The sequence below is a fragment of the Chlorocebus sabaeus genome, chromosome 11 (genome assembly GCF_047675955.1).
Source record: "Chlorocebus sabaeus isolate Y175 chromosome 11, mChlSab1.0.hap1, whole genome shotgun sequence".
Lineage (NCBI taxonomy): Eukaryota > Metazoa > Chordata > Mammalia > Primates > Cercopithecidae > Chlorocebus > Chlorocebus sabaeus.
The window spans coordinates 11145158-11216527 of NC_132914.1; the positions used below are offsets into that span (position 1 = coordinate 11145158).

Genomic DNA, 71370 nt, shown 5'->3' on the forward strand with positions numbered 1-71370 from the left:
TCAGGCCTTCAACTCTAAGTCTTCTCCTTTTCTTTCTTGACAGGTGAAACATCTTACTACTTCCCTAAGAAAATAAAAGTTTATGCGAACTCTCTCAACTTAATGACACCCTATTCATAGTCCTATCTGCATCTTCACCTATTCTTTTTCCTGTCCACTTGTGTGTGCCCTGGATTCTCTACTCCCCAATCTCCTCAGGGACCTGGCTTAATCAGTTACCTCCTTTCTTTCCTGTATCTTAAAACTCATTTTCCATTCACCCCTTTCCCTCAGCATATAAGTATATTCAAGTCCTTTCACACACACACAAAAAAACTTAACCATGTTTTTTCTTTATATAAATTTAAATTTCCCTTCTCTTGCTTCATCTCAACAAAAACTGAAAAAAATAGTCTTCCTCACTCTCACCCACAGTGTCCTCTCTAGCTTAACTGATCACATTGCCATAATTTTCCATACATGCCATTTTTATTCATGCTGAACATATTTGCACAGACCGAAATGCCCTTCCCATTCATTCCTTGGGAAGATGCCTTTAGATCTAATCCAAATATCAATTTATCTGAGAAGTTTTACTCAACTTCTCTGAATAGAACTGGTAACTGCCTCCTCTATGCTCCACATTTTTATACCTGTTTTAGTTCTTATCACATTGCATTCAACTGCTGGTTGGCGTATCTGTTTTCCAAGGGAAAGAAACAGGTTTGTGTTTTCCCAGCATCTAGCACAGTTTTCAGACTATAGTAAGAACTCTCTATGTTTATTTGCTAAATGAGTGATCATTTCAGCCAGCCTTCACAGGGATGATTTGTTCTTTCCCAATCAAAATAATTAAAAATGTCTTGGGGCCTACAGCCGGGTGCGGTGGCTCAAGCCTGTAATCCCAGCACTTTGGGAGGCCCAGACGGGCGGATCATGAGGTCAGGAGATCAAGACCATCCTGGCTAACACGGTGAAACCCCATCTCTACTAAAAAAAAAATACAAAAAACTAGCTGGGCGAGGTGGTGGGCGCCTGTAGTCCCAGCTACTTGGGAGGCTGAGGCAGGAGAATGGCGTAAACCTGGGAGGCGGAGCTTGCAGTGAGCTGAGATCCAGCCACTGCACTCCAGCCTGGGCGACAGAGCGAGACTCCATCTCAAAAAAAAAAAAAAATGTCTTGGGCCTGCACAGTAGCTCATGCCTGTAACCTCAGCACCTTGGGAGGCCGAGGCAGGCAGATCACTTGAGGTCAGGAGTTTAAGACCAGCCTGGCTAACCTGTTGAAACCCTGTCTCTACTAAAAATACAAAAACTAGCTGGCCATAGTGGTGCGTGCCTGTAATCCCAGTTACTCGGGAGGCTGAGGCAGGAGAATCACTTGAACCCAGGAGACGGAGGTTGCAGTGAGCCAAGAAAGCGCCGCTGCACTCCAGCCTGGGATACTGAATGAGACTCCCTATTAAAAAAAAAAAAAAAAAAAAAAATTAAAAATGTTTTGTCTTGAACTTATCTTTACCCACCACTGGGGAGTAGTAACTACACAGCTCACAGGTTCTGGGCTGAGAGCAGACTGTGCTGAAAGTCAAGCTAGTGTTCTTGTATGTGATTTTGTAAGTATATGTGATTTAACCAAGTTTAACAAAAGCACTTTTGTTGAAATTCATGGAGGCCTTACCCATCTCAAATCTTGATCACTTTTAGATGTAATTTAAACATGAAAATAACTTATGGTTTTCTTAACTTATCCCCGCCAGTAACATATTTCCCAGCTCTTCTTTACACACACACACAAAAGGTATTTGTCACAGATTAAATTCTGACTTATCTTTGCTCAGGGTACTGCTATCAATGGTATTTGTTAAAGTATAATTTTCCTAAATCCTGAAGTTGCTACACATGCAGCGGTAATAAAAATTGTAATGAGATTCGAATCATAGTTTACAGGAATTTTTTAGCTAGAGTAGACCTTAATAACCTTTTAGGTCAGATCTCATCTAAAGACATAGTTGGTGATGCAGTCAGGATTAGAACTTCATATCTTGTGATTTACAAACTAACACTCTTTCCAGTGCGAGATGGTTAAGGCCTCCATCAATTTCAACAATTCAAAAAACGAACAATTTTTTGAAGTTGAAAACACTGTATTGGTCTTACCGTGATTTCGTATTTTAATCAAGTAGCAATTAAAGTCAGCCATTGACCTAAATCTAGCCATACCTACTCCTTGCTCTGTCGTGTTGTGCTGCAGCTGCTGTGTCAGGTTAAACTGGCTTTGCTTGTAAATTTGACAATCTTCAAATCTGAGGGGTTATGAATTCTAACTTTGATTTATTTACTGCTGTATCGCCAACACCTAGAAGAGTGCCTGGCACATGGTAGGTGTTCAATCAATATTTGTGGTTTAAAGGACAATAATCTAGAAACCTAAAGAGAAAAAAAAATAAAAAAGATTGAGAGTCCTATAACTACAGAACTTAGGATCAAAGCCACTTTAGTATTAATACTATTCATGAAGAAAACACATCAGGTTCGGCCGGGCGCGGTGGCTCAAGCCTGTAATCCCAGCACTTTGGGAGGCCGAGACGGGCGGATCACGAGGTCAGAAGATCGAGACCATCCTGGCTAACACAGTGAAACCCCGTCTCTAATAAAACTACAAAAAAAATAGCCGGGCGAGGTGGCGGGCGCCTGTAGTCCCAGCTACTCGGGAGGCTGAGGCAGGAGAATGGCATGAACCCGGGAGGCGGAGCTTGCAGTGAGCTGAGATCCGGCCACTGCACTCCAGCCTGGGCGACAGAGCAAGACTCCGTCTCAAAAAAAAAAAAAAAAAAAAAAAGAAAGAAAACACATCAGGTTCTACAGCCTGAACAGCAAAGGATATGTCTCACTCGGGACACTTGAAGTTAGAATTCTGTTTCCTGATGATTTAAGGGAAATAGCCTTTCCTCCTACACGTCCAAGCTATATAATAGCTTCAGAACATGAATAAAACTTGGCCCCAGGGAGATTTACAGCAATGACTCACGCTTTGTGAATCTCTGCTCCTTAATGAGGATGTGAGGCATCTGGCAGGTGCTGGGTGTAATTAGGAGAAGGACCAGGCCCTAAATCTAAAGATATCTGCTTTTTCCCCCAACTCCATCATCCCCTACTACACCATCAAATGGAAATCCAACAGAAAGTATTTATACTACCTGCTATAGTTACTAGAGTGCAGACGACTTACTAAGGAAATAGTTGATTTCCAGAGCAATGAGCTTATGCATTGAAAAGTCTTAGAGGACATTTCTCAGACCCCAGATTGTCAAAAATTTAAATATCTGTCAATACCCAGTGCTGGTAAGGATGTGGGGCAATGGGAACTTTGGCAGTATCTGGTAAAATGGAATATGCTCATACTGCATTACACCTGAATTCCCTACTTAGGTAGAGCAACTCCTGGAAATATACAGTAGGAAAAATGTGCAAGAATTTCACTGCAGTGCTGTTTACTATTTATAATACCAAGACATTGGAAATAACTCAAATGTCCATCATTAGAACAAACAATGGGATAGTATAAATAGTGAACATACATGAACTACTTGCTGTGTGCTTCAACATAGATGACAAAAATACAATATTAAGCAAGGGAAAACAAATTTAAAAATAAAACTGTCCTATTTATACAATCTTTAAAAAAAGGCAAATCTAAGATGGTGTTAACATTTTTTGAAATGTGAGGAAATGATAAATACAGGCCAGGCACGGTGGCGAGCGCCTGTAATCCCAGCTACTCCAGAGGCTGAGGCAGGAGAATCGCGTAAACTCAGGAGGCAGTGGTTGCCGTAAGCCAAGATCGTGCCATTGCACTCCGGCCTGCACAACAAGAGTGAAACTCCGTCTCAAAAAAGAAGAAAATGATAAATACAAAATTTCCAGTTGTGATTACTCGGCAAGGAGGTGCAGGAGGTAGATCAAGGTAGTTTGCAGAGGGTGCTTGAGAGAAAATGGTAGCAATCTATTTCTAATGCTGAATGGTAAGCCATGGATGGTACTTTTATTATTCAGAATGTATCTATTAATTATATGCACTCTTCCAAACATATAACACACAATAAATTATGGTGAACAACTAAGTTCTCAGATACCGATTTTAACAATAAAACATTCTGTATAATAATAATGACGATCATATTACCTAATATTTATATAAGATCTTTAAGGTTACAAAATGCTTTCACACATACTATCTCATTTATTTCTCATAACAATCTCATATAGTAGGTAATGTTATTCCCATTTTGATACAAAGTATGCTGAGTTACAGAAAGGTCAGTGACTTGCTCATGTAATATTTAAGTGTCAGGAACAGAACCCTAAATTCCTGGTACCAAAGCAACCACTGACTATAACTTATACTTAAATGTTTGTATGTATTACCAGCACTGCTATGCCTATGGTTGAATTATAGTAATAACTAAAATTTATCAATTACTGAGTACTGTTCTACATGCTTATATGCATTTTATCACTAATCACATGACATAGGTGCTATTATGATCATGCCCATTCTACAGATGAAGAAACTGATACATTGTCATTAAATAATTTGTCCACAGTCATAAGTGGCAGACATATATCTAATTATCTCCAAGCCCAAGTCGTTAACCAATATGCAAGTCTGTGTCAATAATGTGTTCCTTCTCTCTTCAACCTCTTCATCTATAAAATGGACAGAATATACAATAGTTATAGCGATTACAGTAGATACTTGTTATTTATGGATCACATATTTGCAAATCAGGTACTTATTAGAATTTATCCAGCTGTCAAACAAGGTGACACTGCCTTCTTGTTTTAGCTTTCATACTATAAACAAGTTTCCTTTTCGCAGTCTATTTAGTGCCATGTTTTTTGAATTTTTGGCTTTTTGTTGTTTTTAAATGATTTTATCATTTAAAATGGCCACTGAGCATAGTGCTGAAATACCATCTAGTATTCCTAAACATAAGAAGGCTTTGATATACCTTACAGAGGAAACATGCGTGTTAGATACACTTCATTTGGGGATGAGTTATAGATCTATTGTTATAAAGGTCAATGCTAATAAATCAGCAAGGTATAGTAAATAAGCCATTGGCCCAGTGTAGTGGCTCATTCCTGTAATCCCAGCACTTTGAGAGGTGGAGGCGGGTGGATCACCTGAGATCAGGAGTTTGAGACCAGCCTGGCCAACAGAGTGAAGCCCAGTCTCTACTAAAAATACAAAAATTAGCTGGGTGTGGTGGCAGGCACCTATAATCCCAGCTACTTGGGAGGCCGAGGCTGGAGAATTGCTTGAACCCAGGAGGTGGAGTTTCCAGTAAGCCGAGATCGTGCCATTGCACTCCAGTCTGGGCGACAAGAAGGAGTCTCCGTGTCAAAAGTAATTAATAAATAAGCCATCTTTAAACAGAAACACACATAAAACAAGATTATGGATTGATTGGTCGGACATGGTGGCAGACGCCTGTAATCTCAGCTACGCAGGAGGCTGAGGCAGCAGAATCGCTTGAACCCAGGAGGTGGAGATTGCAGTGAGCCGAGATTGCGCCACTGCACTCCAGCCTGGCAAACAGAGCAAGACTCAGTCTCAAAAAAATAAAAATAAAAGTATTGATCGTTTGATGTGTTCCCCATGACTTTATAAAACATGACTGCCTGGAATAATGAGAATATTCACATTTAGGGGAACATTCCAGCTAACAGCAGAAGCTCTGGAGGCCAACTCTTTGGTTCTAGCTCTGCCATTTACATAGTGGTGTGAACTTGGGTAAATAGCCACTTTGCAAGTCGGTGTCCTGTTTGACACTGAGTTACCTATCTCATCACTGGGTTGTTGTGTGAGTTAAATAGCATACAACCAATGAAGTGCTTATCACAGAGCCTAGTTAATAAACCATCCTGTGTACATTATTACTATTATTAATACTAACTAGCATTTGAAATAAGTGTTATCATGTTTGTTTAGGGAAATATAAACAATGATACAATTGATATTTTGGTACTTCAGAAGATATACAACAGAACATAACAACTAAAATATAATTGCCATTTTAAAACCTTTTCTCGCTGGGCGCGGTGGCTCACGCCTGTAATCCTGGCACTTTGGGAGGCTGAGGTGGGCGGATCACAGGGTCAGGAAATTGACACCATCCTGGCCAACACAGAGAAACCCCGTCTCTACTAAAATACTAAAAATTAGCCAGGCGTGGTGGCCGGCGCCTGTAGTCCCAGCTATTCGGGAGGCTGAGGCAGGGGAATCGCTTGAACCCGGGAGGCAGAGACTGCAGTGAGCGGAGATCGCACCACTGCACTCCAGCCTGGGCACAGAGTGAGACTCCGTCTCAAAAAAAAAAAAAAAAAAAAAAAAAAAAGAAACACCTTTTCTCCTAATGGCTAACAAATCTGCTCAGTATAGTGTGATTTGAAGAGATTTAGAAGGAGCATTTTATCTGAAATGTTTATGTATCATCACCTTCTTTTGCCTGTATTTTAGTGGGAATGAAATGGAGAAGAAAGAGCAAAGGAGAAAAGAAATGGAGAACACATTTTCTTTCTTTCTTTTTTTTTTTTTTTTTTTGAGATGGAGTCTCCTCTGTCATCCAGGCTGGTGTGCAGTGGCCTGATCTCAGCTTAGTGCAACCTCTGCCTCCCAAGTTCAAACAATCCTCCTGCCTCAGCCTCCCTAGTAGCTGGAACTACAGGCTTGCACCACTATGCCCGGCTAATTTTTGTATCAAAAATATATCTTGACCTACATTTACGAGAGCCATCTACCCCTCAGTAGTCCTCTAGTCTGTCTCCCCTCCAAAAAAAACAAAAGCTTCTATGACTTCTCATGAGATCAGTTGGACACACACAGAAGACTTGTCTCTGTAGCAGGACAAGCCGCAGACAAAACCCCTCAGACGCTGAGTTAAAGAAGGCAGGGCTTTATTCGGCCAGGAGCTTTGGCAAGACTCATGTCTCCAACAGCCGAGCTATCCGAGTGAGCAATTCCTGTCCTTTTTAAGGGCTCACAACTCTAAAGGGGTCCGCATGAGAGGATTGTGATCAATTGAGCAAGCAGGGGGTATGTGACTGGGGGCTGCACACACCAGTAATTAGAATGGAACAGAACAGGACAGGGATTTTCACAGTGCTTTTTTATGCAATGTCTGTAATCTATAGATAACATAACCAATTAGGTCAGGGGTCGATCTTTAACTACCAGGCCCAGGGTGTGGCACCGGGCTGTCTGCTTGTGAATTTCATTTTTGCCTTTTAGTTTTTACTTCTTTTTTCTTTGGAGGCAGAAATTGGGCATAAGACAATATGAGGGGGTGGTCTCCTCCCTTATTCCCCCCCTTTCAGAATCTCACTCAATAGTGAGAGTTCTCACTTTAATTCTCACTACCCATGTCTTCTTGCAAGACAGATTGATAGTGATTCATACAGTACACTTGTGCTGAAGCGTTTTGGTGAACTAAGGTAGCAATGAAGCTTTTTATCATTTGAAGAAGTACAGGTAGCAAACAAGGGAGCAGTAAGCAGGTTTCTCTTACTGTTATAACTCCCATTATAAGAGTTTTAAATCTTTTTAGTGCTAGGAACCATTTTCCAAACATGGCCCCAGGATCAAATCCATGCCACACTTGCCCGGGCACATGTGCCAGTTTTGTCATATCTTTAACTATGTCTTCAACTACTTGCCCTTGATCATCTATGTGTAGACAGCAATTAGTAAGGTTAAATTTCCTACAGACCCCTCCTTCAGCGGCTAGCAAGTAGTCGAGAGCCAATCTATTTTGATAGATAGCATTTCTCCTCTGAGTTTCTTGCCAGGCCAGAATAGTCAAGGCTCTGCTGGTCTTATTAGTGATTATTTCTAAGACAGCTTGTAATCGTATGATTCAGTTGAGCATGTAAATTTGGGTCAGGTATCCTCACAAGCCATCTTGTGCCTAAGTACCAGCCCTATAATATTGTATGATTCTCTCAGGGGACCATTCATCATCTTTTTAATTTTCTATAGCTATGCTTCTCTTTTTGTGGGAAGCACATACAGGGAAGCCCAGGAGTTTGCCTGTCTTTATGGGCAATAGGAAGAAAGATGGTTTAATAGTGCCAATAACTCAACTACCTGCCAACTGGTCAGGTAATTTGGTGTAAGCTCTATGCCCATGTATCCAGTATAATCCAGTGGGGGCCGTCCAGTCCCGGTGGGACTCCGGGTGGGTCAACACGTTTGCGACTTTGGGAATTTACTAAATGGATTTTTCTTAGTTTGTGGTTTGAACTCCACTAGGTGGCTGTTTTTGTAGTATTATTATACAGTTTTTGCCCAAGGCAGCTGAGTCTTCCCACAGGAAGGATGAAGTCCTGTCTCCCTCTTGCTATACAGTATTGTCTAATGATTGAGGCTTTTAGGACCCAGAAGTTATCAGGGTGATTCTTTCCAGCTGGGAATTTATCAGGAACTGGGTCTGTAGATACTAATTCTCAGGCTTCCCATGGCCATTGATCTCCCATTACAGTTCCTCTACATACATAACGTGAAGTGACATGAGAGACTGGGCTACATGCTCAGCTAATTGCAAAAACAAATTTCTTATTTTTCCTGGAATTTCTGGTACTGGCACATTCAGTTTATCATAGAAGGTTTGAAATACTGGCTCAGGAGAGCCTTTATAAACTCCTCAAGCCATCATATTTACTTAAGGATCCAGTCCAGCCCCATCGATTCCTAGGGTTACATGCTCCCCTTTTTTCCAGCGAGGACCAAGGGGGTTGGTTATTACTAGTTCTAAGGGGTTACACTGACCACTGTTCCAGGAAGGGCCTCTTCTCCCTTTTTGAAGGTCGACAGGATCTTTTTTGTTTTTTTATCCAAGTAGCCTAAATGACACAAGAGCAGTATCCACATTCATTTCCACACAGTCCTAATTCATGACAAATTTGCTTATTTTCTGACATACAGCCTCTTTTCTAATTAACAGAACCACATCCTATTCCTAACTTATTACTACTAATGACAGTACAGGCATCAAACTTCAAGGTGACTTGTTTGGGCACCCCTTTTTCTTTTGTTTTGGCTAACACTTTACTCGTATCATTTATGAGCCCCCACCAGTCCTCAGTCCTTAATCTTATTTAGAAAACTGTGGTCATGGGAGGCTCAGAAGGGTCATAACACACATCAGGTTGGTCATTTCCTGGGCTACATACCTTGCATAGAATAGCATTATACAAACAAGTTTTTTTTAGAGTCTTCATACACTTATAATAATCATAAAATAATAGGACTGTAGCAACTTTTTGTCCTACCTCAGTGACTTGATGTATACACTGGGAACAGTCCTCAGTCTGAGGAAGGTCAGTTAAAGTCCTTACTGTACAAGTCCAAATTTTAAGGACAATGAGTCCTGCAATGACTTTTCTCATGCTTCGGCCATGTGTGGACCAGTCAGCTTCCGGGGTGACTGGAGCAGGGTTTGTCGCCTTCTTCAGAGTCACTTTGCAGGGGTTGGCGAAGCTGCTCCCGTCCACGTACCGCTCACAGTCTACCGATGTTCAAGGATGGTCTCAGAGGTTGGGCCTGCTAGAATAAATAAGTCCAACACCTCTACATGGTTATGTTCAACTGGGCTCTCTGATCCCAGGAGCAAGGTGGCGGGCTTTAGGATGTTGCAAACTTCAATGGTTATGCGGGGATTTTCACATAGCAAGCTTTGGTACTTGGTTAATCTAGCATTTGTTAACCAATGATGTCCTTCGGTAGTCATTAAAGTTACCACAGCATGGGGGGGCCTTTATATTCAGGTTTTGCCCAAGAGTTAGTTTATCTGCTTCTTGCACTAACAGGGCCATTGCTGCCAGGGCCATTAGACATGGGGGCCAGCCTTTGGAAACCCCGTCTAGTTGTTTTGAGAGATGGGCCACCAGCTTCGGCCAGGGCCCCACAGTCTGGCTTAAAACTCCAACTGCTATTTTTTCTCTTTCTGACACACAGTGTTAAAGGGTTTTTTCAGGCCAGGTAGCCCCAGGGCTGGGGCCAGCGTGACTTTTTCTTTTAACTCATGAAAAGCTCGTTGCTGTTGGTTGTAATAGATGTAGTTTATCCAATTTACATTTTTATTAACTGTCACCCACCAAAATATTGACTCAAATCCTGCAGCTATTTGATTTCAAGCTTTAAATTGATGATACCCCTTTAACTTTAGCTAATATGTTTACACACAGAAGTTTTTATATATATATAATTTACATTTTAAAACTTGCTCAAATCTTCAAAACAAACTTCTTTTTAACCTTTTAATGTAGGTTAAAATTTACATTCTTATGCCTCCTTAGAATCCTTTTACCAAAGGTATATACCTTTGCACATACACTTTTTTTTTTTTCCCCAAAAGTTTTACATTCAGGGGCCTAGTTACTTTTAAATTATACAATATTTCTTGTATAAATTCTTTTTTCTTAACATTTTTCTCTTGCATGACTTTCGCAGACAATTCTTCGACTTGCCTCAACTTTTTGACTTATTACAAACATTTCTTTCTTTAAACAACCTGTTGTTTCAGGACAAGAATTTACCATATAAGAACTTTTTACATAAATTCTGCCTCCCTTTTTTTCCGCCTTTTTTTTTTCCGAAGATGAAAACTATTCTTTTCCAAAGCAAACTTATTTTATGTCTGTGGACTAGACTGTCTAAGGCCACAAGATTAAATGTTACTGTAATACATGTTACACTGTTAACTTTGAGTAAACTTTACTTTTGTTGAAAACCTTGTAAAAGTTTGGGATTTTAATTATCCTTTGCTATTAATAAGACCTTGTTTTGTCCAAATTAACTAAGAATTGATGTAGATGGCTTTTTTTTTTTTTTTTCTTACTTCAGTTACCTGGAAGGAACCATCTTGAAGGGAGTTCCTCCTAGGTCTGGTCGGACCTTTGTATGGTAATTAAGATTTAGATCCCCTGTTAGGAAACCTGCTGGGTTAAGGGAATTTTCAGTGGTTAGTGTTAAATCATCCTTTTTTTTTTTTTCCTTAGGATACTTCTGAACTGGTGAGGTGCGCTCACAATGAGGTTTCCTCTAAAAGGTTTTTTTTTTTTTTTTACTTTTTTCTGTTAGCAAAATGGTTGCCACTACAGATTAAATGCATTTGGGCCATCTGCAGGTTACTGGGTTAAGAATTTTTGATAGGAAGGCCTCAGTGCTTTTGGGACACGCTTGTTTACACTGACAACAAAGTGGTATTGGAGTGTTATAGGGTTATGAAGAATACCTTCAATTATCAATTATATGTTTTAAATTTACCTTGGCTTTTAAAGCAATAGACTACACTGTTTTTTTTCTTAACTACTTGTATATCTCTGTCTTTCTTTTTTTCTTTCTTTTCCTCTTTTATTTTCTGTCTCTTTTTCTCTTTGACTTTCCTTTTGCCTCTGTCTCTTTTTCTCTCTCTGCCTCTTTCTTTCTGTCTCTCTTTCCTTAACTCCCTCTTTGTCTCTCTGTCTCTTCCTCTTTCTCTCTCTGCTGGTCTTTCCTTGCCTCTGCCAGCTGCTTATGCTGCTGTTCTCTCAACAACTGTGGGGGGCGGAGGGGGAGGTGTCTAAAACCTGCTGTAACCAAGTGTCTATGTACGGGAACTGGTCTGGGTGCCCTGGCTTACAGGTTACCTTGTGCCATACCTTTGAAACAAGGGACCTATCCACCCTTCCTTCTGATGGCCAACTCACCTCTAATGCTGGCCAGTCTATCTTACACAGTTTTAAATTTTCCTGGTGTCATAGTAATCCATAATCTCCCTTAAATCCTTTCTTGAAATTTTTCAACATGGTTCCTAGTGGAGTGGGCTTACTTTGTGCCTGACCCATGCTTCTTTGAGACGAAACACGACGCTCACACCACATGCACACCACAAAACAAAGAACAGGTGAAAAGGGCACACACACACTTTTACAGTTTACACAAAACCAGAATCAAAACCAAAATCAGAGTATCAAGAAATCCAAGCCAGGTCAAAACCAAAACCAAAGTATCAAATAATCCAAGTCAAAAACAAAAACCAAAGTGCCAGTACAGGCATGCCGTGGGTGATCAGGCCATGCTTCTACTCAAATGGAGTAGGCAAGTTCCCAAGACCAGTCCACCAAAGTGCCCATAAAGGCACGCCATGGGTGATCAGGCCACACTTCCACCCAAATGGAGTGGGCAAGTTCCAAAGACTAGTCTTACCAAGTTTCAGATGTCCAGACTCCAAGTGCCAGTTCCTTCCAGGTGTTCAGCCACTATGTTGATCCTCCATGGGGGCCTGCCACGTGCTGCTCTGGCGAGGCGTTCCACTGGGGTGGGGCAATTGCCTACCTGGGCTCACTCTCAGGATCCGCATCACTCAAGCTGGCAGGAGTCCCCCGCACGGATGCTCCACAGGGCAGGCCTAAGCTGCCTAAGGGGCTGCCTTAACTGTCCATTAATCACCTCACTTCCCGGTCAGGGAACCAAGAAATGTAGCAGGACAAGCTGCAGACAAGACCCCTCAGACACCAAGTTAAAGAAGGAAGGGCTTTATTCAGCCAGGAGCTTCGGCAAGACTCATGTCTCCAACAACCAAGCTACCCGAGTGAGCAATTCCTGTCCTTTTTAAGGGCTCACAACTCTAAGGGGGTCTGTGCAAGAGGGTTGTGATCGATTAAGCGAGCAAGGGGTACGTGACTGGGGGCTGCACGCACCAGTAATTAGAATGGAACAGAACAGGACAGGGATTTTCACAGTGCTTTTCTATGCAATGTCTGTAATCTATAGATAACATAACCGATTAGTCAGGGGTCAGTCTTTATCTACCAGGCCCAGGGTGTGGTGCTGGGCTGTCTGCTTGTGAATTTCATTTCTGCCTTGTAGTTTTTACTTCTTCTTTCTTTGGAGGCAGAAATTGGGTGTAAGACAATATGAAGGGTGGTTTCCTCCCTTACCTCCTTGTTTACTTTTGGCTTTATGGAACTAAAGTCACAAAGGGTGTTAATGAAACATGTACTTACATTCAGTTTGCTTCCCCTTCAGCCTCTCCTACCTGGCTATTCTAGATACACTCTATAATATAAAGTCAAAAACCAATAAATCCATAGAATAAGCAAAGTTTGTTAGATTTTCTTTAAATTACTCAGATTTGTCTGGCTTATCACGCCAAATTTGGCTGATTTCTTTCAAAATCCAGACACAGGTATTTGTTATTATGGTAGAGTTAACAGTTTTTTATTTTGTTTTAATTACTTTTTAACTGAATTATTTTAATTTCTGGGCAACTTTTTTCTTCAATTTGTGTTCCTACTTGGCTTTACCATAACTTTGTGGATAATTAGGCAGTTATACTCTAGGGGGAAAAGAGTACATCTAATCTACCTCTTTGAAGGCCATAGGTTAGAATTCGACTTGACAAAAAGGGTATGATTTCACACTGGGAAGGGAACATTATGTAAATCATTTGCCACTTGTCTAAGATGGAAAATAATTTTGATCTAATAGGCAACTGGAATTCACATTAGTTTTTTGACATAATAATGGCTAATATTTGTTAAGCTCCTTATATGCTGGCACTGTTTTAAGAGCTTTGCGTGTCTATTAATATACTCCTGACAATCCTATAGAGTAGGTAGAGAATATTGCCTGAATTAGTCATTTTCCACCAGGAAATCTAAAACCATTGTAGGTACTTCGAAAGGGATATATGAGACAAGGACTTGGGCTAGGCATGGTGGTTCATGCCTGTAATCATAGCATTTTGGGAGTTGGGGCCAGGAGTTCAAGACCAGTCTGGGCAACATAGTAAGACCCCATCTCTGCAAAACAACTTTTAAAAATAGCTGGATGTGGTGGGGCATGCCTGTAGTCCCAGTCACTCAGGAGGCTGAGGCAGGAGGATTGCTTGAACTCAGGAGTTCAAGGCTGCAGTGAACTACAATCAAGCCACTGGACTCCAGCCTGGGCAACAGAGCAAGACCCTCTCTCAAAAAAAAAAAAAAAAAAAAGAAAAGAAAAGAAAGAAAAAGAAGACTTGGCTACAGAAGTGTCAAAAGACATAGAGGAATAAAAAGTGAGAAGATATTAGCGGTGTATCAATTACTGCAGAAGGATGCTTTCCTACATTTGGAAGAGAAAAAATGGAAAAGGATGTTACCTAGAATAGGCAAGCATGCACTTGCTTTTAAGGATGGGAGTTCTTGCTGCCACTGAACAAGAATCTAAACTCACAGGCCTGCTGCTGCTGCTGCTGCTGCTGCCAGAACCAGTAATCCTGCTGGAGTCTCCAGTTGCCAGAAGCCACTACTGCCACACCTGCCCCCTCCATTGCAGAAATCAGGAGCTAAATGATATCCCTTTCTCCCATGTTACTTTTGTTTTAACAATTTTAATGTTTATTCTATTTTATAGTGTTTGTTCTTTTACTTGTGTATTTATTTTTATTTTTATTTGGTTTTTGAGACAGGTTCTCCGTTGCCTGAGTTGGAGTGCAGTGGCACTATTGTAGCTCCCTGCAGCCTCAACCTCCCAGGCTCAAGCCATCCTCCCGCCTCAGCCTCTCAAGTAGCTGGGAGTACAGGTGTGCACCACCATGCCCAGCTGATTTTTGTATTTTTAGTAGAGGGGGTTTTTGCCATATTACCCAGGCTTGTCTTGAACTCCTGGGCTCAGGCAATCTGCCTGCCTTGGTCTCCCAAAGTGCTGGGGTTACAGGCATGAATGACCACTTTCTTTTACTTTTAAAATAGATTCGCAATCTCTGTGCACAACCAAGTTATGAAATTAAAGGCAATAGTTCCCCTTTCTCCTTACTTTCCATTGACACATCAACATGTCCTTCTGAAAGATCCTATTCAGAACCCAGCTGGAGAGAAGGTCGAGGAGACATAGTCCATAGGTTTCAAATAGAGAGATGATAAGGAAAAAGGGTAGGGACGGCTTGAGTATTGATAGATGACATCTGACACAGCCCCTGTTTTGCAGATAAGAAAACGGGAATATAGAGTTTGAGAAACTTCTTTTCAGCAACACAATTAGTAAGTGGCAGAGTTGAGACTTAAACCCAGGCTTTCTACCTGCCCTCCCTTAGTCCTCAGAATACTCTTTTTACTCCCACCAAAGCCATGTACCTGTGCTATTTATTTGTGTTGGGCTCACCTCCCCCTTAATATGTGCTCATGCTTTTCCCTCAAAATGCCCTCTCAGCTTCAATCTCCCTGCTCAAATGAGAGAATTATAGATTGTTAGATGTAAAAGAAACCTGAAAGATCATTTAATCCAACCTTTAATTTTCCACCTAAGAAAACAACAACGACAAATTTCTAGGGCAGGTATCTAGCCCAAGGTCGAGTAGTTATCACAAAAGTGAAAGTCAAATGCCCGTCTCCACATTCCTGGTCTAGTGCTCTATCCACCTCATGAAACTTTTCTTCCATAAAAATTTTCCAGCTAATTCCAGCCACCATCAATCCATCTTTCCCTTTGCTGACCAGCCATTGCATTTGTCTGGTCATCCACAGTTTTTGGCACTTAGTTACATGTAATCTAGAGCATAGGTTACTACAAATTATCTAATAATGGATTTAATCATTTTTATTGAAGTCTTTAAGGACAGTAACTTTATCGTGTATTTAACTTTCTCAGAGAAAACAGGCTAGAGATTCTGTGATTCTAAACTTTTTATTTTGGCCAAACAAGCTTTAATACAGATCTCCATCAATGACAGTGTAGAATTAGTCAGTGACTGGTAAAAGGTTTTAATATGGCTGCCTTTGCAATATATATTCAAATTTTCTTTTCTCCAAAGCATCTGATCTCTGCTTTTAGAAATTTATATTTAGATATTCAGAACAGAACAAAACAGAAGTGAATCACATAAATTCCTCAGAGCTTTCCACAATACACCACAAAACAACCAGTACTTTATAAGAAGAGAGAGAAGTCATTCAGAAACAGGAGCAATATTCACAACATGTTTTTAGTAATTTCCTTCCTGAAAATCCAAAGAACACAGCTGTGAGCTCTTGAACCAGTTTAAATTGCTGTATAATCTTTTTTTTTTTTTTTTTTTTTTTGAGACATAGTTTCACCCTTGTTGCCCAGGCTGCTAATGCAGTGGTGCAACCTTGGCTCACTGCAACCTCCACCTCCCAGATTCAAGCGATTCTCCTACCTCAACCTCCCGAGTAACTGGGATTGCAGGTGCCCACCACCATGTCCAGCTAAATTTTTGTATTTTTAGTAGAGACGGGGTTTCATCATGTTGGCCAGGCTGGTCTCGAGCCCCTAACCTCAGGTGATCCGCCCGCCTCGGCCTCCCAAAGTGCTGGGATTACAGGCGTGAGCCACCACGCCCAGCCACATTGCTGTGTAATCTTTAGAGAGAGAGAAATTAGTAAAATTGAATTCATGCCAGAAACAACTTTAAGGACTCAAGTTAATTCTTTGAATTATATTCAGATGTCAACATCCTTTTCAAACAAACATTCATTCACTTATTGGTGCCACAGACCTGTTATACCAGGCAAGGTAGCAGTCACTGGAGACAGACAAGAAATTCACGGTAGGGGAGAGAGACAGACAAGGTATTAGTTTACAGTACTATTGCCTGACAAATTTCTAGCCATCCTTATGGCCCCAGTGCTACCTCTTCAGTGCATCATCGTGGGTTTGCTTCCGTGAGAATTAGTCTCTTACGGTTTCGTATTCCCAGGGTGTATTTCGTATGCCCTCCTAGCAGCCCCTACTGTATTACAGTTATATACATCTCTCAGTCCTCCTCCATCTTCCCCAGCGCAACACACTGCGTCAGTAGCAAGAGCAGACTATATGTTTATGGTACTGAACTTAGTGTGACGATTGGTGAAGTCTCTTTAGTGGAAAATTCTGTATCTTTCAAAATTTTAAATGGGTATGCTCTTAGATTTAGCAATTCCAATTCTAAAACTCTTTTCTACAGAAATACGTATAAATACAACAGTGCTCATTGAGTTTTGTTTTAATCATTTAAAATTGGATAAAAACAATATTCAATGAAAAATAATTGATTAAATGAAATAATATGGAGCAATTTAAAAAGTATAATTCAGGGCCAACCGCGTAGCTCACGCCTGTAATCCCAGCACTTTGGGAGGCCAAGGCGGGTGGATCACGAGGTCAGGAGACCAGCTTGGTCAACATGGTGAAACCCTGTCTCTACTAAAAATACAAAAAATGAGCCAGGCGTGGTTGCAGGCACCTGTAATCCCAGCTACTTGGGAGACTGAGGCAGAAGGATCGATTGAACCCAGCAGGCAGAAGTTGCAGTGAGCCGAGATCGCACCCTCGCACTCCAGCTTGGGCGAGAAGAGCGAAACTCTGTCTCAGGGGAAAAAAAAAAAATGATTTGGGCAAGATGTCCTGATATAAAAAGATAAGTGGAAAAAACAGAACAAAATAATACGCGTAGTAGAATGTGAGTATTTATGAGAGAGATTACATCTGGAAAGTGGAAAAAGGATAGCTAGGTGTTTAGGAAATTTTAGTTTTTACTTTAATCTTCTCATATTTAATTTTTACCACGGGGAATTAACTGCTTTTATAAAGTATATTTTAATTGGATATATATGTACATATATGGTAATCCTATCTTTTATACGCTTTCTGAATACCTATATTATTCAATATTTTCAAATATTGGAGGAAAGAAAATCCAAAACAATCAATAGAATTATATGTACTAACATAGAAATGTGTTTTGATATATTGTTAAGTAAAAAAGCAAGACATAAAATCACACATAAATTACCATCCCATTTGTGTTCAAAACTACCTTTTAAAAAAATATGTGTTAGGCCGAGCGCAGTAGCTCATGCCGGTAATCACAGCATTTTGGGTGGCTGAGGCAGGTGGATCACCTGAGGTCAGGAGTTCAAGACCCGCCTGCCCAATATGGCGAAACCCCGTCTCTACCAAAAAAATACAAAAATTAGCCGGTTGTGGTGGTGCGTGCCTGTAGTCCCACGAACGAGGATAAGGTGGGAGAATTCCTTGAACCTAGGAGGCAGAGGTTGCAGTGAGCCAAGATCATGCCACTGCATTCCAGCCTGGGCAACAGAGTGAGGCACTGTCTCAAACAACAAAATGTGTGCTATATTCAGAAAAAAAAATCTCAGGAAGAATGAACACTAACCTATTAAAAATAGTTACTTCGGGCAGTGGAATTGAAAAGAAAATATTTCATTTTTTTACCCGTTACACTTCTGTATTATTTCAATTTATCTCTTCTAGAACAAAGTATGTTCTATTTTTGTAATTAGATGATGACAATGGAAATAAACTAATAAATACTACTCAACTCTTGGCATTTTTCTTTTGGTCTTTCTGCCTCAAAAATATTCCGTGGTGACTTGACTGCAAACAAGAAGAGGAGCAGATATTATGGTCTGGACAAGTTGATTAATATAGACTGAAGCCTATATCACAGACAACAGTGTTCAAATACATTTGACCCAAATAAACTTTATTTTATACGCATATATCTAAAATAATAATATAAGAATTATTTACAGCATAGTATTCATTAAGCAGGAATATCTTCAGTCTTCTGTACTCCTTCCTGATGAAACACCACCTCGACTCCAGCCTGTTCTCCAGTGACCACTAAGCTGTCCCACCTACCTCCCCACCTACTTTCCCTCTGCCACTTCCCTGCCCTCTCCCACCTATCTGACCTTGACTAGGCTCCACTTATGGCCTAAGCAGCTTTACACCTTTTTCTGTCTCTAGAATTCCTACAAGTACTTAAGGACTTGCCCACATCTTATTTCTATCTTAAGACTCTCCTAGATTGCCCTGGGTTATATATACCCTTGCCTAGAGTGTTCTATTATTTTACTTCTATTGTTACTTCTATTATTATAGTGTAGGTTATATTACAGTTTTGTGTGTATATGTATGGGTACAAATTCCCACTTGATTGTGGATCTCTGGAGATTAGAACAGAGCTTAATTCATCCTGATTTTGGCATGGCACCATTTTTCACATATATCAAGCATTTAGGATATGTTATTTGAGATTAATTAAATGAGTTTATTCAGGTCATTCCTCCCCAACCACTCCCCACCCCAACCCTCACATCTCATAGAGTCATTTTTTTTTGCATTTCTAAACAAAACCTATGAAGTTGAACCCTATGTACAGAAGCACCCTCTCTCTAACCGTTCTCTGTGTGCTGCAGAAATGTCTCAGGATTATAGCCTCCTACTTCTGTTTTCCTGCTTCGCCTTTCTAAGTCATTTAGAAATGACTCACTTTGAAACCCTTCCTGTGAGGTCAGATAGTGGTCTAGAGCATGAGGCTTAATTTATTGCCAGAAACAGAGAGAGGAAAGAAGAAGAGAAAGCTCAGCAAATTTTCTTGCCATACTTCATGACTTCACTGTGGTTAAGTGTGGGGACCAGACAGACTCGTGGGGACATCCAGGTGCTGAAGCCTTCAGCTACTGTCTCAGTTTTTTGGTAAGATCCACCTGATGACTTGTGCTTAGCTTGTTTTGCTCATTATAGGCAATGATTTTGAGGGTCATTATCTTCTATTTCCCCTATTTCTTCTCCGACTTTCAATTCTTTTGTCTTATCTCTATGTCCAACTTCCCTTTTCTAAATATTCCACATTCCATTTGTCTTTGCTTTTAATATTTTCATAGTGGAATTAATAGTGAATTTTTATGTAATTTCTTTCCTCTCTTTGAATTGGCTATGTATTTCACCCTGAACTTTGATTCCAGCTGTCCCCATTAATTTGTTTTTCAAATCATTGATTATACTTTCTTTCCTTTCCATTTCCTCTTTCTCTTTTTTTAATTATTTTGTCCTTATTGCTACTGACTCTGTTATCCTATTACTACAATTTGATTCTGGGGTCCACTTTTCTTTCTCTATCATAGTGGAATTTTAGTTTCAGGATATTAATTACCTTTAAATTACTGCTGGTCGGCCGGGCGCGGTGGCTCAAGCCTGTAATCCCAGCACTTTGGGAGGCCGAGACGGGCAGATCACGAGGTCAGGAGATCGAGACCATCCTGGCTAACACGGTGAAACCCCGTCTCTACTAAAAATACAAAAAACTAGCCGGGCGAGGTGGCGGGCGCCTGTAGTCCCAGCTACTCCGGAGGCTGAGGCAGGAGAATGGCGTAAACCCGGGAGGCGGAGCTTGCAGTGAGCTGAGATCCGGCCACTGCACTCCAGTCCGGGCTACAGAGCAAGACTCCGTCTCAAAAAAAAAAAAAAAAAAAATTACTGCTGGTCAACTTAGTAATAACTTTTTAAATCCTCTACTAATCTTAAACATAAAGGTATGGTACTTTTTAGCCAAATTAACTTGAAGAAATGTAAAAAATAATCTTGTTCTGCAGGACTTTTTTTTTTTTTTTTGAGACAGTCTTACTCTGTTGCCCAGGCTGGAGTACAGTAGCACAATCTCAGCTCACTGCAACCTCTGCCTCCCAGGTTCAAGCGATTCTCCTGTCTCAGCCTCCTGAGTAACTGGGATTATAGGCACGTGCTACCACACCCAGTTTATTTTTTTATATATATTTTTAGTAGAGACGGGGTTCCACCGTGTTGGCCAGGTTGGTCTTGAACTCCTGACCTCAGGTGATCTGCCCGCCTCAGCCTCCCAAAGTGCTGGGATTACAGGCGTGAGCCACCGCACCCGGCATTGTTCTGAAGGACTTTTAATCCTTGACTCATACTTTCATTTCAAAACAGATAATATGCAATATTTAACATATAGCTCATGACAGATAACTCTATTTATTTTTATTGAAAGTTTGCTGTTTGCAGTCCCTGCTACTTCAATTCATGCATTTCTCGGCAGCTTCCCCTTTATTAGCAATACCATATATCTTTTTTTTTAATGTGATTTTTTGTGGTATTAAAAACAGCATTGGCCTAACAGTCATTGGACCTGAAATCCAAGAATCTCCCTAGTAATGATTATATAATAGTAATCTAATTTGCTGAGTTTCACTGTCTTGAGAAATAAAAGCAGAGAAAACATAGGCTGGGCACAGTGGCTCACGTCTGTAACCCCAGCACACTGTGAGGCCAAAGTGGGAGGATTGCTTGAGTCCAGGTGTTTGAGAGCAGCCTGGGCAACATAGCAAGACCCTATCTCTACAAACAAACAACAACAAAATGAGGAGAGAAAAGATGATTACCAAGTTTTCTTTCGGTCCAAGCATCCTATGACTCTATCCTTCTCTCAATATTTTAGGGGGGTACCCTGATAGGATTTAAATATCTGAGTAGACAAGGCTATGGAAAGGGGAATGAGAATAATTTCTTCTTTTTTTGGTCGGAGGGGGGGGCGGGAGGGGGACGGAGTTTCGCTTTTGTTGCCCAGGCTGGAGTGCAATGGCATGATCTCAGTTCACCACAACCTCTGCCTCCCCGGTTCAAGCGATTCTCCTGCCTCAGCCTCCTGAGTAGCTGGGATTACAGGCATGGGCCCCCGTGCTGGCTAATTTTGTATTTTTAGTAGAGACAGGGTTTCTCCACGTTGGACAGGCTGGTCTCAAACTCCTGACCTCAGGTGATCTGCCCGCCTCGGCCTCCCAAAGTGCTGGGATTACAGGCGTGAGCCACTGTGCCCAGCCCATGTCTTCTTTTTTATTGTTTTGTTGACTTGCTATTTTAACTTCTGCTAATCATATGAGGCCCTCTAACAATATTTGGTTGACTCAGCAGAAGTACTTTCAAGTCACAAAAATATTTTGAACCTCTATAAAAATAAATGTAAAATGTTATTTTATCCAGTAAAAATCAGGAATTTAACAAAAAGAAAGTTAAAAGGGACAGCACGGGAATTAAGGAAGAGGCCTGGGTAAGGATTAAATGGATACAAATTAGAATTTTAGATGTAATTGTAAAAGAAAAAAAAAAGTCAACCCCTAAAATGGGCATCCATCTATTCAAGTAATTTCTTTTTTCTTTTTCTTTTTTTTTTTTGAGACAGAGTCGCTTTGTCATGCAGACTGGAGTGCAATGGTGCAATCTCTGTTCACTGCAACCTCCGCCTCTCCAGTTCAAGAGATTCTCGTGCCTCAGCCTCCCAAGTAGCTGGGATTACAAATGTGAGCTACCACACCCAGTTAATTTTTGTATCTTTGGTAGAGATGGGATTTTGCCACGTTGGCCAGGCTGGTCGCAAACTCCTGGCCCCAAGCGATCTGCTCCCCACGGCCCCCCAAAGTGCTGGGACTACAGGCGTGAGTCACTGTACCCAGCCTGTCCACATAATCTTTAACCTTGGTGTCTCATAAGGCATTGTGTTAAATTATGTGAAACAAGAATTTATGAATACGACTCCTTTTTACCATCATAAAGTTTAAATCCAGAATAATAGATTAGACAGTCATTATAATTATTATACAAGATAAAATGTGTCATCGCATATAGAATATGAAAAAAGGTTCAAACATGCATGCACACACACACACACACACACACAAATTAAGAAGCTGAAGACTTGGTGAATGGCATAATTCTAGATAGAAGTAAACAGCATTAGCCATGGAATAGAAAATGGCATTAAGAGGCCGGGCGCGGTGGCTCAAGCCTGTAATCCCAGCACTTTGGGAAGCCGAGACGGGTGGATCACGAGGTCAGGAGATCGAGACCATCCTGACTAACACGGTGAAACCCCGTCTCTACTAAAAAATACAAAACACTAGCCGGGCGAGGTGGCGGGCGCCTGTAGTCCCAGCTACTCGGGAGGCTGAGGCTGGAGAATGGCATAAACCCGGGAGGCGGAGCTTGCAGTGAGCTGAGATCCGGCCACTGCACTCCAGCCTGGGCGACAGAGCGAGGCTCCGTCTCAAAAAAAAAAAAAAAAAAATGACATTAAGTTGGAATAGTGAATTGTTCAGGAAAGCTATAAAACGGTACATTTACGAGCATGTTCAGAATTAGGGTAATGTAATATCACAGAGGCCAAGAGAAGAGAGTGTTAAGAAGTCACTGTATATAATGACACATATTGTGGAAAGTGGCTGAGAAACAAACTTTCGGATGTGGTTTTTAGAAGTAATTTTAGCAGAATTATGGAAGCAGAAGATACATTACAAAGGATTAAGAAGTTGGTGGCCGGCTGGGCGTGGTGGCTCATGTCTGTAATCCCAGCACTTTGGGAGACCGAGGAGGACGGATCACGAGGTCGGGAGTTCGAGACCAGCCTGGCCAACATGGTGAAACCATGTCTTTACTAAAAATAGAAAAAAAATTAGCTGAGCGTGGTGGTGCAAGCCTGTAATCCCAGCTACTCGGGAGACTGAGGCAGGAGAATCGCTTGAACCTGGGAGGCGGAGCTTACAGTGAGCTGAGATGGATCCATTGCACTCCAGCCTAGGCAACAGAGGAAGACTCTGTCTGAAAAAAAGAAAGAAAGAAAGAAAGAAAGAAAGAGAGAGAGAGAGAGAGAGAGAGAGAGAGAGAGAGAGAGAGAGAGAGAGAAAGAAAGAAAGAAAGAAAGAAAGAAAGAAAGAAAGAAAGAAAGAAAGAAAGAAAGAAAGAAAGAAAGAAAATTGTCTATCAGAGAATGCTTTTGTGTGGTCCAGTGTGAGGTGAAGGAAGGCAAACTAAAACAGCGTGAGGACCTTCTGATTTCATGATCCCACATCTTTATGTGGGAAGATTAAAATCCTAAGAATATGTATGCATTTTCAAAAACATACCATTCATTTTAACATTTTTTTCATCTTTTTGCAGAAGTTTAGCAATGGCGCCTTTGTCTGCTGAGACCAATTCAACTGACCTACTCTCACAGCCGTGGAATGGGTCCCCAGTAATTCTCTCCATGGTCATTCTCAGCCTTACTTTTTTACTGGGATTGCCAGGCAATGGGCTGGTGCTGTGGGTGGCCGGCCTGAAGATGCAGCGTACGGTGAACACAGTCTGGTTCCTCCACCTCACCTTGGCGGACCTTCTCTGCTGCCTCTCCTTGCCCTTCTCGCTGGCTCACTTGGCTCTCCAGGGACAGTGGCCCTACGGCAGGTTCCTATGCAAGCTCATCCCCTCCATCATTGTCCTCAACATGTTTGCCAGTGTCTTCCTACTTACTGCCATTACCCTGGACCGCTGTCTTGTGGTATTCAAGCCAATCTGGTGTCAGAATCATCGCAATGTAGGGACGGCCTGCACTATCTGTGGATGTATCTGGGTGGTGGCTTTTGTGATGTGCATCCCCGTGTTTGTGTACCGGGAAATCTTCACTACAGACAACCATAGTAAATGTGGCTACAAATTTGATCTCTCCGGCTCATTAGATTATCTAGACTTTTATGGAAATCCACTAGAAAACAGGTCTCTTGAAAACATCGTTCAGCTGCCTGGAGAAATGAATGATAGGTTAGATCCTTCCTCTTTCCAAGCAAATGATCACCCTTGGACAGTCACCACTGTCTTCCAACCTCAAACGTTTCAAAGACCTTCTACGGATTCACTCCCTAAGGACTCTGCTAGTCACAGTCCGTATTCTAATGTATTTAAACCTGCCGGTGTGGCCTCACCTGAAATCCCCAGTGGGTTTCCTATTGAAGGTCACAAAACTAGCCCACTGGATAACTCTGATGCTTTTCTCTCTACTCATTTAAAGCTGTTCCCTAGTGCTGCTAGCAATTCCTTATACGAGTATGAGCTACAAGATTTCCAGGATTATTACAGTTTAGGCCAATTCACATATGACAATCAAGTGTCAACACCCCTCGTGGCAATAACGATCACGAGGCTAGTGATGGGTTTCCTGCTGCCCTCTGTTATCATGATAGCCTGTTACAGCTTCATTGTCCTCCGAATGCAAAGGGGCCGCTTTGCCAAGTCTCAGGGCAAAACCTTTCGAGTGGCAGTGGTGGTAGTGACCGTCTTTCTTGTGTGCTGGGCTCCATACCACATTTCTGGAGTCCTGTCATTGTTTACTGACCCAGAAACTCCCTTGGGGAAAACTCTGATGTCCTGGGATCATGTATTCACTGCTCTAGCATCTGCCAATAGTTGCTTTAATCCCTTCCTTTATGCCCTCCTGGGGAAAGATTTTAGGAAGAAAGCAAGGCAGTCCATTCAGAGCATTCTGGAGGCAGCCTTCAGTGAGGAGCTCACACATTCTACCCACTGTTCCTCAAACAATGTCTTTTCAGAGAGAAATAGTATTAGTACAACTGTGTGAAAATGTGGGGTAGCCGACAAGCAGGGGCTCTTAGGTAATCACACAGTGAACGTTTCTAAAAGGATGAAGTGATATGGTGACCAGGGGACCTCAAAAACTGTCAAAGAATCAATCCAACGGTTCTCAAAGTGTACACAGACTACTGGCATCAGCATCACCTAGAAACTTGTTAGAAATGCAGATTCTCAAGCCCCATCCCAGGCTTGCTGAATTGGAATCTCTAGGGGTTAGGACCCAGCAAGTGCATTGAACAAACTCTCTCGTTTCTGATTAATGCAAAATGTAAAAATCATTGTAAAAATTAGTTCTATTTCTATCCTAAAGCAAGCTGGGTGACATAAGAGAATTTACTCTGTTTTTAAATGTTTGATGTTAAATGTTTGTTGATGTTTCCCTCATTAAATTTTTCCTTAGCATTTGTCTAAGTCTTCCAGATTCCATTTAAAACCACTTCTTCTTCTCCTACGTGAGTGAAAGATGATCATATATTCTACTGCTTTGTTGTCGTATGGTGTTGATGGTTTTAAATGAAAAGAAGGTGCAGAAAGAAAATGCCTCTGACGACAAGAAGCCATGAGACTGAGTCTGGAGCACAGAATTATGCAATGATGCCTGTCACTGGGAACACCCCTAGGTACAGGACATAGAAATTTCCACTATTACATATAGTTTCCACTATTACAACTAAATAAGCATCTATTGCGTGAAAACAGACTACTAATACATCTAAAAACTGACTCATGAAATGTTACAAAAGCTGTGGTTTGGGGAGTTCTGTTTATTCTATCTGCCTACCGGTTGGGTACTTATCTTCCACTCCTCTTCTTAAGCTCCTTAATTTCCTTATTACTCCCCTGCCTCCAAATCTTCCACATCAGACTTTGTGCCTCAAGCAACCTCTAATTTCACAAGATTCTAGTTACTCCTTTCCTCTTGCTCCAAAATAATACTTTCTAAGAAACCCATTTCAAGTGGAAGGAGAAAGAGGGTGGAGGATGGAGCAGCAATTCTTCTTCTCTCTGCAACTGAGTACCCTACCAGGCTTGCCATCACATTTTAAAACATAACGACAGGCAACTTTCATGCCAAAATTACTAAATACGTCTTCTGGGTTTTAAAAAATTTTTTCTTTGCCAAAGTAATACATGCACATAGTTTTAAATGAATTTAATAAGGTATATAATGAAATATGAGGTCTCCTACTTTACCGTACCCAAAAGTTCCCTCCTCCCACTCTCATTTCCCAGAGATAACACTTGCACAATTTTAGATGTTTCCTTTGATAATTATCATGTTGTTTCCAAATCATGTGCTTATGCTGCTCTTTTCTGGAGACATGATAAAATGACTTCTTGTTGTGAAAGACGAAAATGTTTATCCAAGCACCCCATATTTTTAATTTGTTAATCCAGCATCCCAATATTCATTAATAACCATATTTTAATTCATTCATGACCGCATATTTTTCTTCTACTTTGTCTATACACTCCAACCATTTGTATAGCTTTCCTTCTGTCCCTCTTCCATTTAAAACAAAATTATCTAACTCCCTACCACCTTCTCATTTTTCTGTGTATGTAAATGTTTGTGTTAAACGTCTGAAATTTCAGGCTTGCTTGTATCACAACATTGCTTCATCTAAACCGAATACAATGATGTATTCTCAAAATAGAAAATGAGATATGTTTTAGACTTGCGAGACACTATTTGTTCAATGGTTGAGGTGAAGATTAAATTTTTTTTTATAAAAACGAAAAATTTTATAAAGTATATGCAGAAATATTACAAATCACTAGGAATTCTCTCAGTTGAAGAATGTCTGACATAAAATTTGCGGTGCTACCTTTCCAGCTTATATATTAATTTGCTTGTGTATTTTATATGAATAAGTGCTTTTCTCATGGTTCCTTGCAAGGCTCAGAGATTCATGAATCCTTGTGTTTCACATTCAGAATATATCACAGTCTCTAAATATGCAGCAAATAAATCTCCTAGTGAGTGACTATAGACTTGCTATAATAGCAATTAGCCAGGCTTCCAGAAACCCCACTACATTCCATAAGACCCTGGGAATAAGACCTAAACTCCTGGGGTTACTATATAGGATTATCAAGGTAAATAATCTTGACACAGTCATAAAGATTTAATGTACAATGAGTAATCAGTATTTCTGGACTCCTTTCCTTTTCCATTTACTCTGGAAATGTATTCTGAAGAAATTCCTACAATTAGAATTCCCTCATTTCTGATGAAAACCTGGTGAGTACCTGTCCCAGATGGAAACACAACTCCTGTCCGAAGTATAATATCTTTTCTTTTTTTTTGAGACGGAGTCTCACTCTGTAGCCCAGGCTAGAGTGCAGTGGCGCGCTTGGCACGATCTCAGCTCACTGCAACCTCCAGCTCTCGGGTTCAAGCGATTCTCCTCCCTCAGCCTCCCGAGTAGCTGGGATTACAGGTGCCTGATTGTAAAACTAAAATTTTTAGTTTTTACAAAAAAAAAATTAGGCGTCTTTATAGTAGAGATGAGGTTTCACCACGTTGGCCAGGCTGGTCTCGAACAGCTGACCTCGTGATCCACCCGCCTCAACCTCCCAAAGTGTTGGGATTACAGACGTGAGCCACTGTGCCAGCCAATGTCTTTTTTTTTTTGAGACGGAGTCTCACTCTGTCACCCAGGCTGGAGTGCAGTGGCCAGATCTCAGCTCACTGCAAGCTCTACCTCCCAGGTTTACGCCATTCTCCTGCCTCAGCCTCCTGAGTAGCTGGGACTACAGGCACCCGCCACCTCGCCCGGCTAGCTTTTTTTTTTTTTTTTTTTTTTTTTGTATTTTTAGTAGAGACGGGGTTTCACCGTATTAGCCAGGATGGTCTCGATCTCCTGACCTCGTGATCCGCCTGTCTCGGCCTCCCAAAGTGCTGGGATTACAGGCTTGAGCCACCGCGCCCGGCTTTTTTTTTTTTTGAGAGAGAGTTTCGTTCTTGTTGCCCAGGCTGGAGTGCAATGGCACGGTCTTGGCTTACTGCAACCTCCGCCTTCCAGGTTCAAGCGATTCTCCTGCCTCAGCCTCCCGAGTAGCTGAGATTACAGGCATGTGCCACCACACCCAGCTAATTTTGTGTTTTTAGAGACGGGGTTTTACCATGTTGGTCAGGCTGACCTCGAACTCCTGACCTCAGGTGATGCCCCTGCCTCGGCCTCCCAAAGTGCTGGAATTATAGGCGTGAGCCACCGTGCCCGGCCCCAAAGTACCATATCTTAAATCTTTAAACTATCCTAAAATGCAAGCAAGGTGGGCCTACTCCATACACTAACCTACAAAGGGTGACTGACTCTCCCGCAATATTCCATCATACTTGATAGCATTTGAAAAGAGGAATGTTAAGGACGTGCCTTTGATTCTTCTTTCCCACCAATGTCACAAAAAATGTCAGGGTCAACTAATTCAACCTGGTGGTGAAAGGTGGAAGAGGAATAAAGACCAACTAAAACTAAATGATTTCACATTTCTCTTTTCCTTCCCTGGCCAAAAGAAATTTGAGACCACTACCAGTAAGATAAAACTGTAAACATTCTTTTTTTTTTTTTTATTAAGAAAGCATGCAAAAAAACAATGACAACAACTTGTGAGACCATATACCCCCTTCCCAGGATGCAGCAATGCAAAGCATTATGGGTGGTGGCACAATGGACTCACCAAACCAGAAACATGAGGAGCAGGGACTGAGGAGAGAAAGGTTGGGATGGATGGATCTATACCAAATAATTACTCCTTTTGTCCCTCTCCTCCACTTTCTCTCTTATTTCCTCTTACAGGCAGTGAGCTTCTGCAGTTTTGCACACATCACCCAGTACAACAATAATGACTACACTTTGTGTCCAGCAATGCTAGACCAACAAGAAAAAGTAGTATTCTTTTCGTTTCATGAAGGGGAGGGGAAACTGAGGCCCAAAGGGAGTCAGGTTTGCCCTGTGCCATGTAGCAAGACCGGGCTTGGTGGAAGGGAGCTGGAATCTCAGGAGGCCAAATGGCCAATCTCCAGTCCCAGAACCAAACTTCACTACCCTGGCTGCACACCAGAATTCTTCATGAGACTAGTTTGCAGAAGACATAGATGAACAAGGGGCATTTCCATGTATGATTCAGTCTACCCTTGCAAATCCTGTATGGATCTGAACAGGAAAAGGGTTTAGAAAAGAGGAGTGATCATTTACAAAGGGGGAATATTGAGGAGAACTAATGGGAAGTTATGTGTAGGACACACCCTGACTGGAAGGAATAAGGAAGGAAAAGATGCCTAAAATAGAGACACTGGGCAAAGGCATTTTGCCACCCTCTAAGAGAAATTCTCCTTTCCCCAATGGGAAATATTATGTCATACTTCAACCCCACTAAGTGCCCTCCAACGTCATGGGAGATTCAAGCCACTCGCACCCCCATTTCTTTCTTACAAAGGCTTCAAAGAAATAAAGTGCTATTTAGTTAACTGCCCTATCTTGCCCCTTTACTTCAGCCTCACTGGACTTCTTCAATAAACTCTCACATATAACCCCCTTCCAAAAAAAGGAAAGGGGTGGATGAAAGAAAAAAGCAGGAGAGCAGAAAGCCAAATCTCTTGGAAATCATGGGTAAATAAAATAATATGAATGAAAAGCAGAAATCACAAAGAAAGTGGCCTTGTCTATTCCATACATTTTGTCCCACAGCTTTTCAGCAAGTGAAATAAGGACAGAAATAAAATTGTTCTTCCCTCTCATAACTAAAATTCAACAATTAACATTAAATATACACTGAGTACTTTGCAACGGTGAGTCATGGCCACCCCTTGTAAAAGAGATGAGTTTGCTCTATACCTTTTTCTGGGGGTCCCCCTTGGCCCTCACTGAACTCTTGCCTCTGATTATTCACTCACCTCCACCAATCTCCTTCATCTCTCAAAGCCTACTTGCAAAAGCTTCAGCCAGATGATCTAGATTCCAAGAGAAGCATCTGCCTATATATTTAAAGAACTAAAATATTCCCTATCCATTTCTTTGCCAGCTCCCTTTTCCTCTCCCCATCCTCCTACCACCAACACTAAAGGTTTGGTTCTGCTATGAGAGGTGGGAATGAGATTCCCATCATGTCTTAGGACATGATGAAACTCAGAGTGATAATGGGTTACTCTTTCTTGAGAATCCCAGAAAATGGGGGAAGAAAAAAGATGGGTGGAAGATTTGGGCAAACAATTAAAGGAGGACAAACTAATATTTGCTGAACGGGAAAAAGGGATAGGAAGATAGTTCGTAAATGCAAATAAGAGCCACAATTAATTTTCAGAGAAAATTGTTTAAAAGGCCAAAATAGTTAAGTTGGAATCATCTCCAAGAAGCTAAAACTATGCCGAAGAGTTGTCCTCATGCCCTACCATAGAAGCAGAGTTTGGGCTAAAACCAATCCTATCTTCTTACAGAATGCGCTCGAAACAAGCCAATGGACACTGATGTAACATGGCAGTGTACACTCAGTTTCACACTGACTTATATTCCATCCCTTCCAACCCAGGTCTCCAATTCCAATAGGATTTTATTGTCACCCTCCTGTACCACCATCATCACTTTCACCCTGATAGGAAATGCAGACTGGCAGAAGTAAGGATTGAAGGTATAAAGGGACAAGGAAGACCTCAGAGGACAGAATTAGCACCATTTTAAAACCTCCAAATTCTTGGCTGCCAAGTAATGTTTCAGACCCTTTCTACTTGGTAATGTGGCCTCTCTAGTCCTGGCCTGAAACTGACGGGAACAAAAAACAATTTAGGGCCAAAAGGTGAGATCAGCATCGAGTTTCTCCAAGAGAAAGGTAAATTGGAGTCTGAAACTTTTCTCTGTAGCTATCACGGCTTCATCTTCCAGCCTGATGAGTTTAAATTAGCAAGAGGTGGACATGATCCATGGTGTAGGGACAGGAGACTACAGACAGTATATAACCAATAATAATAATAATAATAATATAGGAATAATAATAAAAGAACTAGGAAAAAACAGGAAGGAAGAGAGCAGAACGAGGCAGGAAAGAGGGGGTTATCTTCGGCAGCATCTTGCAGTGGCTTCTCCGACAGAGAAAGAACAAAAAGAGGATATATGTCTATATACAGACGTGGGGGGGAGGGACGGGTTGGGGTTGCTCTTTCTCCACTGCCAGACTTCACCATGCCGCCCTGGGCTGATCTCCACACTCTGTGATGCACTAAGTGATTAAGTCCCAGTCGAAGTCATCAGGGATCTCCTCATTGGCACCAGGAGGTGGCACTGGTGGCCGAGGGACCATATGGTGTGCTGTTAGAAAGAAAGAAAGAGAGTAAAAGGAGAGCGGATGGGAAGCTGTTCCCTCAATTTAGAAGGACTGTGCTCAGCCCCAGATAACACCACGAAGAAGGCCTTGCGAAGTTATCGCCCTTATCAGCTGGAGTTATTTTTGGTTGCAGGTCACCATTTCAGTGAGGTCTCAGGAAATAAACTAGAGCTAATTACATTCCACAGCAATTAAATATTATGCTGCCATTAAAAATTATACTTCTGATGCCAGGCGCAGTGGCTCACGCCTGTAATCCCAACACTTTGGGAGGCCAAGGCAGGCAGATCACAAGGTCAGGAGTTCGAGACCAGCCTGGCCAACATGGCGAAATCCCACCTCTACTAAAAATACAAAAAATTAGCAGGGTGTGGTGGCACGTGCCTGTAGTCCCAGCTACTCAGGAGGCTGAAGCAGGAGAATAGCTTGAACCCCGGAGGCAGAGGTTGCAGTGAGCCAAGACTGTGCCACTGCACTCCAGCCTGGGTAACAGAGCGAGACTCCATCTCAAAAAAAATTATACTTCTGAAAACATATAATAATGATAAAATAACATACAGAAGACAATATCATATGGCCGGGCATGGTGGCTCATGCCTATAATCCCAGCACTTTGAGAGGCCAAGATGGGTGGATCACCTGAGGTTAGGAGTTCTAGACCAGACTGGCCAACATGGCGAAACCCTGTCTCTACTAAAAAATAAAAATTAGCCAGGCACAGTGGTGGGCGCCTGTAATCCCAGCTGCTCGGGAGGCTGAGGCTTGAGAATCACTTGAACCTGGGAGGCGGAGGTTGCAGCGAGCCAGGTCACACCATTGCCTACTGCACTCCCGCCTGGGCAACAGAATAAGACTCTGACTCAAACAAACAAACAGAAGATAATATCACATGAAATAGTATAGAAATTTGTATTTATAATATATGGACAAAGAATACAGAGAGTCAGATGTCACCCCCAAAACTGAAAACACTTGTGGTTAGGCAGAATAACAGTGATTTTTCTATACGTGTCTAAATGTGAAGGATCTGTTCATTTCGTTCTGTCTATGGCAATTTAGTGTCTCCCTACCCCACCCCCACTGTCAGAGATAGTTCAATCCCAGACCCCCGATTCTGGAGATCAGGTGACAGGAAAGCAGACATGGGCACAAAGCAAGTATGTGTGGATAACAAATTCATTTTATTTGCCTGAGCACGTCTTCCATCTAGATTCCAAGGCCACACATAAATGTTGCACATAGCTATCTTTTGCTTATATGTACGCTTTCACTTCCTTTTACCATTGCAGTTACTAATTTTAAAGTACATCTAGCCGGGGGCAGTGGCTCATGCCTGTAATCCCAGCACTTTGGGAGGCAGAGGCGGGCGGATCACTCGAGGTCAGGAGTTCAAGACAAGCCTAGTCAACATGGTAAAACCCTGCCTCTACTAAAAATACAAAAATTAGCCAGGCATTGTGGTGTGGGCCTGTAGTCCCAGCTACTTGGGAGGCTGAAGCAGGAGAATCATTTGAACCCAGGAGGTGGAGGTTGCAGTGAGCCAAGATCGTACCACTGTACTCCAGCCTGGGCAACAGAGCGAGACTCTGTCGAAAAGAAAAGGGGAAGGGAAGGGAAGGGGAAGGGTAAGAGGAGAAGGGTAGGGTAAGGCTAGGCGAAGGGAAGGGGAAGGGAAGGGACATCGGTCTTCGTTAGTCTGCCCTGACATATACCTCCTTAGCAGGCAGCCCATCCTCCAGCCTTGGGAATGATAAAGGCTCGTTCCGTCCTGTGACATGCAGGCAAAAATGCACAGAATGCCAGCTCAGAGTCAAAGGAAAGCAAAACAACTCACCAGAGTACAACGGTTTTGAAACAAGCTTCCTGGCTCTTACCTGGGCGATTGTATCCTGCTGAGTCCTGGGTGGGGATTGGGTACATTGGTGATGGGCCAGGGTAGAGGTGGGGAGCCTGTGGGTGCCCATAAGAGTTCACTGCCAAAGCAAGACAAGAGTTACTTGAGTAGGGGGGGGGTCACTGTACTCAACAAAGCAGGGACGAAAAAAATATACCCTTGTTCCCATCCTCCTTCTCTCTTCCCTGCCCTGTTCTGTAGCTCCTGCAGGCATGAAGGCTTTCTGCAAAAGCTGTCAGTCCTCACCACTGAGGGTAAAAAGAAATGGATAGTACAATTGTGAAATAGGAAAGATATAAGAATGAAAAATATAGAAACATAGGGCCAGGTATGGTGGCTCATGCCTGTAATCCCCACATTTTGGGCAGCCGAGGTGGGCAGATCCCTTCAGCCCAAGAGTTTGAAGATAGCCTGGGCAGCATGGTAAAATCCCAGCTATATACAAAATACAAAAAAAATTAGCTGGACATGGTGGTACACACCTGTAGTCCTAGCTACTCAGGAGGCTAAAGTGGGAGGATCACCTGAGCTCCAGGAGGTCAAGGTTGCAGTAAGCCGTGATCACACCACTACACTCCAGAGCCTGGGCGACAGAGCGAGACCCCATCTCAAAAAAAAAAAGCAAGCAACAGGAACATAATCATGACATCTCTCTCACTTCACTAGTTTGAAGATCACGTAAGTATAGAACCACCATTTCATCTGGTATCACCCCGGAGGTAGTGATTACTGAGACGCAAATTTAAAATAGGGCCTTTCTCTAATCTCCCTTTTTGTAAGTAATTCTGATCTCCCAAACCGAGGTCTAAAAAGGAATCATACAGTCTATTTATTTTGCATTTGTCAGTTTAGAACTTCGCTGATTCAACAGATACTCAGTCACTGATAAACTATTCAGTCACTGCTCAATTTGGGTCGCTGCCCCAGAAAATCCTTTCTCTCAGTTCTTTTTTGCCTTTCTGCTACGCTTCTTTTTCTACATAGTCTCCACCTCCATGGCAACTGGCTTTGTGCAGTACCTTGGCTCATGGCGGACTCCTGTTTGCCACTGGTGAGGGCACAGGAGTCAGCAATACGGGCAGGGGCTGGTGGGCGGTGGGGACCCCCTTGAGGGGGCACGTGACCAGTCTGAGTAAGGAAGTGGTTGAGGGAGTCACACAGATTGGCAATGTGATGCTGGTCAAGGGTCCAGTTCTTCTGCTCTGCCTGTCGTAGACTCTCCATCAGTTCTACAAAGAGGGAAGCAAGCAATGCAAACCTTGCAGAGGTAGGAAGCCCCTATCAGACCCAGCCCTATCTCACCGTTCCAAACACACCATCAATCACCCCCACTGATAACAGGCACTAACAATAACAATGTACATCTTTCAGAGCTCTGCATTTTCATACTCTCATTCCACTTGATCCCTTACCAAATTCTTAGAATCTCCATCTTACTGATGAGTAAGATAACTGCTCAGCGTGACTGAGTGACTCAGCCAAGGTCACACTGTCAGTATCAGTAAGTGGTGACAAAACTACAAAATAGTGGTCCAGGGCTTCTAAATTCCTGAGGGCCTTCTCTCTCCCAAAGACAGAATGGACTAGGATAATTCACTGCCATGTTGTGAGTTAAGACAAGATTAATGTGAGTTAACTTGAAAATAATGTAAACATTATCCATCTTGTGTCAAAAGAGGCTGGGTGTGGTGGCTCATGCCTGTAATCCTAGCACTTTGGGAGGCCGAGGCGGGTGGATCACCTGAGGTTGGGAGTTCAAGACCAGCTTGACCAACAAGGAGAAACCCTGTCTCTACTAAAAATACAAAAAAATTAGCCAGGCATGGTGACAGGTGCCTGTAGTCCCAGCTACTTGGAAGGCTGAGGCAGGAGAATGGTGTGAGCCCGGGAGGTGGAGGTTGCAGTGAGCCGAGATCACGCCACTGCACCCCAGCCTGGGCGACAGAGCGAGACTCTGTCTCAAAAAAAAAAAAAAAGAAAGAAAGAAAAACAATGAAATCCTAAATTCTGGAACTTCATTTAACAACCCCCTTCTGGTTCTAGTTTCTACTGAGTTTTCCCTTACAGTGTATCCCTCTCTTCCTCCATCCTTTGATCACTAACCTGAGAATTGTGACTGCTCAATGCTGGACCAGTTGAGCCGATTCACCATCTTGAAGCTTTCCTTTAAAGAGTCAATATTAGAGCACCAGTCAGAAGGAAAGGCTGTAAAGAGGAGGGGAAAGTGGATAATAAGATAGAGTGAAGTGTAAGACAGCAGTCAACTGATACCAGGCTGATGACATGTGAGATTCTTGCATCTATACAGACTATCAGTTGCATTTCCAAGTTTTGGACTCTCCCTCCCTGGGGGTTTAGGACTGGAAAAGCTATCTATGCTTTAGGTACAGCCAGGCTCATAGTCAGGAGAATACGTAAAACAATCTCAATTGATCCAAGAATTCTGTAAGACAGAGCTCTAAGTACTAACGTTGCTCAGATTAGCCCACATGAAGGAGCGAAGCCTAAAAGACCCATGGTTAACTTCCTAACTAACTGCACCTCCATGCCGGAGTTAGGACAAGGACATCACCCCCCCTCCTCTAGATCACTCTGCACCCTCCTTACTCACCAAAGCCAGTGTTGTTGATGGCAGCCTGGCCTTGTGCCTGCGGCTGTGGAGGTGGTGGCTGCTGGGCAGGGTGGGAGTGGGGATGGTGCTGATGAGGGTGGTAGCCTCCGTGCTGCAGGGGGGGTGGATGCATGGCCATCACAGCGGGAGGCCCATAGCCTTCCGCCCCAGCTTGCTTTCCCCCTGGTGGGGTACAACCATCTGGGCTTGGGGTGTGCAGTGCAGGAGCACCGCCTACAGCTGAGGGGCCCTGGGCAGATGCCTGCTGCTGTTGTGGCTGGGACTGCTGGGGAGGTGGTTGTGGCGGCTGCTGCTGCTGCTGCTGCTGTTGAGGTGGCGGTGGCTGCTGCTGCTGATACATGTAGTAGTTGTTCGAGGGTGGGATGTCCCCCAAGAGAGAAGAAAAGCCTGCAGGTGGGGAGGAGGCAGGCAAGTGACTTAGGCAATGCATTTTTCACGAAATGAGATTTTCCCTGGCTTGCGATGGAAAGCCTCAGACCGAAACTGTGGAGTTAAAAGGTTAAGAACGGGCCAGGCGCGGTGGCTCAAGCCTGTAATCCCAGCACTTTGGGAGGCCGAGACGGGCGGATCACGAGGTCAGGAGATCGAGACCATCCTGGCTAACATGGTGAAACCCTGTCTCTACTAAAAAAATACAAAAACTAGTCGGGTGCCTGTAGTCCCAACTACTCCGGAGGCTGAGGCAGCGTAAACTGGGAGGCGGAGCTTGCAGTGAGCTGAGATCCGGCCACTGCACTCCAGCCCTGGCGACAAAACGAGTCTCCCTCTCAAAAAAAAAAAAAAAAAAAAAAAAAAAAAAGGTTAAGAACGTTCCAGGGCAGCAAAGATCCCTGTGGCGCTCCTGGCAGGTACAAGAGACCGGAAGGCACTTAGGTTAGAGGAGGGCCCTGACAGTGTGAAGACCACTGAAATCTTACTAAAAAGGTCAGCGTGTAGTGTTTAATGCTACTGTTTAGGGATTTGGCTGTAGGCCTGAAATCACAGTTTCCCAGCAGGTGAACTTTAAAAAAGAAACCATCCCTGGTCATGTAGTGTTTAGGGGGGAAAAAAAGTAAATCAGAAACAAAACAAAGCCATTGGTCATCTATTACCTCCTCTTCCTTATTTTCTCTACACTCTGCTACTGCCAACTAATTCCTGTATCCTCTAGAAACAAATGTAGCTTGGGTACGGAGCAGACAGGATGGAGTTATTTCTCAAGCAGTTATTTCTCAAGCAGACAGCCCAGGAAGAACAAAAGCCTGAGGCTAGGGGCTTTCAGTCACAATAAAACTTGAGTGAACTCTAGGCTGTCCTCACCCAATCTAATGTTTTACTTTATTTTTTATGGTTTCTCGTGTTCCCACCTCCAAGCAACCAATGGAATCCACCTGAGTTGGATTCATTTCTCAAGCAAATGCTACAGTCTTGGAACACAACTCTAGAAATTGATCCCCTGGGACATACAAGAAGAATTCATGAAAATTAATATAAGTTTTCCAAAAAGTGACTAACCAGTTTTTATCATTCCATTCAGCCCCTGCTGCTAACATCGGGCCACTGCACAGAACGAGAAGGTCCAATGCCTCACCTGAAGTCAACCTCACCACTGTCTCTAAGTTATTTTTTCTTTTTTTCTTTTGAGAGGGAGTCTTGCTCTGTCGCCCAGGCTGGAGTGCAGTGGCTGGATCTCAGCTCACTGCAAGCTCCGCCTCCCGGGTTCACGCCATTCTCCTGCCTCAGCCTCCTGAGTAGCTGGGACTACAGGCGCCCGCCACCTCGCCCGGCTAATTTTTTGTATTTTTAGTAGAGACGGGGTTTCACCAGGTTAGCCAGGATGGTCTCGATCTCCTGACCTCGTGATCCGCCCGTCTCGGCCTCCCAAAGTGCTGGGATTACAGGCTTGAGCCACCGCGCCCGGCCCTCTAAGTTATTTTAAAAACGAACACACAGATATTGCAGAGGGCTGAACCAGATGTTCTCTCAAGGGGCCTCCCGATAAAAACTTTAAGTCATTCTCACATGATAATTAGGAAAACGTGCATGGACAAGATACCAGCTGATATTAAGGATGTATTATCAATTCTGCTAGGAGTGATAATGTCATGGTAGATAACTAGAAGAAAGTCATCATTTAGGGATGTATATCAAAATTGTATTTATAAGTGGAATGACATGGTATATGTGAATTCCATTAAATTACTCCAATTTTTAGAAGGCTCAGTGGTAAACAGAACAAGCCTAATAAAAAACCGATAACTGTTAAAGTTGGGCGATGGAACACAGGGGTTTTATTATATTTTTCTCCACACTTTTGCATCTGTTTGCAACTTTTCACAATAAAAGTAACATAAATATAAATGCACTAAAAAGTAAAAAGAAACTGTTCTTACAACGAAACGCAGGGATTCTTGGGGAGAGGATACTGCTGCTGCCCCCTCGTGGTCATCCTCCAAATGACTCGCCTGCAGCCCCTAAAATCACTGCCCTTAGTTCTGGAAGGGGCAATCCTCCAACTCACTTTCTGAAGCTAATAACCTAGCTTGCCTCCTGAAACAACTGTATTTGCACAAGGACAGATGAGCTTGCTTGACTCCAAACAGTTTTAGTTCATGAAATATTTTCTCTGAGTAGTGATACCTCTCTTTGTGTTAAAAATAAGAAATAAGGGTCAGGCACAGTGGCTCATGCCTGTAATCCCAGCACTTTGGGAGGCTGAGGTGAGTGGATCACCTGAGGTCAGGAGTACAAGACCAGCCTGGCCAACATGGTGAAACCCCGTTTCTACTAAAAAATACAAAAATTAGCTGGGTGTGGTGACAGGAGCCTGTAATCCCAGCTAATTGGGAGGCTGAGACAGGAGAACTGCTTGAACCCAGGAGGCCGAGGTTGCAGTAGACCGAGATTGCAACACTGCTCTCCAGCCTGAGCAACAAAAAAAGCGAAACTCTGCCTCAGAAAAAAAAAAAAAAAAGAAAGAAAGAAATATGGCCGGGCACGGTGGCTCACACCTGTAACCCCAGCACTTTGGAAGGCTGAGGTGGGTAGATCACTTACTTGAGCCCAGGAGTTCGAGACCTGCCCAGCCAACATGGTGCAACCCTGTCTCTACTAAAAATACAAAACTTAAGCTGGGCACGGTGGCTCACACCTGTAATCCCAGCACTTTGGGAGGCTGAGGCAGGTGGATCACCTGAGGTCAGGAGTTCGAGACCAGCCTGGCCAACACAGTGAAACTCTGTCTCTACTAAAAGTACAAAAATTAGCTGGGTGTAGCAGCCTGCGCCTGTAGTCCGAGCTACTCGGAAGGCTGAGGAAGGAGAATTGCTTGAACCCGGGAGGCGGAGGTTGCAGTGAGCCGAGATCTCGCCACTGCACTCCACCTGGGCAACAGAGTGAGACCCTGTCTCAAAAACAAATAAAAATAAAAAAAACAAAAATCAGCCAAGCATGGTAGCATGTGCCTGTACTCCCAGCTACTTGAGAAGTTGAGGTGAGAGAATCATTTGAGCCCATGAGGCAGAGGTTGCAGTGAGCCGAGATCATGCCACTGTACTCCAGTTTGGGCGACAGAGTGAGACCTTGTCTCAAAAAAAAAAAAAAAAAATTTACAAAAAGGGAAAAAAGAAAATGTCACCACTTGTTCAACAAGATAAAAAAGTCTCCATGTACCCATCCCAACTCCAGACTCACCGTGCTGAGAGGAGGAAGAGGACTTCTCCAGCATGGACTTATAGAGGTTGCGGAAGGACCAACTTAGATCCTGAAAGTTGATCTCTGAGTAGGAGAATTTAAAGTCGTGGTTGGTGTTATAAAGGGGAGGGGGACCCTCAGCACTTTCTCGACCTGAAGACCCTGCTGCCACTGCTCCACCATCCACAGATCCTGTGCCCTGCAAAAACAGGTAAGAAATTCCTGATCAGTGTACCAGCTGAGGGACCAATAAAACGCTTCGATGGTCACCAGGCTCTCCTGCCTGTCCTCTTAATCTTCGCCCAGCTCTTCAATGGCCCAGCATCATTTTCTCCTTCTTTGCTCATTGGTTCTTATCTTGATCTACCCTCTTCCTCTCATCAGTCTCCATTTCTTCTTTTTGTTTGTTTGTTTCTGAGGCAGGGTCTTGCTCTGTCGCCCAGGCTGGAGTGTAGTGGCGTGATCTCAGCTTACAGCAACCTCCACCTCCCGGGTTCAAGTGATTCTCGTGCCTCAGCCTCCCGAGTAGCAGGAACTATAGGCACATGCCACGGCGCCCAGCTAATTTTGTATTTTTAGTAGAGATTGGGTTTTGGCATGTTGGATAGGCTGGTCTCAAGCTCCTGGACTCAAGTGATCCGCCTGCCTCTACCTCCCAAAGTGCTGAGATTACAGGCATGAGCCACTGTGCCCAGCTTTTTCATCCTGATCTTTCTCAAAGTTCTGCTGTGCCTTTCTATTTCTCTCTCTCTCTCTTTCCTTCTTTTGCTTTCCCCTTCTTTATCAATTTATCTGCCTCATAGATCACAGATACTCAATACGTAATTCTGAATAAACAGGGACACATCTGAATCTATTCAGCACCCATGCCATGACCCCTGCCATATCTGCTTCCTACCTGGCTGTAGCTAGCAATAGATGTGGGGCTCTGAAGTGACATCTGCGGATTCCCCTCAGGAGGCAGTGAGGCTTCTCCACTCCCTGGAACGCCTCCCCGTGGGCTCTTGCTTGCCTCCTGTTCTGGTGAGTCCTGGGACAGCTGAGGGTTGTGAAGAAAAGGCAATCTATAAGCAGAGGCACAACATCCTCCCAAGACCCATGGTTTCCCCTCTGCTGGTATGCCTTCCACCTTTGCCTCTGAAAGGACTGAACATCCACAAGAGGAGGTGGAAGGAGCAGCTGGCTCAGATATGGCATCCCCCCATGAGCTGGGAACTTACATCATCATCTGGAGGGTGTCTTCTCTTTCGGGAAATGTCAGGGCAGGTGTCAATTGTCCAATAGGAACCCTGGAAGGAGATCCCATCCCCACAGAAAACAAAATCATTACCTTCAGAACCTCCCAGGGTTCCGGGTATTAATGAAGAGCAAATTTGTCCTAGAAACTCACTGAGTATGCCAGAGGTACTCCTGTGGTCCAAACACAGGCCTCGATTGTTTTGGAGGGGCAGAACAATGGCATCTAGCTCAAAGAGCTGAAAATGTCCAGACACAGCCTCTCCCTTCCCTTCTGACCTGAGGCAAAACTTGCTTGGACTTTAGCATCCACATCTGTCAAATGGAGAGAATGATCCATCCCTTCTCTTTTATGGGGGAAACACCAGGGACTTTTCTATAGAGATGTTTGTACAAAGGTTATTAAGTCTACCTTTTACATCTAGGAAAAAAGAGTGCCACACAAAAAAGGGGGAGCATGAAAGTCAACTTTATCCTAAGTATTTCTACTAAAAAAAAAAAAAAAAAAAAGATTTCACAGTCTTTTTTTTTTTTATTTTTTGAGATGGAGTTTCACTCTTGTTGCCCAGGCTAAAGTGCAATGGTGCGATCTCAGCTCACTGCAAACTCTGCCTCCCAGGTTCAAGCAATTCTCCTGCCTCAGCCTCCTGAGTAGCTGGGATTACAGGCATGCACCACCACGCCCGGCTAATTTTTTGTATTTTTAGTAGAGACGGGGTTTCACCGTGTTAACTGGGCTGGTCTTGAACTCCTGACCTCAGTTGATCCACCCGCCTCGGCCTCCCAAAGTGCTGGGATTATAGGCATGAGCCACCGCACCCAGCCTCACAGTCTTCCTTAGTCACCCATTTTAGTGGGGGCCCACAAGCTTGACAACCAAGCTTCCTCTGAGAAAAAATAAAGATGCTTCACTAAGCATGATTTCCTCTTCTGGGTAATTAAAACAGCCATGGGACTCTGGGCTGTCAACTACTTCACTCTCCTTCCTGCTCCTCCTTTCAATGCTCATAGGAGTCTCTTACCTTCCCAGGGTCATCCCGAGGTCTGGGCACCTTCCGGAAACACTTGTTGAGAGAAAGGTTGTGCCGTATTGAATTCTGGAGATGCAGAGAAGCAAGTTAGGCCTGAGCATTGTGCAGAGCAGAAAATTTTCCAATAGAACACAGAGGGACACACAAAAAAACATAATAAACCATGGAGGTGAAGTATCAGGGCAAGCTTAGTACCTCTTAACTACACTGACGGAGGGAATTATGCATCAAATAGCAATAGCAATGAGATAAGAAAAATGCAGAGATTAAATTGATGGGAGGAAATGGCTACAAATTTGATTACTAATGCTTCTGAAAAACTGATTATATAGTTTTTCAATCTTTCCAGCCAACTGACAAGTATATAAATGCTTCACAATCATATCTGCCCAGTTCCTCAATCTACCCTACTGATAGCAAAAGAACAATGTTTTACAACTTTTTATATACATTATGAGTGAAATAAAAACACAGATCACCTTCATTTTCTCAATAGCCCATAGAATGTTCACATTTGGAGGAAAGAAATATTGTATAAGTGTGTTGGGGCTGGGCACGGTGGCTCACGCCTATAATCCCAACACTTTGGGAGGCCGAGATGGGCTGATCACCTGAGGTCAGGAGTTCGAGACCAGCCTAGCCGACATGTTGAAACCCCGTCTCTACTAAAAGTACAAAAAATTAGCCGGGCATGGTGGTACGTGCCTCTAATCCCAGCTACTCAGGAGGCTGAGACAGGAGAATCGCTCGAACCCAGGAGGCAGAGGTTGCAGTGAGCCTAGATCGCGCCACTGCATTCCAGCCTAGACAACAAGAGCGAAACGCCATCTCAAAAAAAAAAAAAAAAAAAGCGTGTGTGTTGGGTGGGGTTGGGGGTTACGGTAGCTAGGAGGGACATATTTACAAAGGCAAAGCTCAATGGGCCAGGCATAATGGCTCACGCCATTATGTAATTCCAGCATCTTTGGAGGCCGAGATGGGAGGATCACTTGAGTCTAGGAGCCTGAGACCAGCCTGGGCAACATAGTGAGATCTCATTTCTACAAAATAAAAAAAATTCCTGTGCATGGTGGTACATGCCTGTAGTCCGAGCTACTCAGGAGGCTGAAGTGGGAGGATTGCTTGAGCCCAGGTTCAAGCTGCAGTGAGCTGTGATTGTACCACTATAATCCAGCCTGGGTGACACAGTAAGACCCTATCTTTAAAAAAAAAAAAAAAAAGAGAGGCCAGGTGCGGTGGCTCACACCTGTAATCACAGCACTTTGGGAGGCCAAGGCAGGAGGTGGATCATTTGAGGTCAGGAGTTCGAGACCAGCCCAGCCAACATGGTGAAACCCCGTCTCTATTAAAAATACAAAAAAATTAGCTGGTTGCGGTGGCAGGCGCCTGTAATTCCAGCTACTCGGGGAGGCTAAGGCAGGAAAATCGCTTGAACCTAAGAGGCGGAGGTTGCAGTGAGCCAAGATTGCACTACTGCACTCTAGCCTGGGTGACAAAGCAAGACTCAGTCTCAAAAAAAAAAAAAAAAAAAGAGGCTGGGTGCAGTGGCTCACACCTGTAATCCCAGCACTTTGGGAGGTCAGGGCAAGTAGATCACTTGAGGTCAGGAGTTCAAGACCAGCCTGGCCAACATGGTGAAGCCCCATCTCTACTAAAAATACAAAAATTAGCCGGGCAGCAGTGGCGCACACCTGTAATCCCAGCTACTCGGGAGGCTGAGGCAGGAGAATCACTTGAACCCGGGAGGCGGAGGTTACGGTGAGCCGAGATCATGCTACTGCACTCCAGTCTAGGCAACAGAGTGAGACCCTGTCCCCCACCTCTGCAAAAAAAGAAAAAAAAGAAAAGAAAGCTGAGTGCTTTCAATAGTCTCCAACTCACTACATAGTTTGTACGTCAAATGAGGATTTACAGAGTGCGAGAACTACATATTAAGTTCCCATTCCTACTCAGCAATTGACAAATGAGCTACTGCTCCAAAAAATTGCATGGGAGAAGAGCCCCTTCTTTCTTCATCTCCAGCCAAACAACTTAGCTTCTCATTACTTGCTTGGTAGCCAGCTGTTGGTAAAGAACCTAATTATATTATTATTTTTCTTGGAATGCAGCTTTTCAAAAGATGATGACTGCAAAGGAGCTATGGAAATCTGATGATGTAGATTAGATTCCTACCTCTAGGTAGGAAGGAGTGATGCCATGCCTTGCATAGTGACTGGAACATCGTAGAATGGTAATAAACATTTGTGAAATGAATGAATATCCTCTTTGAGGGATCAGAAGACAAGAGGGTGTGGGCCAGGCACAGTGGCTCATGCCTGTAATCTCAGCACTTTGGGAGGCTGAGGCGGGCAGATCATGAGGTCTGGAGTTCGAGACCAGCCTAGCCAACATAGCGAAACCCTGTCTCTACTAAAAATACAAAAAAATCAGCCAGGCATGGTGGCTGTAATCCTAGCTACTCAGGAAACTGAGGCAGGAGAATCGCTTGAACCTGGGAGGTGGAGGTTGCAGTGAGCCGAGATCATGCCATTGCACTCCAGCCCGGTCGACAGTACGAGACTCTGTCTCAAAAAAAAAAAAAAAAAAAAAAAAATGAAGATAAGAGGGTGTGACAAGCAACAGTATCCCGTCATCCCCATCACTATACTTAATGGCTTGGAGCTTCCCTAATATACCTAATAAAAGTTGTTCAACTCTGAAAAACAGTAGGGGGCAGAACATACGAGATTTTAAGTTTTCACATCTCTGAGACAAGCCAGAGTAAACTGAACAGGATACAGGAAGAAACAAAAGTAGAGAAAAAGGTTGTTGAAGGCTAAATCTAAGCCAAAATTACAGAAGCATTCCCACCTTCCAACCAATGCCAGCATTCTTGTAATAGGGGAAGTTATCACAGATCCAGCGGTAAATCTCGCTGAGAGTCATCTTCTTGGCTGGAGAGGAGTTGATGGCATAGGTGATGAGAGTGGCATAGCTGTATCGTGGCTTGCCATCCTGGTGAACTGCTGCCTCATCTTTGCTCAGGGTGGCATTAGGATCTGTGGGTGAGCCTGGTGAACACTTGCGGCTGCTCCCGGGAGGCCCAGCCTGGGAGGCACTTCCAAGCTTCTCAATGGTAGCTCGGAGGGTCAGCTGGGGAAGCCAGTCTATGGAGGTGAGGCTACTCTCTAGGTCAGAAGCCATGGTACTTCTGGGTTCTGCAGAGAAGAAGACAAAGAGGAGACGAAAATACTGGGGGCAAGTAATACTCAAATCCTTGTGTTTGAGGGAAGGAGAGTTTCTTCCTACTCTCGTTCCCATAAGACACCCATGGCATGGCCTTCCACCAGGTGTTCCCAGAATCCCCAAGCAGATCTATCTACCAGATGATGGACTGCTAGTTACCCTACAGCTTAATGTGGAGCACGGCCAAAAGGCCTCTCCATATCGGACTAAAAGAGATCAAACTTCACAGCAAATTGAGCTATTTCCTCAATTCACCTTACTTATAGCCCTACGACATAGTATTTTTAAAGGATGTAGGAATAAGTTTGAAAAAAGAAAAACCCCACTTAGCAGGTGAAATTAAAAGTCCATTCTCCAATCATGTGACACCTGTTGTATTTTCATACAACATCCAGACAGACGGCATGAATGTCCACGTAAAGAAAAGGTCTACCTAAATACAAACATACATGGATGAAGCACACACCAACACTTTTGAAGACGTTTCCTACTATATATATTACGAGCACTTGCCCTTTTTATCCCACACACATGTGCACCTGAGGCATATTAGATATATCCCAGGCATAAATTATACATGACAACCAGCAGACAGATACATAAACAGTGAAGTACATACACAGAGATCACGATTACATATACAGCATACATTACCACCAGAGCACAAAGTCACACACAGAAGCAACACATCCTGAGTACACAGCTGCCCTCACACTTTTTAAGCTACCCCTTGCATGCTCCCGCCCACAGACACCAACACCAGGAAGAAGTCATCCACAAGGACCTCCCACCTCTCAGCCTGCTGGGCTTCACCCAGCCAGGGAGACACCCAGCTGTGTGCCTACCGGTAACAATCAGATAGCCTGGCTAAAAATAGCCACTCTGGGACTCGATGCTGGCTCCCCTTCTCCGCCCTCCTCCTCCCTCCTTCCTTCCCAGCCAGGCAGGCACGCTGCACCTCCATGCAAACTCCTGGAGCTGCCAGACCGCCTACGCCTGATGTTTGCACGCCCTGCTGCCACCCACACTGCCTGGGCGCTCTTCCCAGCAGAGAGGTATAGCTACAGCGACGTCTTGCTGAGGGAAAGTGAAGAACGATGGGTGCTATCTGTATTGCAGGGTCTAGAAAGGCTGGCAGGGAGCACTAGGTAGCCATTTGGCACTCCCCTAGAGCTGATGCCAGCAACCCCTAAGCACTTGCTGCCTAACAGGTTTGTGCCTGCACAGCCGCCAGATTCCAGCTAACATTGTCTTCCTCAGTCCTACCAGGGCATTTCTCCTGAGGAGCCAGGACTAGACGGCCTCAAAGTTCAGAATCCTGAACAGAAACATATGATGTAAGTGATCTCTAAATCCACAGCTAGATATATGCACAAGCGTATCCATAAAATACAACAGATCCACACACTTTGCGGTCTACAACTCAACAGCAGATCAGACCATGTCCCCCTCTCTCCTGACCCCATCCCATCTTTCAGGGTCTCAGCTCCCTCTTCTATCCTAGGTAGTGATTCTTCTGCCCTTGACCCTTCAGCTTTCCTCCTAGGGGTCAGCATTCTCACTTGCTCCCTTCTCCCCAAGGCCCACCCACGCAGATGGCAATCTGCATGTGTGCACATGTACCCAGCCCTGTGCTCCTAACCAACACCACGCCCACTCCACAAGGCTGAAGGAAACACCTTAGTGCCTCAGGGGCTGGGGCAGCAAGAGACCCAACTGTACCCCAAGAATTGTTGGACAGGAGAAAAGGGGCGGAGGGAGAGGGATGGCAGGTTTACAAATAGCGTCATAAAGGGTTTCCCCTTTATCCTTAGCTTCTCTCCCACCATCCTCCTCTTCATCCCACTACCACCTTGCCCTAACCATGGAAACTTGGAAACTAACAGGAACACTTAATCATTCCAGGAACCTCACACCTTCCAATACTACTAAGTCAAAACACCCCAGCCCCTGGGCTAGAGCAGGGTACTTGTAGCAGGATCACAGTCCTGTAGCTGGGTCATCCGAACTGAAGAGTGGTATGCCAATGAGCAGGTTTCCAATGACCAGGGTCCTCCTGGGTCCTCCCCAGATGGGGAGGTCCCTAAAGTAGTTCTGCCCTATTCCCTATTATCTCCTTCTAAAGATCCCTAGGAAATTTCATCTTAAGAGCACAGAGGCCTTCAGTTGATATTTCATTTGAAACAACTTTTCCAACATTGGACAGGGGCATGAGAGTGGATTTAAAGTGTTTAGAGGGCTTACAGAAGAACCCACTTGGCACATGCCCATCACAGTGAGTGCCTGAAAGGGAAGCACTCTCAGCCTTGTGCAAGTTGTTCTATGCCCTTCCCTACCCTTACCCCAGCACCAGCTTAGGACACTGAGGTTAAATTTAACCTTTCTCCAGCCGCTTCCAGTCAGCCCTCCAGATACAGCCCCCAGCACTCAAAATATATTCAAATCTCACCAGCTACAAGCAGTACGTAGCATCTGATCCTTCTGATCTTTCAGCACCGTTCTCCTTTGACCCATGCCACTTCCTCACCCTCTTCACTTCCCCATCTGTGAAGGGCAGCCCAGTGTGTACAGCCTCAGAGACTGAGGTTCCTTGGTTCTATTCCAAATCCTCCTGGACTGTCCCTAACCATCCCTTGCCTCTCTGATGAAGTCCTTTTTTTTTTTTTTTTTTTTTTTTTTTTTTAGAGACAACACCTTGCTCTGTGGCCCAGGCTGGAGTACAGTGGTGTGATCTCGGCTCACTGCAACCTCCGTCTCCCAGGTTCAAGCAATTTTCCTTTCTCAGCCTCCCGAGAGGCTGGGATTATAGGCACGTGCCACCACACCCAGCTAATTTTTGTATTTTTAGTAGAGATGGGGTTTCACCATGTTGGCCTGACTGTTCTTGAACTCCTGACCTCAGGTGATTTACCTGTCTTGGTCTCCCAAAGTACTGGGATTACAGGTGTTAGCCACCATGCCAGGCCCCCAGTGAAGTCTTGAGGCCTCAGTTTTCCCCTTCAATAAAAGAGATGAACTCATAAACCATGCCAAAGCATCGTCCCTGGAGGGAAGTGAATGAAACTTAATGAGCTCGCGGCTGCCACACATTCCATGCTCCCCAAAATAATGGCATGAGGCTAATGTTCAGGGCTATTATTAGAAAGGCAAACAAGAGGTACTTCCATTTTTCAGTCCAACCAACCTAGTTACCCAGACCTCTCTCTCCAGGTGGGCCTTGTGCCACGGGGCTTGGGCAGAACCTGAGTCAGGCCACATTCTTCTCTGTGAGCTGGAAGACTGAAAGGAAATACCCATAGAAGCTGGGAAAGGCAGCCAAAGGGCAGGCTCCATCACATCCACAGGACGTCTAATGAAGACTACAGAACTGGGAGAAAGGCAGAGAAAAACAGACATTCTGGGAGTGAAAGACTGATCCTGGATGAAACATATAAGATCCACAATAACAGGCTCAGTTTTCTTCCCATTTTATCTGAAAGGCCACTAATTGTTCTAATGCCAATGTCAGGTATTCACATGTGATAACTTCCTGCCCCGTACAGAATGCCAGAACAAAGAGGGCAGTGGCTAGGTGTAGCACATGAGGAGTTAGGCTGCCTGAGTTTCTTTTTTCTTTTTTTTTTTTTTCTGAGAGAGAAGTCTCGCTCTTGTCCCCCAGGTTGAGTGCAATGGCTTTATCTCAGCTCACTGCAACCTCAGCCTCCCGGGTTCAAACGATTCTCCTGCCTCCGCCTCCCAAGTAGCTGGGATTAAGGCGCCTGCCACCACGCCCGGCTAATTTTTATATTTTTCTTAGAGACGGGGTTTCACCATGTTGGCCAGGCTGGTCTCAAACTCCTGACCTCAGATGATCTGCCCGCCTCGGCCTCCCAAAGTGCTGGGATTACAGGCGTGAGCCACCGCGCCTGGCCAAGATTATAGGCATGAGCCACCGCGCCTGGCCAAGCTGCCTGAGTTTCAATCCCAGCTCCACGATTTTGATTGTTGTATGAATTACCTTAATATTTTCAGAGCACTTTGTAAGTGCTAAATAAATGTAGCTACTGTTTTTGAATGGGGAAAAATGAGAATACTAGAAATTAAAAATTAGCAAACTGACAGACTATAGACAGGAGTGGAAGCAGCAAGCCTGCAGTGGTTTGCATTACAAAGCCTGCACTGAGTTTGCAATGGTTTTCAGGATGTCGGAATCTCAAACTTTTCCTTTGGAGATAACCACCCAGTACTAGATAAGGCTAGGATCAGGAAGACTCCAAGGATGAAGGAATGAGGGACTATCATCTCTTATCTTCCAGGGAGAACTAAGTGTAGTCATAAGACATGGTCTGGGAAAGTACTCTCTAAACCACAGTTGATCCCACTCAGTAGCCACCTGCTTCTAACTGATTCCAGAGAGGCAAGGAGGGTTAGGGAACTCAGTCCAAACAGGACCAGTTAAACTATGTGGCAGTGGCGGACTTGGAGGTGTTGTGATATAGTTCACCCTGAGCCATTCAGGCAGGTGGTGAAGTACTTTATAAGAAACAGGCTGCTGTTAACCAGAGTGGCCACTTTTGTAAAAGGTAGGGGAGGGAGCTCCGGAGTTAGGAGTCAAGGATCCTCATCCTTTTGCAAGCAGCAGTATCAGCAATGAAGCTCTCTTATTAGTCCTAGAAGAAAAGATCCCAACCTGAGACTGGGCTGCCCTGCTGCTTAAAGGACTGTCCTGTAGACTGTCATGCGGGCTCCCACTGGCTGGGGGAGGCCAAGCCTTTCCCCTCAGGTGGGCATCCTTACCACCTCTGCATGTCCGTGTACAGGGGCACCTGCTTCTAGAGGCCCACCAGAAACACACAATTCTAGGTAACTGGAGTATAGTCTGAAAAGCACATAAGCACCTGTCTCTACACACTTACCCACTGGAAACAGAGAGAGCCACACTCACCTGAATTAAGAAGTATATGCATGTTGTCCTACAGCACAGCCACACAAACCTGTGCCCTATCTCATATACCACCAGTAGCTTCCAGGACAAGTGAATGTGCTCAGGAACTTAGGTAGAACTCACCCATGCCCCAGAAAGAGGAGGAAATATGAAAGGCCAAGTCAGATGAAGCCTCCTTCACAACTTGTCCTTGCTGTGAGACAGAAGATAAGGTATCTGCTCATGGCGAGGCAGGAAAGCAGACACCCAGCTAGTGACCTCTCCTAAAAAGAGCCCAGGCTTCAGGGGAGGATTTCCTGGTACCCTTTTCCTGCCTTTTCTGAAGATTCTGGACTTCAATAATTCCCTAGCTTATGAAGGAAAACTTTAACACAAGGTTCCGGGAACTCAGAACTGAACAAGAAACAGGAAGGGAGAGGATGAGACTATTAGGTACTTTTCTGGAAGGAAACTTTATATACTCCTCAAAAGTGAAATCTCTCCAGTGGTCAACTTGTTTAGATGGAAATCTGGAGAGAAGTGGAGCAGCAGCCCTCCTCCCTTCGTAACCAGGATCTAATTTTTCCTGAAGAATTGTGAGCAAAAAACAGGAGCTGAGAAGGAGACTGGGGCAGTGGTACAGGGCCAGCATCAAGGAAGCACTTCAACCCAGGAGTTGGCATTCCCCTGCACACTTTCTTCTCGCCTCAGAACATGTGGGATTCCCATTTTCCCTTTGGATTTTATGGGCAGAGGCATACATCCAGCTAGCAATGGAAATGTCAGGAGAGGAGGCCTCTTGGTGTCTGAGATAGGATGAGCAGGAACAGACTGCTTTTCTTGTCAAGGGAGCAGTAATTGCAGTAAGCTGGAGGGAACACCTCTGGTGAACACTAAGCTGACCTCGGCGAGCCCTGGGCAAGGCCAGGACACCAGATGCCACCGTGATTTTCATGAGAACCCGCTCTCCAGGTGCAAAGGCCCAACGTGAAGGGCGGTATGGGAGTCTTACCACTGGTTGGGTTGTGTACACAGCATGCATGTTCTCAAAACGCAGCCGTTTTCTGATATCCCTTTTCCTCAGCATGAAAACATCCACTTCCCTAAGGGACCTAAAATGAATCCCATCCCTTTAGTCCCCAAACACTAAGAAACCCATTTCTCAGAGCTTCTGCCGCAAGATGTGAGTTCAAATCCAGGAGGCCCTTGGATCACATTTCCCACTGGATTTTCTGAGTCATCACTCTTGTCTTCCCCGGTAGTGAAACCCACAATCCACCAGCTCAACCCCGTACACCCACTAGTGCCAGACGATGACAGAGAGAAGATGAAAGAAAGCACTAACCTGTCTCCAAGGTTCCCCTGGCAAAGGGAGGGAACCACTTGGTACTGGAGTTTGGGGCTGGAGGGATTCCCCTCTTCAGAGGCAGGTGACGGCTCTCATCCTCAGTGACTCTTCCTGTACTTGGCTGAGCCTCCCAAGTTGGTGAGGGGAACTTGGTCCCCTGAGGATGAGGAGCCAAGGGAGGAGGAGGGGGAGGGGGAGGAGAAGGAGGTCCTACTTGGGGAAGGTGGCACACCCCCCACACCCTGCTTGTTACCCTGGGGAGGAGGGGAGGAGCCTCTCCCAACCAGGAGTTGTCTCCTCCCCCTTGGGGGAGTTCCCCTCCCCCCCAAACTGGATCTTTCTGAGTTGGAGGGCTCTTTCTGTCTGCTGGAGATCTGAGCGGAGGGGCTCTACCCCGTTCCACTGTCTAGGCACGAGGAAGTTGAGGGGGAGGCCTTCCCCTCTCCAGAAGGCTGAAAGCCGATTCCTCTTCTTTCCCTGGAGTGGCTTCTGAACGTAAGGACTCCTGTCCCCTGTGAATATTGGTGGGCCGAGGGTGCTACTCCATAGGCAGAGCCCTCTCTCTCTTTGCCTCTAAAGTCCTGAACTGTTGCGAGTGTGTGTTTGGAGGGGCGGGGGCGCGCTAGGGTGGTCTCACTCTGCTTCTCTGCGGAAAGCTCCCCTCTTTCCACTTCTGGGGGTCTCCTCCCCGGCCAGTACAGGGGTCTTCCTCGCCTCTAGGCAGAAGAGCGGCGCCCCCCCACGGGTCTCTTCTTTCCCTCACCCGAGTGGTAAGGGTCTTTTCTCTCCAACAGGGGGAGAGGTTGCTCGCGTCCCCGCTCCCGCCTCCGCTCCCGGGGTGCCCCAGAGGGTGGGGCTTTCGTACTCCCGGCTCTCCCTGAGCTGGCCTGGGCAGCACGGTCCGGGAGGCCGCGGCTCGAGACTCCGGTCCCTGCTACTGTGGCGGCAGCACCTCCTCTAGGGCCGTCCTATCCGGTCCGCTCCCTTCGGCGCGTGGGGCTCCCAGCGCTGCCACCGCTCGGGCTCCGGCCAGTCCGGGCTCCCGGGGAGCCAGAAGGCGGACGGACAGTGTCAGGGCTCGGCGCGGGCTCGGGCTCGGCTCGGCTCCGCTGCAGGCCCCGGCTCCTCCCCGGCCTCCGCGCCGCGCTCCGAGCCCCTCCCCCTCCCCCGCCCGCCGGCCGCCGCCGCCACCGCCTCCCGGCGCGGGTTAAGGAGGAGCCGGGCGGCGCCGAGCCGCAAGCCGCGAGCCGCGAGCCACGAGCCGCGAGCCGCGCCGTCCGGTGTGCACTCCGTCTCGAAAGCCACGGCTGCGCTCATGCCGGCGAGGGGTCTCGCCGCCCTCGCCCCGCTGCGGCCGCGTGGCTCCGGGAGCTCGCTGTCTACCCGGGATGACAACTCACTGCTCCCCGTCGGGAGATTCCCTCGTGCGCACCGTACACCGTCAATTCCAGCCGACACCCCGACCCCGGCGTTTCATTCTGTTAAACTCCGAAAACAGATGAACAGCCCCAGCTTTCTCAGGACTGTCTTTGATGGGCTTCTCTTTCCCTCGAGATAATTTATAAAGGATCATGAGCATTGAGTTGAAGATTGGGGTGAAGTTTACATGTTACCCTTGTATCATCCTGGAATTTAGTAAATGCTCCTTGAATGAGTGGATACATGATAAATGAGCGTGTAACGGTGAAATAAACATCAGAAGATCTGGGTCCTGTACCTTGTTCCAGCTTCCTAAACTTGTGCATGGCCCTTGTTCTCTGCAATCTTGCTCAGCGAAGAAGGGAACTTGATATTCGGCCTGCTTACCCTTTACAGCTGTCACATCCTGGAGTCATATTATTCTGCTGCAAATTCTTATGTATTTCATACTCTGGCTTTTTTTTTTTTTTTTTTTTTTTTTTTTTTTTGAGACGGAGTTTCACTCTTATTGCCCAGGCTGGAGTGCAATGGCGCGATCCCGGGTGCAATGGCGCGATCTTGGCCCACTGCATCCTACGCCTCCTGGGTTCAAGTGATTCTCCTGCCTCAGCCTCTGGAGTAGCTGAGATTACAGGCGCGCGCCACCATGCCCAGCTAATTTTTGTATTTTTAGTAGAGATGGGGTTTCGCCATGTTGGCCTGGCTGGTCTCGAACTCCTGACCTCGTGATCCGTTCGCCTGGGCCTCCCAAAGTGCTGGGATTACGGGCGTGAGTCACCGCGCCCGGCCCATACCCTGGCTTTTTAAACTTTCGTCAAACTACCCTACTTTCTTTCCTTTCTTTTTTTTTTTTTTTTTTTTTTTTTTTTAAATACAGACGGGGTCTCAGTATACTGCCCAGGCTGGTCTTTAATTCCTGGGTTTAAACTATTCTACCGTTTTAGGCCTCCAAAGTGCTGGGATTACAGGCAGGAAACATGGCCCCAGCCTGCTCTCTACTTTATATCACATAAAATAATAGGAGACCCGGCGCGGTGGCTCACGCCTGTAATTCCAACACTTTGGGAGGCCCAGGCCAGGGGATCACTTGAAGTCAAGAACTGGAGACCAGCCTGGCCAACGTGGTGAAACCCCTGTCTCTACTAAAAATACAAAAATTAGCCGAAGGCCGGGCACGGCGGCTCATGCCTGTAATCCCAGCACTTTGGGAGGCCAAGGCGGGCGGATTACAAGGTCAGGAGTTCTAGACCAGCCTGGTCAATATGGTGAAACCCTCGTCTCTACCAAAAATACAAAAATTAGCCAAGCGTGGTGGCGGACGCCTGTAGTCCCGGCTGAGGCAGGAGAATCGCTTGAACCCGGGAAGCGGAGGTTGCAGTGAGCCGAGACCGCGATACTGCACTCCAGCCTGGGAGACGGAGCCAGATTCCGTCTCAAAAAAAAAAAAAAAAGGAATTAGCCGGGCATGGTGGCGCGTGCCTGCAATCCCAGCCACTCGGGAGGCCGAGGCAGGAGAATCACTTGAAACTGGGAGGCCGAGGTTGCAGTGAGCTGAGATCTTGCCACTGCACTCCAGCCTGGGAGACAGAGTGAGACACCGTCTCAAAAAAAAAAAAAAAAAAAAAGATAATAAGAATACAAAAATATTACTTGCAAAATATTTGAATTGCCCACCAAAGACCGCATACTTAAGTTATATGTATATATTATATTAATAATGATATTTATAATATGCCAGGCATTGCACTGAGCATTCTGCGTGCGTTATCACATTGATGATTCCAGCAATTTCCTAAAACACTATTATTATACTTATTTTACAGATGAGAAAATTGTGACTTCCAGATATTATGTGTGAGTTCACTTAGTTAGTAAGTAGCAAAGTCAGTACTTAAATCCAAATGACTCCAATGGCCAGCTCTTAACCTCTATACCATTGTTCGGAGCCATCAGAATTTAAAGTCATCCTCAAAATTAAAGGCAGTAAACCAAACCAAGCCTTTTCCTCCTCCTCACACTTCCTATATTCAGGTTTAAAGATTTATTTTTTCCCCTCTTTGAGGCATTAAATAATTCTCCCACATGCAGACAATTTGGCGGCAAATCTTTCTTGCTACATGTTGGATGTTTTGTTATGTTTCAACCGTTTTTGACATTTCCTATGTATGCAAATTGCTTGAGTGACAGGCAGAAATACTAAAAATGGAAACATAAGGGAAGGATTAGAATCTTTCTGGCAATTTGGAAAAATAAAAAGCTCAAGAAATTATTTGGTTTTTACAAGACATTTTCTGCAGTATTTTTTGTAACTGGAAAATTAGAAAAGACCTAAATATCCAAAATAGGGTGATTTTAAATATATTATGGCACATCTGTACAACAGAGTACTATTTAGCATTTACAAGGATAATTATATTTATCTCTGAAAGGTAGTGAGTGAAGTTATTTTACTTTTATTATGTTCTTTATCATTTAGATATTTTGCAGTAGGCATACATTATTTTAAAGAACCATTGTTTCATATATCTGACTTATTTGAGTGAGAAAATATTTTAAAATTTGTATAATGCAATCATATAGTTGCTTTTTAAAATATATATATGTTCATGTATATATTTGTGTGCATACACACAGAGAAGATGGATGCACACCAAAGATGTGAGTTTATGGATTATTTTAATTTACTTCATTTTTTACTGTATCTATAATTAGTGTTTGTATAGATTTGCTTATGTAATTTTTCAAATTAAAAGAAACTGATAAGGCTGGTTTGGTCTGGTTTTGCCCGAAGATTGGGGGGAAGCACTTACATTCATTCTCACTTTACTTTCTATTAAGGGGGGTAATATGGAGAAGGATTTAAGTCACTGAAACATGCAAGAAATTAAAATGTAAGGATCCACTCTTCTTTGTAATAAAACATGTTATATAATTATTCATGCGTGTTAATTTACCTTGAGCAAAACTCTTCTTTATAAAATTGGTGACTAATATGCTACAACGCACATTTTGGAAGCATTTATTAGAGACTATGTGTTACATGAAACAAAAATAGTGGTTAAGATTCGTGTACAGCATTCAGATCTCAACTTTGAGTCCTAATAATTGTGAGAATTTAGGTAAGTCATTTAACTGCTTTGTGACTCAGTTTCCTCGTCAGTAAAATGGCGGTAATAATAGTACCTATTTCATAATGTTGTGAAGGCATTATGTGACTTCATACGTGTAATGTATTTAGTTAAATGCCTAAGGGAGGAGGAACCTAGAGACTGAGAGGCTTATCAACCAAATGCAATATATATGGACCAAGAGACATGTCCATAAAATACAATATGTAGACCTTTTGGGGGATCCTGATTAGAACAAAGCAACTGGAAAAAATATTATGAGTATTATGAGACAACTGGTAAAATTCCAATACTGAGGGCAATATCAAACAATTATTATATACTTTAGATGCTAATGGAATTACCATTTTTTATGAATATTTATGAATACTAAAGTACTTAGACATGAAATGCCTGAAATTTGCTTCAAAATAATCAAGTAATGGGGGAGAGGGGTACAGATGTTAGATGAAAGATTGACCAAATGTTGCTTTTTACAACAGTTTCTTTAAAATGCTATTCTCTGGGCCAGACATGGTGGCTCGCGCCTGTAATCCCAGCACTCTGGGAGGCCGAGGCAGGTGGATCACCTGAAGTCAGGAGTTCAAGACCACCCTGACCAACATGGAGAAACTGTGTCTCTACAAAAATATGAAAATTAGTTGGGCATGATAGCGGGTGCCTGTAATCCCAGCTACTCGGGAGGCTGAGGCAGGAGAATTGCTTGAACCCAGGAGGTGGAGGTTGCAGTGAGCCGAGATCGTGCCATTGCACTCCAGCCTGGGTGACAGAGTGAGACTGTCTCAAAAAAAAAAAAATTCCCATTTTCTCTACTTTTGCATGTGTTTGAATTCTTACAAGATAAACAATTTTTTTAAAATGTACTATTGGCCGGGCCCGGTGGCTCAGGCCTGTAATCTCAGCACTTTGGGAGGCCGAAGCGGGCGGATCACGAGGTCAGGAGATGGAGACCATCCTGGCTAACGGTTGAACCCCATCTCTATAAAAATACAAAAAATTAGCCGGGCGTGGTGGTGGGCGCCTGTAGTCCCAACTACTCGAGAGGCTGAGGCAGGAGAATGGCATGAACCCGGGAGGCGGAGCTTGCAGTGAGCCGAGATCGCGCCACTGCACTCCAGCCTAGGGGACAAAGCGAGACTCCGTCTCAAAAAAAAAAAAATAATAATAATAATAAAAAAGTACTGTTTAGCCCAGCGTGGTGGCTCACGCCTGCAATCCCAACACTTTGGGAGGCCGAGGCGGGCGGATCACGAGGTCAGGAGTTCGAGACCAGCCTGGCCAATATGGCAATACCTCTGTCTTTACTAAAAATACAAAAATTAGCCGGGCGTGGTGGCACGCACCTGTAGCCCCAGTTACTCGGGAGGCTGAGGAAGAAGAATCTCTTGAGCCCGGGAGGCGGAGATTGCAGTAAGCCGAGGTCACGCTACTGCACTCCAGCCTGAGCGACAGATTGCAGACTCCATCTCAAAAACTATAAAAATTTAAAAAGATAAATTTAAAGTACTGTTTAAAAATGCTGGAACATAGGACTATGTGTTTACTATTATTATATGCTTTGTATGTATAATATTACCTAATGTCTGTTTACACCTTTCAGATTACAATATTTTCATTTATACTAGGTCTTTTAGTATTGACGCTAAACCTAGGAGGTGAGGAAATGTTATTCCCATTTACAATTGAGACAACTGAACCACAGCCAAGACCTCATCTCCACTCTTCCAGATTCCTGGGGACCTGTGATCAACGGAGTAGGGGGTAGTCTGCAGCCACTAAACACAGAGTTCTGACCTCTTTTAATGGCTGTAGTCGGGTCTATTAGAGAGAAACTAAACCAACATACAAACGATTCATTTAGGAATATTTATCAGACAAAACATGAGCTTACATTTGCATCACCAAAAAAATTCTAACTGCTACTTTAAAAGATAATGGGGTCACCATTGACTCTGGAAACTGAAAAAATAAATAAAATGTAATGGAGGGGGGAATAGAACGCAAGATATTAAATCATAAAGGTGAAGTTATCTGTATAGTTTGAATTTCCTTTACATAACTGTTTATTATTTACCGTTTTCTACGCTTTCTTTCTTCTCTTTCTTTCTTTTTTTTTGAGACAGAGTCTCTTTCTGTCGCCCAGGCTGGAGTGCAGTGGCGCGATCTTGGCTCACTGCAAGCTCCGCCTCCCGGGTTCATGCCATTCTCCTGCCTCAGCCTCCCGAGTAGCTGGGACTACAGGCGCCTGCCACAACGCCCGGCAAATTTTTCGTACTTTTAGTAGAGACGAGGTTTCACCGTGTTAGCCAGGATGGTCTCGATCTCCTGACCTCGTGATCCGCCCGCCTCGGCCTCCCAAAGTGCTGGGATTACAGGCGTGAGCCACCGCGCCCGGCTTTTCTACGTTAATTTTCTAGCCTCTACCCAACCTGTTTGATTTCCACTCCCCTGAAAATTAGACTGGCTCCCACAAGGGAACCAGAGATGAAAAACTGGGAGGCGAGGTGGGGAAGCAGGGGCCGGCACATCCCAGCGGTAGAGGCCCAGCCTCTCAACATTCCTGTTCCACCTTAAGAAGCTTCGCCTCTGCCCAAGACAAGCAAGCACTTGGCTCCTCCCACCCCCGTGTCAGCTCCGACCCGGGAACGTGGGCAAGGCAGGAAAGACGCACTGAATGGAAAGACTGGCGCCAGAGGCAGCAGGTCTCTCCTGCCCCCTACTCCACCGGCGCGGGGAGGAGCGTGTGAAGCAAGGGCCACTGGGGTTGGGTTCCTTTCTGGAGGACCTCAGGGATGAGGACACGTCCTATTGAAACTGGGGGTCGGGTAGGTGGGCCATGGGGCCCATCTTGGGGTGGGTCTTGGGGAGACAGAACTGGCACAGGAGATACACAGCACGCCGCGATCGTTAGCAAAAGTCGTAAGTTTCCCTAGTTCCGGACGCACCTCTTCAAATCATTTCCAAAAGAGGTGGCAAGTTTTCCATCCTCCGCCCCAAGTCCTCATCTTCCTCTTAATTGGCTGGGGTTTGGGTAGGCCCGGCCCAAGATCGCTTGTTGATTGGCTGCGTCGGTAATCTATCACAGGATGACGCACGCCAGGGGTGGTATTTGGAGGAGGAAGTGAGGATTATTTTGGTACCTCCTACCCCAACTACTGATTGGCTGAGATTTGCAGTGATGTAAAACAAGGCATAAAAATGTCCACTAAAGGGAAGGGTCTGTTTGCCATTCTCTCGGGGCAGGGGGAGCTCTGTTAATGTAGAGAAGGACCAAATTGATTGAAACACGGAAATGAGTTTAGAAAGGAATTGAAGGAAAACGAGGGAAATCCGCGGCACCTTCGTTGCCTTCAAGCAAGGTCATTTCCTGCATGGGATCCATGGTTTCCTGTTTACTGCCTCGGAAGTCTGCGTGTACGCTGGCTTTCTGGAATATGCATAATAATTACATTCTTATGAGTCTTTGGTCCCAGACTTCCCATTTGTTTACGTTACCTAAGAGAATGAATGACACGGAGGAAAGGAAAAGGGTTTCACCCTGCCTTTAGAGAAGAACAGGGAAAACCGAGGTTCTCTAATATTAGAAAGCTGAAGACTGACCCTGGGTCACGGTATTCAAGCAGTTGGGTTACTAAAGAAACCATTCGTGTAATAGTTGGAGAGAGGGGATGCAGGTGAAGAGAACTGTAAAGATTTCTCTGAAGGAAGGGCATTAATCACATACAGAAGCCTTCCTTGATAGAGAACTACATGTTTTTTTTTTCCTTTAGACAGGGTCTTGGCTCCGACGCCCAGGCTGAAGCGCGATTTCGGCTCACTGCACCCTCCGGGATTCAAGCGATTCTCCTGCCTCAGCCTCCCGAGTAGCTGGGACTACAGGCGCCCGCCACCACGCCCAGCTAATGTTTTTTGTATTTTTAGTAGAGGCGGGGTTTCACCATGTTGGCCAGGCTGGTCTCGAACTCCTGACCTCAAATGATCCGCCCACCTCCCAAAATGCTGGGATTACAGGCGCGAGCCATCGCGCCTTGCCGAGAGCTACATCTTATCTCTGGTGCCAGGCAGTGTCAGATACATAGTAGGTAGTCAACTGATGATGTGAACCAAACCAGAGGGAGAAGACCTTTATAAAGTACACTGCTGGGCACGGTGGCTCACGCCTGTAATCCTAGCACTTTGGGAGGCCAAGGCAGGTGGATCACCTGAGGTCAGGATTTGGAGACCAGCCTATTGTGAAACCCAGTCTCTGCTAAAAATGCAAACATAGCCGGAAATCGCTTGAATTAGGGAGGCGAGGTTGCGGTGAGCCGAGATCATGCCTCTGCATTCCAGCCTGGGCAACAGAGCGAAACTCCGTCTCATAAATAAATAACACTGGAAAAAATCCTTAAAACGCCGGATTTGAAGTAGATCTGCTTCAGAAACCTACCTGAGTTGCTACCTCCCTGGGAAAATGCTATTTTCCTCCTAACGCCTTGAGGCCTTTAAAATTTGAAAGCAGATTTCCCCTCAATCTACCTTCCTGGAGAAATTGAAAAGATAGGCGGGATTAGTGAAAAGATGTCCTCTACATTCAGTGAATGGAACATAAAATGTTTAACCTAGAATCTGAGATAAGAGACTAGGAAGAAATTATTTGAGAACTTGAGAGATATCATCTATACTATGTTAGTTATGGAATCATTTGCTTCCTTAGCATGATATACATTTTTTTTCTAGTCAAGAGTTTTCTTTTTTTAAGACAGAGTCTTGCTCTGTCTGGAGTGCAGTGGTGTGATCTTGGCTCACTGCAACCTCTGCCTCCCGGGTTCAAGCAATTCTCCTGCCTCAGCCTCCCAAGTAGCTGGGACTACAGGCGTGCTCCACCACGCCCAACTAATTTTTTTTGTATTTTTATTAGAGATGGGTTTTCACCATGTTGGCCAGGGTGGTCTCGATCTCTTGACCGGTGGCATGAGCCACCGCGCCCAGCCTAGTCCAGAGTTTTTGTTATAGTTAGAGCTCAATGATGCTTTAACATTGTGTAAAAACTGCTCTAAACTTGAGGGCAAGAATTTCCCTTTCATATGATGACTATCCCCCGGACAAGACCCTGCAGGGGCTATTGGTCAAGATTCTGCAACAGGTATTTTCTGCTTATCCAAAGAGATCCTATCTAACGATTCTCTAGGCTCTTCTAGGTCAGGTGGTTTACAAAAGAGTATACCACACTGGCTCTTTAGTATCATCGTGGCAATAGTTTAGGAACAAGGAAAGGAACAGGAGGCAGCTATATTTGCAATAACAAAAATGCCATGGAAAAATTATTACTGGGCGTAAGTAATTCTGACATAATAAAGTGTATATTACCTATGCCAAAAGAGAGGGGAGATGTTAATATTTTCAAGAATTTTGTTTGAGGGAAAAGTGCACTTTTATTTTTTAGTAGAGTTCCTAGTAATATTAAATAAATTGTGAAAAACATACAAAAAATTATTTTTAGGCTAATAATTTGTACTTACAGCACTGTCACTTTTCCCTGATGATGGGCAATAAGCAAAAGCAGAAATTTTCTTTAGCGGGGGGAACCTAGAGCCCAACATCAAGTCTAAAGAAGGAAAGAGGCCGGGCGCGGTGGCTCAAGCCTGTAATCCCAGCACTTTGGGAGGCCGAGACAGGCGGATCACGAGGTCAGGAGATCGAGACCATCCTGGCTAACACGGTGAAACCCCGTCTCTACTTTAAAAACACACAAAAAAACTAGCCGGGCGAGTTGGTGGGCGCCTGTAGTCCCAGCTACTCGGGAGGCTGAGGCAGGAGAATGGCATGAACCCGAGAGGCAGAGCTTGCAGTGAGCTGAGATCTGGCCACTGCTCCCCAGCCTGGGTGACAGAGTGAGACTCCATCTCAAAAAAAAAAAAAAAAAGAAGGAAAGAACTGATATTGTTCCTAACCATAGATCTAAGCTCTCTAATTTGTAAAGGGGTGGTACCTTGATTGGTAAGAACATAACATACTGTGTCACATAGAACCTGAGGCCTTAGAAAAATCCTCAACTCATGATTCCTCCTGAAGCCTGGCTGCCTGCCCTTCTTAAACAATAGTAATCATGACTCTTTCATCCCTGGAAGCCCAAGAAATGAACACGAGGCCTCAAAAGACCAGGGATGAAAGCACCAGGTTGCATTGCCTTTGGCATTTATGGAAAGAAGAAGAAAAGGCCAGTGGGCTCAGTCAGGTATTACATCTGTCAGGGCTGGCTGCAGTAAATAGAAACCACTTAAGTAGGAAAGGCTTTAATACTGGAGCTTAATGTGCTTACAAAATTGTTGGAAGTACTGGAGAAAAGGGGGTTTCTGCTGTATATCAGAAATGGCTCCAAGAATGAGGCTGCTAAACTCAGCCACCAGGAAAGCTTCAGAAAGGTGAGAAATCAAGACTGTATTGCTGAAACTGTTGAGTTCAGGAACACATGCCCCTGCACTGACATGTGTATGGAAAGAAAAAAAAATTAAAAATAAAGAAAAAAAGGAGAACTTACTGCCCTAGTTGTGATCAAGGAACTGGGCAGCTACTGTTGCTAACACAGCCTCAGCACCTCTCAGCAGCCATAAAACACCGGGCATGGTGGCTCATGCCTCTAATCCCAGCACTTTGGGAGGCTGAGGCAGGCGAATCACCTGAGGTCAGGAGTTCAAGACCAGCCTGGCCAACATGGTGAAACCCCGTCTCCACTAAAAATACAAAAATTAGCCAGGTGTGGTGGTGGGCACCTGTAATCCCAGCTACTTGGGAGGCTGAGACAGAAGAATCACTTGAACCTGGGAGGCAGAGGTTGCACTGAGCCGAGATCTTGGCACTGCACTCCACACTCCAGTCTGGGTGACAAAGCGAGACTCCCTCCCAAAAAAAAAAAGGCCGTGGAACTAGTGAATAGACATTGGAACACTCCTGCAGAAAAACCCAACAACCCATGACTCTGCTGACCAGCAGCAACAGCCAAAGCGGCCAGTAGCTGGCCCCAGCCTGGCTTCCACTTTTCAAGTTTCTTATGTGTGCAAATTATGGATAGGTCCACAATTTACAACTAGAATGCTAGTTGCGAAAAAATCTGGAAAATATACTTTTTGCTTTTCCAGTCTCTGCAGAGGAAGGTATATAAAGGAAATAGAACATGGGTCACCCATATCCTCTACAAGAATATATAGATCTACATTTAAAAGATTTCCCTCCAGGGCGTGGTGGCTCATGCCTGTATTCCTAGCTACTCAGAAGACTGAAGTGGGAGGATTGCTTGAGCCTGGGAGGTCGAGGCTGCAGCGGAGCCATGTATGTTCCACTGCACTCCACCCTGGGTGACAAAGTGGACCCTGTCTCAATAAATAAATAAGCTGGGCCAGGTGGCTCACAGCGGTGTGGTCCCAGCTACACAGGAGGCTGAGGTGGGAGGATCACTACTGCACTCCAGCCTGGGCAACAGAGCAAGGTCTTGTCTCAAAAAGAAAAAAAGAAAGAAAGAAACCACAGATTTTCTTAGTAACAAATAGAACGTAGAATGAAACAAAAGGATCTTGAACCAGAAGCAGCATAAGAATGAAGCAAAAGTCTGTTCTAAACTTTTTCATTTTATGAACCAGTGGGGAAATATGAGAGAACACAGAACTTTTTATATTTTCAGGTAAAGGCATTAATTACTAACTACAGTCTACTACGCCCGCCATTTTATAAAAGAATCAACATTTTAATATTAATTAAAACCTTCCTCCAGAAAGATAGGAAGGTGATAGTCTTAGGGCTGGGTGCAGCGGCTCACGCCCATAATCCCAGCACTTTGGGAGGGTGAGGATTGCTTGAGCTCAGGAATTCGAGACCAGTCTAAGAAACATGGCGAGACTTGTCTTTACAAAAAAATACAGTTTAACAAAAAATTAGCTAGGTTTGGTGGTGATGCCTGTCGTTCCGGCTACTTGGCCAACTGAGTTAGGAGGATCGCTTCAGCCCAGAAGTTGACACCACTGCACTCCAGCCTGGGCGACACAGCAATACCGCCCCCCAAAAAAATTAAAATTAAAAAAGGAAAGTTTCAGTCTCAGAATTTAATAACTAAATACATTTAACATCAAGAAAAATACTACTTTATCATGTCCTTTCTGAGTGAACACTTTGGCCAGTATGGCAGGGCTCTGATGCCACTAAGGTAATGTGAGATCTCTGCCATAGTAAGGAGAAAGCTTAGCTTCTTGTCCAGCCTGCTTCAGACTTACTGAGCAATTTTGAACAATTCACTTGACCACTGGGCCTTCATTTATAACTAATTAAAATTAGTACTACAAATAAATATTAATATTTAAGAAGAGGGAAGGGGCCGGGCGCAGTGGCTTATGCCTGTAATCCCAGCACTTTGGGAGGCCAAGGTGGGTGGATCACCCGAGGTCAGGAGTTCAAGTCCAACCTGATCAAGATGGTGAAACCCCCTCTTTACCAAAAATACAAAAATTAGCCGGGCTTGGTGGCAGCGCCTGTAATCCCAGCTACTTGTGAGGCTGAGGCTGGAGAATCGCTTGAACCTGGGAGGTGGAGATTGCAGTGAGCCGAGGCCACGCCATTGTACTCCATCCTGGGTGACAGAGTGAGACTCCGTCTCAAAACAAACAAACAAATTATGGGCCGGGCGCAGTGGCTTATGCCTGTAATCCCAGCACTTTGGGAGGCCGAAGCGGGCAGATCACAAGGTCAGGAGTTGAAGACTAGCCTGGCAAACATGGTGAAACCCCATCTCTACTAAAAAATACAAAAATTGGCCGGGCGCGGTGGCTCAAGCCTGTAATCCCAGCACTTTGGGAGGCCGAGACGGGCGGATCACGAGGTCAGGAGATCGAGACCATCCTGGCTAACATGGCGAAACCCCATGTCTACTAAAAAATACAAAAAAGCTAGCCAGGCGAGGTGGCAGGCGCCTGTAGTCCCAGCTACTTGGGAGGCTGAGGCAGGAGAATGGTGTGAACCCGGGAGGCGGAGCTTGCAGTGAGCTGATATCCGGCCACTGCACTCCAGCCTGGGCGACAGAGTCAGACTCCGTCTCAAAAAAAAAAAAACAAAAAACAAAAAACAAAAATTAGCTGGGCATGGTGGCGCATGTCTGTAATCCCAGCTACTCGGGAGGCTGAGGCAGGAGAATCTCTTGAATCCTGCAGGCAGAGGTTGCAGTAAGCTGAGATCGAACCACTGCACTCCAGCCTGGGCAACACAGCAAGACTCCGTCTCAAAAAAAGAAAAAATAATTATGCCAGATGTATTCCTTTTTTCCACAACTTTCTCCCAAGATAAGTTTTTGGGCTTCCCTAATAATTAGCGTAGGATCAAAGATTATTCCCAATTGATGGCTTTTATGTTTGTGCCACCTTCTTCTAGAAGGCAGGGACATCTTTTCAGGTCTCCACAGCACCTACCTCCTATAGTGATTATAAAATGAATGTATGTTGAATTGAATTGAGGGGAAACTGGCACAAATGAACACTTCAGTCTGTTTTCTTAATTAAAAAACTTTAAACTACATGCCAAAAAATGTTCAATTGAATGATTGTTTTCACAAAGTGAACGAGCGTCCAAACTGAGTTACACAACACATCCCATAAGCCTTTGCATCCCTTCCATCACAACCTCCCAAAAGGTGATCACAATCTAGATTTATGACACCATAGGTTGGTTGTGCCTGTTTTTGACCTTTCTATAAATTAAATAATTCAATATGTTCTCTTTTGCAACTGGTTTCTTTCAACTTTGTGAGATTTATTCACATGGTTACATGTGGCTGTAGTATACTCACTATTTTATTATTTTATTTTATTTTATTATTATTATTTTTTGAGACGGAGTCTCGCTCTGACGCCCAGGCTGGCGTGCAATGGTGCAATCTCAGCTCGCTGCAACCTCTGCCTCCTGGTTCAAGCGATTCTTATGCCTCAGTTTCCCAAGTAACTGAGATTACAGATGCCCACCACCACACCTGGCTAATTTTTGTAATTTTAGTAGAGTTGGGGTTTCACTGTGTTGGCCAGGCTGGTCTCGAACTCCTGACTTTGTGATCTGCCCACCTCTGCCCCGCAAAGTGCTGGGATTACAGACCTGAGCCACCGCACTCAGCCTATTTTATTTTATTTTATTTATTTATTTATTTATTTTATTTTTTTTATTTTTTGAGACGGAGTCTGGCTCTGTCACCCAGGCTGGAGTGCAGTGGCCGGATCTCTGCTCACCGGAAGCTCCTCCTCCCGGGTTTACGCCATTCTCCTGCCTCAGCCTCCGGAGTAGCTGGGACTACAGGCGCCCGCCACCTCGCCCGGCTAGTTTTTTGTACTTTTTAGTAGAGACGGGGTTTCACCGTGTTAGCCAGGATGGTCTCGATCTCCTGACCTCGTGATCCGCCCGTCTCGGCCTCCCAAAGTGCTGGGATTACAGGCTTGAGCCACCGCGCCCGGCCAGCCTATTTTATTTTGTAAAGACAGGGTCTCACTCTGTTGCCCGGACTGGAGTATAGTGGCATGATCATAGCTCACTGCAGCCTCAATTTCCCGGGCTCAAGCGATTCTCCTTCCTCAGCCTTTCAGGTAGCTGGGACTACAATTGCGTCTTCACTCATTGCTACATAATAAATAGTCCATTGTATGAATATACCACAATATATTTCTCCTTTCTCCTGTTAATGAATATCTGGATTATTTCCAGTTTGGAGCTGTTATGAATACTGCTGAGATTAACATTTTAGCACCTACTTTCTGGTGAACATATGTATGCATTTCTGTTGAGTGTAAACCTAGGAGTGGAATTGTTGGATCATGGAGTAGGCATATGTTCTAATAAATATTGACAAACAGTTTATGAATTTATACCCCATTAACAAACGTGTGAGAGTTCTAAACATTCCATATTCCCCAGGTTTGGTATTCACTTCCTTTTTTCTCCACATACCCCGCCCCCTCACCACACACACACACCTTTGTTTTAGCCATTGTAGTGGGCAAGAACTGGTATCTCATGTAGGTTTAATTTGAAGTTCCCTGATGACCAATTCAGTTGCATGCTTTTTGACATGTTCATTGTTGACTGGAATATCCTCATTTGAGAAGTGCAGTACCTTTTCAATAGCCCTTGTTTGCTATTGACTTATCAACCCTTTACTGAAGGCCAAACTGTCATGGTGAGGCTCCAGGTAATTCCAAGGTAAGCCTTACCCTTGGGCCGCGGGAGAACAATCCCTCCAAAACACCTTCTGCTGTCTGCAGGGGCCTTACCCTGGATGGCACCAATGGGGCAGCAGGGGATGATCTTTATTACTCCTAACCCCAAAACTCTAGAGAGTCTTTTCCAGGAGGTGGAGAGAACAACTGCGGGGCTTTTCATCCAAAAAGAGTTCGTGAGTCCGAAAGAACTGGTAACCGGATATCGCCCTGACCTTCTTCCCAGCCTAGCCGGTCAGCTCGCGCCTGCCGCAGGCGTTGAGGGGCTCGGGTATCTCTTAAAGCATAAATGTTCACACCCTCCTAACGGCGGCGCCAAGAGGGGTGGGGCCCAAAACTGTTTCCCCTTAAAGAGTTCCCTCGCCGGGGTCTCAGGAAGACGCCCGAGGGGGCGCTCGGAGGGATCCCCAGCAGCCGCCGGGGCTGGACCGTTTGGTGCGCAGGTGAGAAGCCGGGAGGGGCCGGACAACCCCGATCGCGAGCGGGGCCCCTGCTCGGACCGCAGGTGGGTGCTTGTCTTGCTTACGGAGGGCGCCTGATGAACCGAGTCACGTTTTGCGACTACATTAACGGAGCATTCAAAGTCGAATGCTCGGCTGTTCGAGGCAGTTAGTGCGTCCCAACGGCTGCGGGCGGGGCCGGCGGGAGCGCAGCTGTCACTGCCTGGCGCGGCGGCGGCCTGGGTCTAGCGCAGAGGCGCAGCTGCCCGGGAGGTGCGCTGCTGAGCGCAGCCGCGGGGCGCAACCGCAGTCGCGGGGTCTGGGGAGGTGGATGCGCCGCGCAGTCCCGGCGGCCAAGGGGTGCGGGAACTAGGACCCAAGCTGGGGGTCGAGTAGAGGTGGGCGGCTACTCGGAGGTGGGTCGGGCTAAGAGAGAAGTGTCCTGAGGCTCTGGGAAACTAGCCTTGGACCCTTGGAGAAGCGATTTGTGATTTACTGAGCACCTACTATGTCCTGGGCTCCGCAGTAGGTTCTGGGATCCCACAGCAAACGAAGCTGCCCCAGCCCTTGCCCTCCTGGACTGTATATATTCTAGGGAAAAGATAGACAAGAAAGTGCATAGATATGTAACAGTGCCATAAATCTTCATGAAGAAAAATGTAGTAGGGCTAGGAAGTGGGGAGGAGACTGTATGTTAAATTGTAAGTGGAGAAGGGGTCGGTCTGAGAGGCCTTTGTGAGGAAGTCTTTTGGCAGGAGACCTGAAATGAAGTGAGGGAGCCTTCGGAGCATGATCCAGGAGGAGGGAACTGGATTCCGGAGGCGGAACTACCTTGGCCTTGAAAGATACTACCAGGAGTTGTATCTGTGCGTATCTTGTTCCAAGTGCTGTGCGGGTAGATCAGTTTTGTAGATTTGTGCAAGATGAAAATTGGAACTGTCTTAGGAAATTATGGATCATTCATTTATTCAGTGCTGGATTCATTCAGTGATTTATATCTGAAGTGTGAGAGAATGGGAGTAAGGCCAAGTGCCCTTGGCAAAATACTGTTATTAGTTTTGTCCCAGTTTAATACACAGACCGAATTTAGAATTTCCATTGTTTTTTGTTTGTTTGTTTTTTCTGAGACGGAGCCTCGCTCTGTCACCCAAGCTGGAGTACAGTGGTGCGATCTAGGCTCACCACAACCTCTGCCTCCCGGGTTGAAGCAATTCTCTGCCTCAGCCTCCCGAGTAGCTGGGATTACAGGTGCCCGCCACCACGCCCGGCTAATTTTTGTGTTTTTAGTACAGACAGGGTTTCACCATCTTGGCCAGGCTGGTCTTGAACTGCTGACCTCATGATCCACCTCCCTTGGCCTCCCAAAGTGCTGGGATTACAGGCTTGAGCCACCGGGCCCGCCCTTCATTGATTTTTTTAAAAAGAGTTAATCTGAGCCAGGCGCAGTGGCTCACCTGTAATCAATACCAGAACTTTGGGAGGCCGAGATGGGCGGATCACAAGGTCAGGAGTTTGAGACCAGCCTGACCAACATGGAGAAACCCCATCTCTACTAAAAATACAGAAATTAGCCGGGCGTGATGGCGCGCACCGGTAATCCCAGCTACTTGGTAGGCTGAGGCGGGAGAATCGCTTGAACCCGGGAGGCAGAGGTTGCGGTGAGCCGAGATCACACCATTGCACTCCATCCTGGGCAACAAGAGCAAAACTCCTGAAAACTTCTGAAAACTCCACCGCACCCAGCCGATGCCATGCTCTTAAAAGGAAAAGGTGATAAGGCTCAAATTGAAAAATGTATTCGAGACGTCAATGAGCAGTTAGATGTCACAACTAGTGAATATGAAAAGGAAAAACTGAACGGCTGGCAAACCTTTCAGATGGAGTAGCTGTGCTGAAGGTTATTGGGACAAGTGATGTTGAAGTGAATGAAAAGAAAGAGTTACAGATGCCCTTAATGCTACAGCTTTGCTGTTGAAGAAGGCATTGTTTTGGGAGGGAGTTGTACCCTTCTTTGGTGCATTCCAGCCTTGGACTCATGGACTCCAGCTAATGAAGATCAAAAAATTGGTATAGAAATTATTAAAAGAACACTCAAGGCCAGGCGCGGTGGCTCACGCCTGTAATCCCAGCACTTTAGGAGGCCGAGGCAGGCGGATCACGAGGTCAGGAGATCGAGACCATCCTGGCTAACACGGTGAAACCCCGTCTCTACTAAAAATACAAAAAAATTAGCCGGGCGTGGTGGTGCGCGCCTGTAGTCCCAGCTACTCGGGAGGCTGAGGCAAGAGAATGGCGTGAACCCGGGAGGCGGAGCTTGCAGTGAGCAGAGATCGTGCCACTGCACTCCAGCCTGGGCGACAGAGCAAGACTCTGTCTCAAAAAAAAAAAAAAAAAAAACACTCAAAATTCCAGCAATGACCATTGCGAAGAATGCAGGTGTTGAAAGATCTTTGATAGCTGAGAAAATTATGCGAATTTCCTCAGAAGTTGGTTATGATGCTGTGGTTGGAGGTTTTGTGAATGTGGTGGAAAAAGGAATTATTGACCCAATAAAGTTTGTGAGAACTGCTTTATCGGATGCTGGACAGCAGTCTCATCTGGGGAAAGACTGTGGGTAAGGGAAGAAGGATTTCTGCCAGGCTGCGGCAGGGCGTGTGTGCGTCGAGGCAGGTCGCCGTCGGTGAGTGAGGGTGTTTTACATTTTATATGGCAAGGTAAACCACATTAAATCACATAATTTTATGACAGCAAGATCACCTAATCCAATCCCTGCTCATTTTGCAGATGGGGAAACTGTTAGTTGGTGTCAGAGGAACAACTCAAAATATAGGAGAGACGTTTTTACCTTACCTTCAGCTGTCTCTCCCTTATTTGATAAAATGCTTCTCACAAGCTACTGAATGAGTGGAATGAGCTTTGTTGGAGATTCCAGAATTGAGTCAATCTAAAACATCATTAGAATTATATGAAGTTTCACTTTATTCCACAAGTATTTTTTTAGAGTGCCCATTGGCCAGGGGTCTAAATCACAGCCTTTTCCATCAAGGAGCTTAAGTAGATGGAGGGAATGAATAACTAGCCAATTATAATTTACCGGAAGCAGTACCTTGAAGAGAAATTGGAGAGGGAGTCAATTCCTAGGATAGCAGAGAGATGGACAACAGACCGCATGTGAGTATTAAAACTGATGTCAGATATCAAATTGGTTGGTCAGGGTTATGTTGATAATCCCAATACCTGCCATCTGCCTAAACTTTTCTTGTCTTGATGTGTAATAGATGTAAGTGGTGGTGGGAGAGACTATTGCAGCCAGTAGACTTGGTACATTCCCAAAATCTTTTTATTCGTAAGTAATTACTATTTGCCATTTGCAGCCTTTTGTGCTCTAATATTATCAAAAACAATAAGGATGATAAAATGTTTATGATCAGCATTGTAATTGCAAACAGGCCTCGGTAATAATCATACGCAACTGGTTTTGAGGGAACTTCCTTGAAAAGAACCATGGCTATATAGGTGTGAAGAGTAACATAGAGTAATATATGAATGTACACAATAATAACTATTCTTTTTTTTTTGAAACGGAGTCTCACTCTTGTCCCCCAGGCTGGAATGCAGTGGTGTGATCTTGGCTCACTGCAATCTCTGCCTCCCAGGTTCAAGCGATTCTCCTGCCTCAGC

General features: G+C 44.7%; 2 protein-coding genes and 1 long non-coding RNA gene across 5 annotated transcripts; 2 read left to right on the plus strand and 1 right to left on the minus strand.

The window, feature by feature from the left end:
* The first annotated feature begins 19377 nt into the window (after positions 1-19377).
* On the plus strand, positions 19378-25635 carry C3AR1 (complement C3a receptor 1). The gene is made up of 2 exons (XM_007967489.3): positions 19378-19506; positions 23758-25635. Exon 2 carries the CDS (start codon positions 23768-23770, stop codon positions 25208-25210), a length of 1443 nt encoding a protein of 480 aa, XP_007965680.2. The 5' UTR covers positions 19378-19506; positions 23758-23767; the 3' UTR covers positions 25211-25635.
* A 3134-nt stretch (positions 25636-28769) lies between these two features.
* Positions 28770-52284, minus strand: FOXJ2 (forkhead box J2). Of its 3 annotated transcripts, XM_073020485.1 has the most exons (12): positions 51484-52284; positions 44861-45207; positions 42002-42076; positions 40964-41032; positions 40642-40782; positions 39744-39942; positions 36051-36458; positions 35543-35644; positions 34459-34668; positions 33420-33518; positions 33258-33313; positions 32704-33131 (listed from the first exon to the last, which is right to left on the minus strand). In XM_073020485.1, exons 2-12 carry the CDS (start codon positions 45191-45193, stop codon positions 32946-32948), a joined length of 1878 nt encoding a protein of 625 aa, XP_072876586.1. In that variant the 5' UTR covers positions 45194-45207; positions 51484-52284; the 3' UTR covers positions 32704-32945. The 3 variants fall into 3 exon arrangements, with proteins under 3 accessions (XP_007965678.1, XP_072876586.1, XP_007965679.1); XM_007967487.3 differs by lacking the exons at positions 32704-33131; positions 33258-33313 and adding an exon at positions 28770-31529; XM_007967488.3 differs by having other exon boundaries at positions 33027-33313.
* LOC119622693 (uncharacterized) lies at positions 51873-55673 on the plus strand. Its single transcript, XR_005239273.2, has 2 exons — positions 51873-51981; positions 52281-55673. It is a non-coding gene; the product is annotated as an uncharacterized lncRNA (long non-coding RNA).
* The last annotated feature ends 15697 nt before the right edge of the window (positions 55674-71370 follow it).

What these genes read in the sequence shown, in the direction of transcription:
- C3AR1 (XM_007967489.3), top strand. Translation starts at nt 23,768, where the DNA reads ATGGCGCCTTTGTCTGCTGAGACCAATTCAACTGACCTACTCTCACAG.
- FOXJ2 (XM_073020485.1), bottom strand. Translation starts at nt 45,193, where the DNA reads ATGGCTTCTGACCTAGAGAGTAGCCTCACCTCCATAGACTGGCTTCCC. An exon ending in ATGCTGGCATTGGTTGGAAG is followed by an intron (nt 42,077 to 44,860) that starts GTGGGAATGCTT and finishes CTGCATCTCCAG; the next exon opens with AATTCAATACGGCACAACCT. An exon ending in GACACCCTCCAGATGATGAT is followed by an intron (nt 40,783 to 40,963) that starts GTAAGTTCCCAG and finishes CACAACCCTCAG; the next exon opens with CTGTCCCAGGACTCACCAGA.